Below are 71453 nucleotides of genomic sequence, written 5' to 3' on the forward strand. Positions count from 1 at the left end.
GACTATATAAAGGAGGGCAGGGGTCCCTAGATCGGGACAGACACACATAACCGATAGAACTCACAACCACAACATACCTCGCAACACAACAAATAGCGTAGGGCACAATATACTATCCACACCAGACTGGACGTAGGGCGCCGTGACTTTCCAGCGTGCCGAACCAGTATAAATCATTGTATCCCTGTGTTTACCATCGAGTTCCTACAAACGCCGATACCCCTCCAAACAAATCACCGTCCTGGGTACCCCGTGATGGGTTGCCGGTGGTAAAACATCGACAGATTCAGAAAGAACCCGGATCGATCAGAAAACAACCCCAAAGAGATGCTGTAAGTACCAAGACAAATTCAGAAAGAACCCGGATTGATCAGAAAACAACCCGGACAAGGTACAGACGAATTCAGAAAGAACCCGGATTGATCAGAAAACAACCCGGACAAGGTACATACAAGTTCAGAAAGAACCTGGATCGATCAGAAAACAACCCCGAAGAGATGCTGTAAGTACCAAGACAAATTCAAAAAGAACCTGGACGAAGTGCAAACAACCTGGAAGAGGTACATCAAGAACTAGAGAAGTCTAGAAACGACCTGGATGAATAAAAACAACTCGGAAGAGCATCACGACTTAGTCAAACACTAAGCTTGGGGGCTCAACATTCGCTTCAACTACGCCCGAGGGCTCGAATTCAAGGATGAAAGACCAAGAATACAAGTACTCAAGACTACAACAAAGACAACACATCAAGACCCTTCATTCGATTTCTATTCTAAAGAAAAGTACTCAGAGAAGGCTCGGGGGCTACGGGATACATAACCCCAAAAATTTTTTAAAGACAAGAATCTGGACCCTCCAACTTTTGCAAGCAAAGGCAAGAGGCTCGGGGGCTACACTCAGTGAGTGCAATTTTTACGAAAAATTGCACCCACCGAAAAAAAACTTGGAGCAACCAAGAAGACTAAAGGAACCCTCTGGCTTCTTGTCCCAACAAGCAAGAGGCTCGGGGGCTACACTCACTGAGTGCACTTTTGTCCAAAAGTGCACATTAGCCGAAGAAAAGACAAAGAAGACCATCTCAAGGTTTCACTTCAGAAGAACATGGAACGGATTAACAACAACTCAACGAAGACCAAAAAGAACAAGAAGGCTTCTGAAGCTCATCCATGAAATGCTCGGGGGCTTGTCGATGCGGGACCCATGGGGTTTCCCACGGAGAAGAGAGAAGAAGACCTAGTCTAACTAGGATTCCCTACATGTAATCCTACTAGGACTAGTTGCACGTAATCCTACTAGGATCTCTACTTTGTAACCAACTAGGACTCCCGCCTCTCCTGGACTATATAAAGGAGGGCAGGGGTCCCTAGATCAAACAACAGAGACACACATAACCGACAGAACTTACAACCACAACATACCTCACAACACAACAAATAGCGCAGGGCGCAATATACTATCCACACCAGACTGGACGTAGGGCACCGTGACTTTCCGACGTGCCGAACCAGTATAAATCATTGTCTCCTTGCGTTTACCATCGAGTTCCTACAAACGCCGATACCCCTCCGAACAAATCACCGTCCCGGGTACCCCGTGACGGGTTGCCGGTGGTAAAACATCGATAGTAACCATCCATGGGAGTTGCCTTATTAAGATTTCTGAAATCTATGCAAACTCTCATTTTTCCATTTTTCTTGTATATCGGTACTATATTTGAAATCCACTCTGCATACTTGCATGGCCGAATGAAGTTTGCTTCTATTAATCTTTCAACCTCCTTCTTCACATCGGCCAATACCTCCTCTTTGTATATCTTCCATGGAGGTTGTTTGTAAGGATGAAATCCAGGTTTAATGGGTAATCGATGCTCAACAATGGAACGATCCAATCTAGGCATTTCCGTGTAATCCCAAGCAAAACAATCTTTAAACTCTTTCAACAGATTTATCAACTTTGATTTATATTCTGGGTCTAACTTCGCACTAATATACATCGGCCTTGGCTTAGAACCATCACCAACATCAATTTCTTCCAACTTATCAGCCGACATAAAACCACGTCCCAACTTTCCTTTGTTGCCATCGATAGGATTTCCCATTAAAAATTACTATGAGAGCCGACTGCTTGGATCAACTGTTGGCCCTCGCTGAAAACATTTACAGGACCTTCTTTTCACACTTTTCCGGAGAAACAATCAACGCCTTCATATTTCCAGTAGGTAGACTCTGTGGCAGCAACACTCACCGAATCATCAGCATGTACAATTTCAACATTATCTCCAATCCATTGAATGAGAATTTGATGCATGGTTGAAGGAATGCAGCAATTAGCATGGATCCAATCTCTGCCCAAGAGTAGACTATATGCCCCCTTGCCATCAATGACAAAAAGGTAGTAATCAGAGTTTTCGACCCAATAGTCAGCTCGACATGGATAGCACCTCAGGTATCGGAAGGATTGCCAGCAAAGTCCCTAAGCACCATGTCAGTTTTCAACAATTCTTCATTAGCCATCCCAAGCTTTCTGAAGGTAGTATAAGGCATGATATTGATAGCAGCCCCTCCATCAACAAACATCTTGGTTAAAGGCTTGCCATTGACATATCCTTTTAAATAGAGTGGTCTCAAGTGACGATTCTTGATTGGTTTGTCAAAAACAGCCTACTGCGTTAATACAAGATGAGCTATCAAATCCTGACATTCACTTTCATCAAAATCAGAGTACACCTCTTCTTGGACATCTTGGCTTTCGGGAGCTATAAACTCTGATGGGAGGAAGAAAGCCATGCAAGCATCAGCCGAAGGACCACATCCATCAGGCTTCTTCTTAGGACGCCATATTTGCTTTGTCTCAGTAACTTCCTGTTCCAACTCCCTATTCCTCAACCGTTGAACTCTTCTTTTCTGACTTTTCTTCAGGCCTGGAGGACACCACTATTCTTTTTGCCATACGTATCTATAGGAATCAGCTTCTTCATCATGCACCCTATCATGTATCCAACCTTGACTTGCAAATCTTTTCCTTTGCTGATTCTCAAAATCATCTATTTTTAGGCGCCGATCATCTTCAGGAACCTTTGTTCCAAGTCTTTCATAGACGGGACGGCGGTTGACTCAAGATTGCCTATATTTGGAGTACTGAGCACTACACTCCGGACAATTATTTCTTACAGGCAACCTCAAGCCTTCATTCCAACAATGCCTAAAGAACGAACAACCCCAATGAGACTACTCCTGTTCTGTCATATATTCTTCTTGCTCCCTTCGGTATACCTCTTCTTCATACCTCCGGCATTCTTCCATAAACCATTGCTTCTTATAGTATTCCTTCTCTTGCTCTCTCTGCCACTTGTTTAGCAAAATACGTGATGTAACTCTAGGTTTGGAAGTTTAACCTTTCTCGGTTCGGCTATTTTGAAACCGAACTCGTTGCTGCAGCTCTCTACTGGTGATTTGCCGATCCGGGTCAACAGCACCACTTTCCTTTGCTCTATCAGAAGTCAACACCTTCACCTTGCCTTTACCTTTGAGATCATTGGCAGAGACCATATTCACAGAGAAAGAAATCATATTTTGTGGAAAAGGCTGATCATCAATTTTCATCTTGCCATCAAACTTCAAATGTCCCTCTTGGATAGCTTTCTAGATTCGTATTCTGAACACTCGGCAATCATTGATAGAGTGAGAATTAGTGTTATGGAAGCCACAATACTTTTTGTCTTTCACTCCTTCAGGACGTAGCATGGGATGTCCTTCTGGCAGCTTGATGCGTCCTTCCTTCATCAATAATGCAAAAAGCCTGTCTGCCTTAGTAACATCAAAATCATAGGTTCCCTTTTGTTGTTTCAACCAACGTTGACTAACTTGAGTAGGCTCCTTTGCCCAATTCAACTCAGCTGCAGCTATCTCATCTTCATCAATATGCTCAGTCGTTTTATCCAGAAAACCTTGATACACCTCATTAGTGGCATTGTTCTTCTGAAAGCGGTTATCTCTCCTGAATCCTTGGGCCTGATTACTCATAGCTGCTAAACGCTGTGCAAGTTGGCCAAGATCATCAAACTCCATGCCGAACAACTTCTCCCTGATATTCGGCAGCATTCCTGCTATAGCTATTCTAGGTAGTTGATCATCTGGTAAATTCAGAGAATAACACATATTCTTGGTCTCCCTAAACCTGCGAAGATATTCCAATGGTGTCTCATTTGTTCTCATCCTCAGATTCATGAGGTCGACCAACTTCTTCTCATTAGTACCCGTGTAGAAATATGAATGAAACTTCTGCTCTAGCTCTGCCCACGTACCAATGGAATGAGCTGGTAAAGACGTGAACCACGTGAAAGCTGGTCCTGTAAGAGACAAAGGAAAATATCGAATCCTCCAAGCTTCATCTGAAGCAGCTTCTCCAAGCTGCATTAAGTACCGACTGATGTGCTCTATGGTACTAGTATCATCTTGACTAGAAAACTTGGTCAAATCCATTGGAGGCTTCACCCTTGGAGGTAACGCAACTCTGTTGTACCACTCTGGATAAGGAGACTTATATGAATAGAATTGATTTTTTGGCTTCAAGCCGAACTGATTCTGCATCATATCAGCCATCCTGTGCATCAAAACATCAATATCTGAATCCTGATTTCCTTGTACTTGCACTCTAGAAGGCAATCCTGAAACACTCCTATACCCTGGATTTGGTACAGCATTGATAGCATTGTAATCAGTAAATTCTTGATACCCATCTCCATACATATTCTTCTGCAACCTGTTTGATGCTGGAGAAACTCTATAAGCTGAAGGTGGCACTTCTCCCGTGGTACCAAATGTCACCTGGCTATAGGTGGAATGTGATTGCTTTTCAGTGTGGGTCAATCCACCTATATTTGAAGTCAACGCTATTTCTTTTCCAATAGGTTTCTCTTGATGCTTTGGAACATTGAAAAGTGTCGGTCCGCTGAGTGGGCCAACATTTTCTTCAAAGTATTTATCAACCATTGGACCAAAAGTACTGATCATGATTGCCCGAAAGGTATTCAGAAAAGTTGTGTGATGGTTTGTCATGGTTTCTCCCATGGCTTTATAGACCAGGGCTGCCATCTTCTGAGCATCCTCCTCTTCAGTGTAATCAGTCTGATGCGGAAGAAGAACCCTTGGCATTGACTGCTTTTGAAACACTTTATTGCTCTTGTTTTTGGAAAAAGATATCAAACACTTCCGTTGGTATTGCTCACATGCTTGTAGCACTAAATCCCTGTAATTATCTGGCAATTCTATCATGCTTACATCTAGAACATGATCATTGTTGATCTCAGACGTCATCTTGAACTAACAGATGGTCCCACCGGACGTGCTAAAAAGTGTGTTGACACAAAATGTGACACATTGTGCCTCACACACAGCAAGCCGGAAAGCGTGACTTCAATCGGGTTCCCGGGTGCTTCGTGATCCGGAAGCGTGCCAGTCAGTTTGACCTGAAAACTAACAAGGGATAAAATAATTAAATGCCAAACCGGAACATGTCGGGTAAGACCAGACAGTTCCATATATACGGCCCTGAAGTCACTTACAACGACATACAGCTATAGAGAGCTGTCTGCCAACAAGTTTATAAATCATTCAGCTAATCGTAAGATGAATGCACGTAAAGACCTAATTGTCGAATGCATGTGCATGGAAAGACATGTTTGAACAAGTGAAATTAATTATGAGTTAATGCACGACCAAGCTCAGCAATCTAGCCGAGTTGGGTTCCATGAAGAAGGAACATGCAAATAAACACGATTAAACTAATCTAAAACCTGCATCTGCCGCACGACACCTGGTTTCGTTAAAGCTTAAACGTAATTAACATACATGAACCCATGACATGTGACAATCTAGATTAAAATCATTCAGTCATTATGGGCATGCTATCTATTTGCAAAGGTAATATGAAAAGCAATGATTGTTGAAACACGAATAAAACCATAAGAGAGAGAGAGCCGAACAATATCAATCTAGATTGGGCAGAAGTGTGTTATAAATATATAAAATATTTAAAAAACATGCAACACTGGATAACTTAATGAATCTATTTAGATTTGCCATATCTAATAGAGCCGATAATTATCTTGCTTTCACTAAGCATATTGAGCAAATGCCTGCCGCACGGTATCTACTCATAAACCAAGCATAAGCAAAGACTTCCTGGTTGTCAAGCAAAGATCCTCCGCACGATCATTGAAGACTACTTGCATCACGTCTAAATCCACCGCATGATACTAAACATGATAGTAAGGTTGTCAGAACTTACGGAGGTCGACGGATCGATGACTCCTCTCGAAGAACTCGACGACACGACAAAAGGACTCGAAAGTTGGCACGGGGCCAGTTGTATTGATTTGGTTGTGAACCCCTATTACAATGGTCGAGGGTCAATATTTATACCCTAGACAAAACACGAGTCCTAGAAGACTACGATTTACAAAGGAACTTTTAAACAAACTTGGAAACTTACGATTCCTTACTCTAAACTCTCAGAGTCCTTTATTATTACAACTTTCATCTTTTCGATCGGCCTCGCCTGCCATCTTCTGCTTTCCCGAACGGAGTCACCGCCTTCTGGAGTAACCGACTGCACAAGCATTTAGCCGACCGCTTGTTTTGTTTGCCGAACACCCTTCTTCCCGCATGCGGGTCCACCTGTCATCCTCCAGAATCGACCAAAATCCAGTGTTAACATTTGTAAAATAGTAAACTTCTCAAAAAAAGAAGAGGCCCACAACAACCTTGCTATTTTACAAAGTTAGGTAACAAACATCCATAGTTGACTATATATGGCCACCGAGAATCAAGGGATAGCCAACTTTTTATTTTACAAAATCAAATAGCACATATGTTGGAGCCTATTTTTTTTACACAAATTCTAAAATGGTATCACAACAAGAATAGCTAAGTTGTTGGAGTTGCTATTACAACGACTTTTCTATGGTCAGCCAAACCAAACTAATGCCAAATCTCAGCCTCTCGTGGCGTTTGAATGGCGTATATGGTATGGGAAAGGGAAATAAGCTAAGTTACGAAGAGCACAATTATGGTTTGGATTATAGCTTGTTCCATTGTTTAGGAGAAGACGGGTTCAACTTGGTTGGGCTGCCAAAGTGCGTAATTTTTTTTTTTGATAAAAGTGGGTAAAAATTTTGGCCGGAGGAAAATTGGCTCACAGAAAACGCCGGTATCCCTATACGGGGATTTGGGCTGCCAAAGCAGCCTCAGAGGCTCTTTCGCTACAGTGGTTTTAGCTTCGGCTTCTGCAGATCAAACGTCTGTTTTGGAAAAAGCTTCGCATAGGAAATCGGTTAAGAGTTGAAGCTATTTTTTTTGTGTAGTAGAAGCTTAAAAAACGAGCTTCGTGCGACTCCTTGCTGTAGGTTTATGTCGTCTAGTGCGAAGAAGCCATTTTGCCAAATGTTTTTCAGAACGGCTTCAGCTTCTCCAGAAAAACTGCTCCTTCATAAAAGCCAGAGCCGAAGCCATTTTTAGAGGAGCGAGAGCCCCGACAAACCTGTCCTTAATCAGTTTATTCATTTAGCTGTGCTTTATCATAAACTATTGTAAATTTTCAACTAAAACAGTATTTTTCACGCACACAAACCGATCAACGGCCAGAAACGATATGAACCGGCCGCTGAATGATCCCAACCCTCATCCGAACCACTGGCGGAGCCACCCTAGCGGCGGGGTGGGGCGGCCGCCCCAGCTACCGGCGAGCTCGTCCCAGACCCCTGGACCCCCGCTTCTTCCTTAAACTCAGGTCCCCGGCGGCGAGGAGTCGCAAGCACGAGCAGAGCGACCTGCGCGATGCTGCACGGAGGAAGAAACCGGAAGATGGGCTTTTTTCTTCACATTGTTCAGCCCAATAGAGGTGAGAGGCCCGCCCACCTCGCACACTGCTTCCCTAAGCCCAATTGGCAACCGGTGGATTCGTTCCCCAATTCCCCAATTTGCAGCGACGCACCGACGCCCTAGGCGAGGTCGCGACTCGCGAGGAGTTGGTCGCCGCCCGCCGCCCACTGGCTAACAGGGCACCGCGCCACACAGACGCGGAGTGCCAGAGCGGCCACTCGCCCGCCACCACCCGCCGCTCGACACACCGGCTCGCCACCAGGCCCGCCCGGCGCCGCCCGGCGTCCCCGCCCGCCTCCTAGCGCTGTTGGCTTCTACTGCTCTGCTCCGATGGAGGGAGGAGAGGAGGAGGTCCATCACGAGGAGGGTGAAGGTGTATATGGATTAAGTGATCAAGAACTTTTAGTTTATTCTTCAAATTTGAGGTATGTGAACATACCATTTGTGATTGCAGCGTTTTTGTAATAATTGGGGTGATTGTAGTATGTGAATTTTGTGTGATTGTAGTATGTTAATAAGGTGCGATGTGAATGCGGTGCCTTTTGGTTTCTTTTGTCGTTGCAATTCGCCCCAGCTATAATTTTTTCCTGGCTCCGTCATTGATCCGAACCGCACACACCGCTCTTCTCTCCTTCCCATCCCGATCTCCATCGCCGCCAGCGACCTCCCCGCGCTGCTTGGCCGCTCTCCGCCGGCGCCCCTTCCTACTCCTCTCCAATCGCGCCGGCCCCCCCACGCCCTTTCCTCCTCGCCGTCGCGGCCGCGCAGCCCGTGCTCGGCCTCCGCCTCGCGCCATCGTGCCGCAGTCCACCGTCGCGCTTGCACTTCGCCTCGCCGTCGCGCCTGGTGTAGGCGGCGGCAGACGACGATGGATCAGAATGGTACGGGGATCGCCATCCCTACGAGTTCAGGAGACGAAGCGGCTTCTACTGCCGTCCACGCAACAAAACGCGCTGCACCGCCTGACACGCAAGAGGGAACTGAGAAGAAGAGGAAGAGGAGGAGGGGGTCGAAGAGGAGGAGGATGGCTGCCAAATCATGGTTCCCACCTGCAGCTTTGGAGAAGAACACTGATTGTTCCCTCTCTCCTCAAAGGAATAATGGTAAAGGTTAGGATTTTGTGAACCTTTTCGAATTATTCTCCAATTCGCGTTGTTATCTTGATGAATTTCTGTTTTTGATTTGTGATTGATAGTTTAGTATTTCGTCAACAAGGAGGTGTTAGTTTTCATCAATATGTTTCAAATGGTTCTAGTTTCGTTATGATCAATCATATTGGTGGTTTAGGACTAGTCATCACCAAAACAGTGCTGCTGTCCAGATAGGGTTTAGGACTAGTCACCAAAGCTGTGCTGCTGTCCAGATATGGTTTAGGACTAGTCACCTCAACAGTGCTGCTGTTCAGATAGGGTCACCACAACAGTGCTGCTGTCCACATAGGGTTTAGGATTAGTCACCAAAACAGTGCTGCTGTTCAGTTAGCCTGGACGGAAATCTATTTGTCTGTTTTTGATCTAGTTAAAGACATAATTCATCCTGGCCACCCAAATAAACTTTCTTGGAATTTTTTGTTATAGATATCCACAATGTATTTGTTTATCTTATATTCGCATTTAAGTATATAAATTAAAAGGTAGGCTCAGAACAATAAGTAATTTATAAATTTATTCAAATTTCGAGATACTGTATGAATTGGACATAGTATACTCATGATATATACTCCTAATTGAATTTGCTTCACAGGTTCGAAGGATACCGATTCCTCTGACTATAGCTCTCCACTCCGTCGCCCCAAGCCTCTACTCGTGGAAAAAACAACTAGCAACGGGGAAATAGTGTATGAGTACAACTCAGATCAAGAGGTTGTGGATGCCTATCACAAAGATCTTGACAAGTACCACAAGAAATTGGGTTTGTTCGCTTCTTTTTCTCTCCTTATACCTAATCCACCAGTTATTTTTCTTTTGTTCCTTTACACCTACATGTCTATTCAATTGTGTTTTTTGTCGAGTTTATATATGGTTCTGATGCATGCATCTACCTATCCACCAGTTATTTTTCTTTCGTTCCTTTACACCTACATGTCTATTTAATTGTTTTTTTTTGTTGAGTTTATATATGGTTCTGATGCACGCTTCTTGTAATATGTGTAGCTCGTCAACAACAACTGCCCACTCTTAAGCCATACAGTTGTGCTCTAAATATAACTGATTGGGATAATCTAAAGCAGAAGAATGCAGTCCTAGACGTTGCTGAATCTGTGCTGCGCCTTTCTTCCTCTCATGGTATTAATGTCTCTCTCATTTAGTTTGTTAATTAATAGATGCAAATCCATATTTTGTTATATTAATTAAGTTTTTTTTACTTTGTATTGATTTTTAGATGGCAAAGAGATCAATAGCTGTAGTGGTATTATCATTGAGTGGGATGAAAGTGATCAATCTGCTATTGTTGTCACTTCTTCTCGGATTATAGCCACAAAGGTATCATTAGATGATTGGGAGGATAACAATGTTTACGCTCCCAATGCCAAGGTAAATAAGTTCTTGGATATCTGGTCGATATTCTGTTAGTTCTTGGATTTTTGGTCGATGTTCCGTTGTTCTTTATGTTGACATGTCTAATCTTAGGCTAGCGTTGTTTACTTAATTGCTTACATCTTTTTTTTTCAGGTGACTGCTCACCTGTTAGATGGAACCACATCTGATCTGACATTATTGTACTTCAGCAAACATTATGAAGTTGCCTTCTTTAAGGCTATGGGAGCTTCAAAGTTACAAGTTGCATCATTGGAACCTGATCTCGAGTTTGGTAGTGAAGCTTGTGTGTTAGCGAGGGAGAAAGATTTTGGATTAATTTGTAGGCGGACGAAGATACTTGCACTGGATCCTTGTGACCACCAAAGGAATCACTATCTATTTATTGGTGGCTCAATTCCTGAGGTGAGAATATCCTTAATACTTGATTTCAACTTTATTTTTAATTATATATGCGTGAATGTAATGCAATGTTATCAGAATGTATGACCAAAGCTAGCCGTATAACCACTGATCAGTCACCTTATCGAGACTAGTTGTCGGTCGGGGTTGATTAGTTGGTCTAGTCGGACATTTAGTCGCTAGATGATTGATCGGGGTTGATTAATCGGTCCTAGTCGTTCTAATCGGCTCTTAGCAGTCAAGTTCCCAGAACACAGGGAACGTGGTGCGGGAACATGGTACGCGTTCCCAAAATGAGGAACGTGATCCTGGAACGAGGGACATGTTCTAAATTCTTGGAACGAGGAACATGTTCTAAATTAATTTGGTCGATATCACTGAATGCAATAACACAAGTTTTCATCAAATTTAAAACTTAGACAATTCTGAAATAATAGGGATAAAATAGTAGATAACTGAAGTATTGAACTCTCCACTCTCCAGCTAGACTACAACAGTGCAACCTGCAGCCTATCTAGTTTTCTAATCCTGGATCCTGGTTACTAAAATACTGAATTACTAGTAAATAATAAGTCCTTGGAGAAGGTGTTGATGCAAAAGTGGATCTGCAAACACAAAGGGCTAATACCCGAATCGATATCCAAAGCGTGCCAGTCGATTTGACCTGTTAATCGACAAGGATGAAGATACGAGCACTTTGGTCCTGACAACAGCGATACGTCCGGAAGTCACGGCCAAGAGGTACTCACACGGAACTCGAGAATCGCCGAAGGTCGCACTGAAGCTATGCAACTCGCCGAATCAATGAGAACTCGTAAAAAGGAAAAATATGCAAATTGACGAAGTCGCCGAAAAGTAAGTAGATGCAAATAGGAGTAAAAATTGGTTTTGATATTGATTGATCCTTTATTACATTGCCCCCAATCTATATTTATACCCTGATCTAAAGAGATAACCAAATACAACTAGGACACCAAGTCCATATCTAAGGAAACACGTGACTCTTACATGAATCGTACTCTAACAAATATAGAAAAGGAAATCAACTCCTATCTATTTCTCTGTCCGCCTCAATTACGATGGAAATCTCACCGACCTCCTTTCCATCGGCATACTTCCTGTTTCATCGGCAGTAGTCTTCAAGCCTTCCTTCATCGGCATCGACAATAACATCCTCAACCTTATCGGCAACGCCCGAGTCTAAATCAACCTTTCCATCGATCACCACCATTCATCGGCAACCATCTTTACAAGCTGATTTTCATCGGCTGTCAGCGTATACAGTAACTTTCATCCTGCCGATTAGCCCACTCTGATCATTTTGACACGTGCAAAAAACGGTGTCAACACATGCCCCCCAATTTCGGAGTATAAAACCATTAATGCTCCGAAATTTACTCCAGATAACGTTTGCCTTCGCCCAATTACCGTAACTCATCCTTCAAGCCAAAACTTGATCTGTTATCAAATCTAATCAAATCCAATCCTGATTCACGCACCTCAGTAAATATCGCACAATTGCCAACCACTCTTGCCCTGATTATGGTTAAGATACCGAAACAATAATCCATCGGCAAGATCCTAACATAATAATGCCGCCATTTTCAGAATTAAAATATCCTGTACCGAGATCTCTTCCAAGTCATGATTACTTGCCATCAAATCATCTGTACAATCCCTTGATTATCGTGCGAACAGTTACCATATCCATCTGAACCACCTCGATCTACATGCGCGCGGCATAGAGATAAGTCCAGAATACCCCTACTCCAAGCGGTTTATAAATAGATTTCTCCGGAACGCTCGTCTTCTACCCTCAGACTCCAATCTTTGACATTCTCTCTTTCCAGCGGCGACTCCGACGAACAACTGCGCGACCTCAACCAAAAAGAACTTTTCTCCAGCGTCAACCTCGAGTCTCCGGCTCGTGCCCCCATCTACCTCAAGATAATGGCAATCAACTTCGACGTCCCTGCGGTTCGTTCCACTTTCGTTACCTTTTACCTCGATTCCTCTGGTCTTTGCGAGTTCATACAGTTGGTAATTTTTTCTCTTTTCTTTTGTTCTTCGGATCCTCTAAACTTAGGAACTGCGCAACAAATTAGTTATTCCAATCGATCAGTCGCATGTCCAATGCCTAGGACCAATGGGCAACCCAGATCCAACTGATCTGATTAATGCAGAGGTTAACAGAATCCCTTTTAGAGCCTAAAATTTCTCTCTGAATTTATGGAAAGATACATTCCGATCTTGGTCCAAAACCACCAAAGGGTGGAAAGATTGGTACTTGAGGGTCAATAGGTCGATGTAAGTACACTGGGCAGAACGGAAGCTAGACCAATGCATTAGGCTATCCATTGCCGATATGCAAAAGAACGAGTCAATGATGATTGCAGCTGCTTACTTCTGGTCAGACACAACAAACACTTTTATGTTTGGACATGGTCCAGCTACTCCCACACTTGCCGATATCTACATGCTCACTGGCTTGGATATTTCAACTGCCGATGAAGGCTCCATCTATAACAGAAAATTTGAATATAGGGTGAATACCCGCAACATCGGCGGTTGGACGAGATACATTCAAGAATGCCAGAGAACCGGGACAGTTAACCAGAGGGAACATGCCACATTCTTGAATATGTGGCTAGAAAAATTTATCTTCTGTGGTCGATCAGTAGGACCAACCAACGCCTTCCTCCCCGCGGCTGAACTCTTGGCTAATGGTGTAAGGTTCCCTCTTGGCCGATACATTCTGAGCTCCACTTATCATCTTCTTCATCAAGTGTCTCAGAAACTTTTGCTTGGCGAACCCATCGGCAACTTAGGAGGCCCGTGGTGGTTTATCAACATGTGGCTGAATGTCCATATGCACAAACGTTTGCAATGGGACTTCTTTGCCCAACAATTCCCACGAGAAATTGCTGAAGACCACGTGCTTGGGGACGAGGAATCGGCAACACGCTCACCCCTCAATTTTGGTGAAGCCATAATTGTCCTCCCTGGAACAGAGGCCAATAAAGACCAGATCGGCAGATTCTTCCAAAGCTTCTACAGTGGTCTTTCTCATAATCATAGGGCCTGGGTACCTTATATTGACGAAGAAAACATATTCCCCTTTCTTTTCAACTTTGCCGATGACACTCTGAATCAGGATAATGAACTCATGATGACCATCATTACTCCCAGGGCAATCCCAGTAAACACATTCGGTAGCGGAAAAAACACCAATATCACGTATGAATTTTACAACCCATCGGCAGTATCCCGTCAATTGACTTTTGGGCAACTGCCAATCAAACTTTGTTTTGCCGATGTGATTAAACCCAGAGAAACAATCACCTGCGGAACAGATTGGAGCAGGGTAGTGCGACTCTCCCCCGATGTCGATACTACAGATGTCGATATATCCGTCTGGACGCCAGTATCTTTCATCATTGAATCATATAAGCAATGGTGGCGAGAGTGGAGGGAACAACTGTTTGCAACATCTGCTCACACATATCGGCACATGATCGACCCTGAATACGCCATTCCTAATGACGCAGTAAGTTTCTTTTAACTCCCTTCTGCTTTTTCCTTTCATATATCGGTAACTAACTTTCTCGTAACAGGTTAACAACCCAGCACCATCTATGAGCAAAAGTGGAAAACCCTTCGATCTTCGGCCTGTTTCCCCGATATCATCGATCGGCTACAACGCCCCACCTTAGCTGCTTTGACTCACCAGAAGACCCGTGCCAAGACTATCACCTCCAAGTCCAAATTGGCTACAGCTAGGGCCACTCCATTGGCTGCTGCTACAACCCTGATCAAGGCATTCAAGGTAACAACCCTGTTTATTTCTACTCATGCCGATTACAAACTGTATTAACATTAATCATCAGGGTGTAAGAGCCGCTGCTGGATCGTCATCGATAATTCCTCCGACATCAAGCACCACTACTTCTGACAAATCTTCAGAGGTATTCATTTGATTTTACATTTTATCTGTTAAATATCATACCTTACACTTGTTTTGCAGCAACAAATGGGTACATCGGCAAGCATACCAGATGTCCAAGCTCCACAACCAACAAGTGCCGATGCCCCCCAGCCAACCGTTGTTGAGGCCTAAGCAAAGCGCAAAGCCTTAACAGATGTCGAGGCACAGTCAAAACAACAGAAGTCCATGCCGATCCCCACATCTGCCCCAATGTCTGCAATCCGGCCAGAATCAGTCGATGCAACTGAGCAAGCAGTTAATCCTCCTGTACAGGACATACCATCTGTCATCATACCCCAAGAGCCAACCACCGATGAGGCCACAGAGGATATCCCATCGGCAAGCTCAGCCGATCCTCCACACGGCATACTCTAGGCTGCTTTCTCCAGCCAAGTACAGAAAATTGCCTTGAAACAGGTAAGCCGATTGACCTATTCGATTTATAATATTCATACTTATCCTTAACTGACCTCTTTTTCTTTTTCTCAGGAACAAGACTCCCCAAACAGCCTATTTTCCTTTGTCATTGACGTTTTTGACGATGATGGAGAGGAAACAAGTTCTTCCCTTGCACTGGGAACAATATCGGCAGAAATTAAGTCCAAGTTGAAAGCTCTCCTGAACTTGTTACAACAGGATACCGCCCAACTGGTAGATGACTCAGACCCCGCAAAGGCAATTTTCAAAACAATCCGTGGCCAGGTCTCTGCCAATGTCGAAGAAGTACTCTTCCCAGCAGCCCATTTAGAAAGCCGCCAACTGTAATATCAACGGGCTGCTCAACGCATTGCCGATAGAGCAGCTCAGACTCAACTCAAAGAAGAGATGCTACAATTGAAACAGATTACCGATGAGAAGCATAAGGGCATCGGCAACTTGCAAACTTCGGGTGCTGAACTTAAGCAGAAAATCTTAGATTTATCGGTAAAGAGGATGGCTCTATTGGCTGAATTGAAAGAAGTCGAGGCAGCCTTAACTCATGCCCAACAAGAAGAAAGCCAGCTACCCAATGCCATCAAGGCCCTTCAGCAAGAAAGAGACATCCAGGCTCACAAAGCCTTGGCCATGAAGAAAAAACTCAAGCCTGTGGAGGATGCTGCTGATGAAGACATCAAAGAAATGAAGGAAGCCGACCAGATTCGCCTGCGTGCGATATTGGCTATCCAATCCTTGTTAAACTTGTAAATCTTGTCTATTGCATCGACACTTTATGAGACATTGACATCCTTGTATAATTCTAGCCGATAGGACTGTTATCGGCACTTATACTTTTATGCATCCATCCAGATACTAGAGTAATATTTTTCTTTAAATATTTTCCATTTAATGCTCTGGGAAACACAACCCCTTCGAGGGTTTCTAGAATATATGCGTTACCAGGAACAGACTGATTTATCCGATATGGATCTTCCCAATTAGGAGACCACTTTCCAAACTTTGAACTTTTAGTTTCAATCGGTAAAATCAATTTACAGACCAGATCTCCACCGGCAAACTCCTTTACCTTCACCTTCTTGTCATACCATCTGGCTACTCTTTTCTTATTTTCTTCGATGCTAATTAAAGCCCTTAACCGATGACCCGCCACATCTTCCAACTCATCCTTCATAAGAGTATCATAATCATCGGCTGTCAGCTGATATTGAGAACGTATTCGCCTAGAGCCAATTTTAATTTCCCAAGGTAATACTGCGTCGTGTCCATATACTAACTGATAAGGCGTTACTTTGGTTGCACCATGACATGACATCCGATATGACCACAAGGCTTCATTTAATACTGTATGCCATCTCTTAGGATTTTCTTTAATTTTGCGTTTAATGAGTTTGATGATCCTTTTGTTAGAAGCCTCAGCCTGACCATTAGCTTGAGCATAATATGGAGAAGAATTTAAAACTTTAATTCCCATACCTACAGCAAACTCATCAAATTCTCCCGATGTAAACATAGTACCCTGATCGGTAGTGATAGTTTGAGGAATACCAAATCGGTAAACAATATGCTCTTTCACAAAATCGATCATATTAGCCGATGTCACATTTTTTAAAGTAATTGCCTCAACCCATTTTGTAAAATAATCGGTAGCAACCAGAATAAATTTATGTCCTTTACTCGATGGCGAATAAATCTGACCGATGAGATCGATAGCCCATCCCCGGAACGGCCAAGGTTTAATTATAGGGTTCATAGCCGATGCAGGCGCTCTTTGAACATTACCAAACTTTTGACACCCCTGACATCCTTTAAAATACTTAAAACAATCTTCAAGAATAGTCGGCCAATAGTATCCATTCCTTCTGATCATCCACTTCATCTTGAAAGCCGATTGATGCGCTCCACACACTCCTTTATGAATTTCACCCATCAAGCTTTTCGATTCATCACTGCTAACACATCTAAGTAAAACTCCATCTATAGTTCGATAATATAATTCATCATCGAGGAGCACATACTTGGTAGCTTGGAACCTTATACGTCTTTCAACCTTTTTATATGGATCCTTTAAATAATCGACAATCTCCTTTCTCCAGTCATCGGTATCGACCGCCGATGTTAGCACTTCCTGAATAGGCTGATACCCTGAAGCATGCTGAGCTAGTCGATTAGCCTCTTCATTATGCAGTCGAGAAATATATTCAAGACGAAAATCTCTAAACCCTTTCAACAATTGCAAACATCTTTCATAATACGAAATTAAAACTTCACTTCGGCATTCATAAATCCCAGCCAATTGATTTATAATTAGCATAGAATCACCAAAGATTTCAACAGCATCGGCACGTATCTCCTTCAGCAATTCTAACCCTTTTATCAAGGCTTGGTATTCAGCCTGATTGTTTGTCGATGTAGCAACAATCAGCAATGAAAACTCATACTTCCTTCCTTGAGGTGAAATCAACACAATGCCGATACCTGCTCCTTCACCACATGTGGACCCATCGAAGAAAAGTGTCTAAGGAGCAACCTCCAGAGAGTCCACTGTATTACAATGCTGAGTGACAAAATCAGCCATAATCTGCCCCTTAACTGTCTTAGTCGATTCGTAACGTAGTTCAAATTCTGATAATGCTAAAATACACTTGTCGATTCTACCATTTAATATCGGCATCGACAGCATATACTTGACTACGTCGTTTTTGCATATAACCGTACATTCGGCAGATAACAAATAATGTCTTAATTTGACACAAGAAAAGTATAAACACAGACATAATTTTTCGATGGTCGAATACCTTGTCTCAGCATCCACTAATCTTCTGCTCAAATAATAAATAACACGTTCTTTCCATTCAAATTCTTGAATAAGAGCTGAACCGATAACGGTATCATCAGTTGACAAATACAACCTGAAAGGTTTCCCGTGTTGAGGTGGAACTAGCACTGGAGGATTTGTTAAATATTTCTTAATTTCATCTAGGACTAACTGCTGCTCAGCTCCCCATACAAATTCCTGATCGGCTTTCAATTTAAGTAATGGACTGAAAGCCTTGATCTTACCCGACAGATTAGATATAAATCTTCTAATGAAATTAATCTTACCGATCAAAGATTGCAATTCGGTTTTATTGGCAGGAGCAACCACCTTGTTAATTGTATCAATAGACTTTCTACTGATTTCGATGCCCCGTTGATGCACCATAAAACCCAAGAATTGACCTGCTGATACACCAAATGCACATTTATTAGGATTCATCTTCAATCCATGCTTCCTTGTGCACTCCAGTATCTTTCGTAGATCGGCTATATGTTTTGTGATATCTCCAGACTTAATCACTACATCATCAATGTAGATCTCCACTAATGTGCTGATGTATTCATGAAAAATAAAGTTCATAGCTCTTTGATAAGTAGCGCTGGCATTTTTCAAACCAAACATCATGACTATCCACTCAAACAACCCTACATGACCTGGACATCTGAAAGCAGTTTTGGGAATATCTTCTTCAGCCATGAATATTTGATTGTAACCTGCATTACCATCCATGAAGCTGATAATTTTATGTCCGGCTGCAGCATCAATCAACAAATCAGCAATCGACATTGCATAGCCATCCATCGGTGTGGCTTTGTTAAGATTCCTGAAATCAATACAAACACGAAGTTTTCCATTTTTCTTATAAACAGGAACCACATTAGAGATCCACTGCATATCGACACTGCCGAATAAATTTCGCCTCAATTAATTTAGTTATTTCGGCCTTAATGTCAGGAAGTATATTAGGGTTGCATCGGCGCGCTGGCTGCTGATGTGGCCGAAATCCAGATTTGATAGGTAATCGATGTTCAACTATCGATCGGTCTAATCCAGGCATCTCAGTATAATCCCAAGCAAAACAATCTTTATACTTTTTTAACAAATCAGTTATTTGCTGCTTACACTTGGAATCTAACTTAGCACTAATAAAAGTAGGTCTTGGCCTATCGCCATTACCAATATCTACTTCTACTAAATCATCTGCCGATGTGAACCCACGATCTAATTTTCCATCATCGGCAAACCTATCCATTAAAACTCTTCTTCGGAACCGACTGCTTAGATCGGTGGAATTTCATAATCAGCCACTCTAAGGAATTCTTTTTCCCAAACTTCTCCTGATATGCATTTAGTTTGCTCATAAATATCTGATTCTGCCGATGCGATGATATAAGAAGATTCATCAGGGACAAACTCAATCTTATCCCCAATCCACTGTACGAGGCATTGATGCATTGTAGAAGGAACACAACAATTAGTATGAATCCAATCCCTCCCTAGAAGCAGATTATATGCACCCTTGCCATTAATAACAAAGAACGTCGTCGGCAAGGTTTTGCTGCCGATAGTCAATTCGACGCATACTGCCCCTTTAGCCGGTGACACATTACCTTCAAAATCCTTCAACATCATATCAGTTTTGGCCAAGTCTTGATCTCCCTTACCAAGTTTCCGATACATCACATAAGGCATAATATTAATCGCAGCCCCTCCGTCGATAAGTATCTTAGATACAGGCTGCCCATCAACTCTACCTTTCACAAACAAAGCCTTAAGATGTTGTCTCTCGTCATCAGTAGGTTTCTCAAAAACAGCCATCATTGCATCTTGTGTCAACTGAGCTACTTGATCAGAGAGAATAACTTCTTCCTCATTATCAGATAGTGCCAAAAACTCCATCGACAACATGAATACCATATTAACATCTGTTGATGGACCTTTATTTTTGTGTTTTACCTGCCACTGCTGATGACCGGACCTCTCATTGGAGGAATTTTCCTCTCGGTATAAATCCTCCTGATGCTCACGTTGCATCCTTCTTTTCTGTGTCTTTGTCAGACCCTCCGGGCACCATCGAGGAAACTTGGTCTTCCAAACCGGCTGATAACAGGTCCCAGTTGATTCTACACGGCGTATATTAGGGTCCCTGTAAAATATTTCTTCATCGGGAATTCTTGCGTTTGCCATCTCCTCAAGCTCCTCTTGATTCCTTGGAAAATATCTAGCGCGTTTACCAAGCCTTTCATGTACACTAAGTCTGCCCCTCAGCCGATCATGCACTGATGCTCTGCCTCTGATCGGCTCATTGATAAATAAACCCTGATTGCCAGGTTGCAACCTCCTTTCTGACCGATTGACCCCATAATAACCATTGCACTCAGGGCAATTTTCAACAGTTGGCAATTTAATACCTTCTTCCCAGCAATAGATGAAAAACGGGCACCTCCAATGATTTTTATGCCGATACCATTCTTCCCGACGTCTCTCTTCTTGCTGTTGTCGATATCGGTCCTTACGCTGACGCCAACCCTCCTGCTGCCTTCGATGGGTAATCACAATACCAGGTCGAGGAGGGTTTTTGGAACTATTGCTTTCTCCCAGCAAACCCTTACTTTTTGCATCATCGGTAGTTATCCGATGTTGGGGATCCACTGATGCGTTTTTCTCAGCAGCCTCTGACGTCAATACCTTGGTCTTCCCTTTGGCCTCCAACATATTTGCTGGAAAAGGGTGTTGATCAATTTTCATCGGCTTCTGGGCCTTGGAAGTACCAAACTTAATTCTCCCAGATTCAATAGCCGATTGTAATTGTTGGCTAAACACCTTGCACTCATTTGTACTGTGTGAAGTTGCATTGTGCCATTTGCAGTACAAGATCTTCTTCAACTCTTCTGCCGATGGGATCAGATGATTAGGTGACAGCTTAATTTGGCCCTCTTGAAGTAGAAGATCGAATATCTTGTCGGCCTTGGTGATATCAAAGGTAAACTTTTCTGGTTCTTTCGGACCAAAGGGACAATATTGGCTTTTTATTCTTAACCCACTCAGCTAAGCCAATAACTGGTTCTTCATCAGAATCAGAATCTCCTACTTCAACAAATGATATTTTTTTACTCCAATTCTTTTTAGGTTCAAAAACCCTAGTATCTTGATCAGAGATCCTTTGCACAAGATGACTGAGGCTTTCAAACTCCTGAGAAGCATATCTGTCTTTAAGATGTGGCAATAACCCTTGGAAAGCCAGATCGGTAAGCTGCCGATCATCCAGCACCAGACTGTAGCACTTATTTTTTACATCTCGTAGCCTTTACACAAAGCTTTCTACCGATTCATCATTACGCTGTCTCAATTTTACTAAATCGGTAAGCTTCTTTTCATGGATTCCAGCAAAGAAATACTTATGAAATTATTTTTCTAGATCAACCCAAGTAATAATAGAATTTGGTGGTAATGAAATGAACCATGTAAATGCCGATCCAGACAAAGATGATGAAAATAATCGAACTCTTAATTCATCTCTGCTAGCTGCCTCTCCGCATTGAATAATGAAGCGATTGACGTGTTTCATTGTTGATGTATCATCTTGCCCAGAAAATTTAGTGAAATCTGGTACCTTGTACCGATTTGGGAGAGGAATTAAATCATATGCAGGAGGGTATGGAGTCCGATAAGAATAAGTATTGACCTTGGGCTTTATCCCAAACTGATCTTTCATAATTTCTGCTATCTTATCGGCCCAAAAAGCATCAGCCTCCTGCTGACGAACTGGCTGAATTTCTACGGGAGGTGCCTGCTGATATCCCTCCACATATCTTTGTGGCCCACGATCTCCAGCAATTGGCATATTTGCCGTTACTTGTGGTCCATTAACCTGTTGGAAAGGATTCATCGGCTGAGCTGCCGATGCTTGATTCTGGAAACCAGCTTGCATATGACCTTGTTGAATCCCTGCAACCTGCTGATTTTGCTGAACTGTATGTTGAACAGGTAACTGTCCTGACCAACCATTATTAGAACTCATCGGTACAAAACTTACCGATGGCTGATAATTTGCTGATATTGTTGATAATTATAACCAGCTTGAGACATGAACTTGAATTGGGTGTTTGAACCAAAGGCATCTGGAAACCTCCTGGAGTTGGTTGCACAGTAGTTGCTGTGGCATATTGAGGCACTTGAGCCATCGGCGAAACAGCCGATGGTATAGGAGCTTTTCCTACTGCATCAAACACTTGAGGTAACCCAGGATTGAAAGCAGATGACTCCGGAGGCATACCATATCTTCACCAATTAGCAGGAATTTGGCTATTCTGAGACACAGGGCCTGACATAGCTGATGCCGATAGATCTGTATTAAGCTGAACTCGTCCTCCTGGTAGTACCGGATCTGATCGTATCGGTGTAGATTGAATATTAGGTAAACCTGCCAATACTGGAGGAGAAGTAACTTCTGTACCCACAACGGCCGAGGGAGCCGATGGAGTTTTGACAGATGTCGGCTCTAGTTGGTGATAGGCAGGCCCAACGTAATGCGGTGACGCTTGTCCTTCTTTGAGAGTTCGAACCACAGCATTATGAACAGTATTGGACAACACATTGAAATGATTAATCAAAGCATGATTTACTGCAGAATTAACCATCTCTTGAAGTTTACCAGGATTGGAATCAAAGGTAACCTGCCGAGGCAACGGCAAATCTTGCTTCTGGATGACTTGTCCACTCTTGTTCAGGCTAAACGATTTCAGACAAAGCTGCCTGTATTCTTCTACAGCATTTTCCATAGTCTGCCTCTGCTCTTCCTTAAGATCTTCTTCTGATACCGCGATAATGTTCCCTGAATCGATCTCGGAATTGAACATATTGATCGGATTGATTGGTCCCACTGGGCGTGCCAAAAGATGTGTTGATGCAAAAGTGGATCTGCAAACACAAAGGGCTAATACCCGAATCGATATCCAAAGCGTGCTAGTCTATTTGACCTATTAATCGACAAGGATGAAGATACAAGCAATTTGGTCCTGACAACAGCGATACGCCCAGAAGTCATGGCCAAGAGGTACTCACACGGAACTCGAGAATCGCCGAAGGTCGCACTGAAGCTATGCAACTCGCCGAATCAATGAGAACTCGTAAAAAGGAAAAATATGCAAATTGACGAAGTCGCCGAAAAGTAAGTAGATGCAAATAGGAGTAAAAATTGGTTTTGATATTGATTGATCCTTTATTACATTGCCCCTCAATCTATATTTATACCCTGATCTAAAGAGACATAACCAAATACAACTAGGACACCAAGTCCATATCTAAGGAAACACGTGACTCTTACATGAATCATACTCTAACAAATATAGAAAAGGAAATCAACTCCTATCTATTTCCCTGTCCGCCTCAATTACGATGGAAATCTCACCGACCTCCTTTCCATCGGCATACTTCCTGTTTCATCGGCAGTAGTCTTCAAGCCTTCCTTCATCGGCATCGACAATAACATCCCCAACCTTATCGGCAACGCCCGAGTCTAAATCAACCTTTCCATCGATCACCACCATTTATCGGCAACCATCTTTACAAGCTGATTTTCATCGGCTGTCAGCGTATACAGTAACTTTCCTCCTGCCGATTAGCCCACTCTGATCATTTTGACACGTGCAAAAAACGGTGTCAACAGAAGGCTACAACCAACAATGCAACATGAAATCTCGTAATCTCTCTTTTTGTACGCCTGTGCTCCTGATGTCCTTGTGCAGATTGCAGACCTGTAATCATATAGGGTTCGATTGGTTGCTTGGACTATGATAGCCTGCATAAGGGTCCAGTATTAGATATCTAATTCAGCATAGTCTTATGCTTGTCAAGCAAAATGAAATGTGAAGCAAATCTGGTTTTCTTTACCTTGGACAAGTCCAAACGAGAATTACTTCTGAACATTGCTTGACAATGAGAATGGCCATGAAAAAAAGGTGACAATAGCTTTCCCCGTCTTGTATGTCTTTAACATCCATGGAAATTTGTCAGCAAAATCCTTGAATATTAAATTCAAGGTGTGAGCAACACAAGGGGCCCAAAAAATGTGCTTATGCTCCTGTAAAAGATGGAAGAAATCATTACCTACACAGTAGATAGTACCTATATGCACAATATATAATATAGATTATCTATTAAAGTGCCACTTACTTTCTCAATTTCCTTGCCTGCTGCTTTGCGATTCGATGCATTATCTGTTACTACTTCAAGGACATTTGATGGTCCAATTTCATCAATCGCTGTCAATAAAAATTCAGCAATTTTTTCACCATTGCATACAAGAAGCATGAACCTCGGCTGTTCGAGGCAATCACATTGATCAGTTGCTTGTTTTTTATATTAGTCCATCCTTCGGACACAACAGAAACACCATCTGTCAACCTATTTGAAAGAAAAAATAAGATAAGAAACTAAGATATTATATAGCACTGATTATCAATTGATATGATTAATAAATTTAATAGCTTACCATGTACTTTTGATTGCTGGTAGGTCATTCTCTACTCTTCTTTTGCATCTAGGAGAGTTGTTCTTGCCTTCTCATACGAAGGGCCTTTATAACCCTTGGTAGCATTTCTGATGGCTGTAACCAAATAACCATCTTAGGAAATTGAGGACTTCTTAAGTATTTCCAAATCTGCTATATCCCTTTCTGCTATTCCAAACGCGCTAGGCAAGAACTATATGTTCTGGTCACAGCGACAGTTTTTGAAGATTCTGAGTCCTACTCAACTTGTTTACCATTTTCCCGTATTGCTTTGCACTTCTTGGGATCATTTTGTAGCACATTACAGCGTAAAATCTGTGCCTTTTGGCCACGTTTAGGACCAATGAGATGAGCACGAACTCTGGTTATGCTACTTTTGAATGTTTTCTTGCAATGCTTGCACTGTCATTCCTTTGTTCCACCATTGTTCTTCCCTTGTGGTGCACCACGCAAGGTTATTTCATCAAGAAGAGGATTTCTCTTACCACTGTTAGTGTTAGATGCTTCTGAATCTTCTTCCTCAACACCATCAGATTTGCCTTCATGCTCCCCTTCATCCACATGGTCGGTAAAGAGCAAAGGCCTTGCAAGCATATAGTTTCAACAAGATTTGGTAAACCAAGAATGTCGCTGAATTTTAGCGTACAAATTCTTGGACAAGATGAGTATATGGTATTTATTACACAATGGTAATCTTTTCGGCGATTCATGGTTCTCTTTTTTTCCTGTTTTCGAGATTTGCTCTGTTTTTCCTGTTTTCTTGATCTATTGCTCTACAGATAAATAAACTTCTTTAGTGTGACTTAATCTATATTCTTCTATGCAGTCCTGTACTGGAGGATCATTGGCAGATTTCAACCGGAAAGTTGTGGGGATGGTTGTGAATGCCTTACCTAACTTTGCCTTTATTCCTAGCTCCATTATCATCAGATGTTTGCGATTGTGGCAAAGTTTCAAGTACGTATTTTAGTGTTTCTCTTAATTCTTTACTTATTCGTGCATTGCTTTTAATTTTTAATTTCCCTACAACAACAACAACAAAGCCTTTAAGTCCCAAACAAGTTGGGGTAGGCTAGAGTTGAAACTCAGCAGAAGCAATCAAGGTTCAGGCATGTGAATAGCTGTTTTCCAAGCACTCCTATCTAAGGCTAAGTCTTGGTATATTCCATCCTTCCAAGTCTCCTTTTATTGCCTTTACCCAAGTCAACTTCGGTCTTCCTCTGCCTCTCTTCACGTTACTATCCTGGCTATCCTGGCTTAGGATTCCACTACGCACCGGTGCCTCTGGAGGTCTCCTTTGGATATGTCCAAACCATCTCAACCGGTGTTGGACAAGCTTTTCTTCAATTGGTGCTACCTCTAATCTATCACGTATATCATCGTTCCGAACTCGATCCCTTCTTGTATGACAGCAAATCTAACGCAACATACACATTTCCGCGACACTTATCTGTTGAACATGTCGTCTTTTCGTAGGCTAACATTCTACACCATACAACATAGCAGGTCTAATCGCCGTCCTATAAAACTTGCCTTTTAGCTTCTGTGGTACCCTTTTAATTTTTAATTTCCCTAAATGACTAAAAAATAAGCCAAAATAATGTAAGCTAGCTACTACTCAGTTCCAACTATTTTTCGAAGTCTCACAATTTGTAACCAATTGACCATTTGGTAGTATTATACCAGTCTACGAAATATGTATTTAATTTAATAATGGTGTGATAATGTGGTATAGGAAAATTGCTCGACCCCATCTTGGTTTGAAGCTAAGGACTGTTCAATTTCTTGACATAACACATCTCGAGCAGTTATCCCGCGATTTTAAAATCAAGGTTGGTCTCATTGTTGGAAAGGTATGCCTCTTTGTTTTAGTTTTGTGAAACTGTTGTTTAATAAAAAATATTTATGTTCTAATGCTTGTAAATTGTCTTTAGGTGTCTAGCGAATCACTTGCTGAGAGAAATGGTTTTAGAACTGGTGATGTCATCTTTAGTTGTCAAGGAGAGTCTGTTTCGACTATAAGTGAGGTATAAAATTATTTGTCCTTATAACTGCGAGACTTTAGTGAATTTTTTTTTAATGAAGATTTTTTTTCCTATTTAGTTTGAAGGTATACTGTTGGATATTTGTGAGAAACAATTTAAGGAGGGTAAGGGTCTGAACGATGAAGTGGATGTTGAGGTAAGCTTGTTGGCGAGTTATGCTCAAATTAATTTATTCTTTTGCTAGCATATTATCTTGTATTGTACATTACCAATATGCCATTTCTTTGATTAGCAATACAATAAGATATGTACTTATGTTTCAAGCATAAATGTATATATGCTATCTTTTCTTTAGCCAGCTTATGTTTCCCCTATCTTTTCTTTAGACTGTCCTCTCAGCAAGGAATATGATATTGAACTTCAATTTTAGTTTAGAATAATATGTATATGCTATCTTTTCGAAGCATTCTTGGATGACGCTATCATTTGTTTTGAAATTTTTCCTTTGCTTTTACAGATTGGTGTCCACAGACTGCGTAGTCCTGCCATGAGGAGAATGGTCACTTTGTCTGTAAAACTTTCGCATTGTATGGAGGCCTTTGATTAAGGTAATTATTGTTTTTCAAGCAGTTGCAATTGTCTTGATCGCCTGGATCTGATCACAATATTTCTTTTTAAAGTATTTTGTTTCTGAAAAGGTTCTTTGCTCTGCAGTAATCTGCAGGGTTCATGAAGAAGCTGTCGCATTTTGTGAACTGCTGGCAAATGTCTGAGTTTGGCTGACATTTCTGAGAACTGCCCCATTGTGAATCAGTTTGGCTCTATAACTTGTAGCTGATCGTAAACCATGCAAGCTCTAGCGATAGACAAAGACACCAGAACTTGTATCCTACTTCTTGCCTGTTGCTTATGTCATGTTTGCATACTAAATTGTTTATGCTGGGATTTTATAAACCAGAGAAACCTGACTGCCTGTTTCAGGTTTTGGGTTTATCTGAATTTGGTTTTTTTTTCCTGGAGTATTTTTTCAAGTGCTATGAGGAACATACTCATGACAAGCTATTGATACTCCCTCCGTCCCACTAATATTTGCACATCTGGGTTCTGGCGCGGAAACCAAGAAGAAGGTAAAATTACGAAATTGCCCCTACGAAATATCTTCCACCGCCGTCTTGGTCGAGCTTCGCCCAACACCCAATCCCAATCCAATCCAATCTCCGGTCCATCTACCTCCCCTTCTCACTGCTCGCACCGCATCGCCGCGTCCATGACATGCCGCACCTCTCCACCGCCTCCTCCGTAGAAGTCGCATCGATGTCGCCCTTCCCTCGTCCCCACGCGCCATTGCCCATCTCCGCCTCCTCTTCCACAGTGATGCGAGTGTGCGGAGTGGACAGAGCTGCCTGGGCCACGACGTCGGAGAGGTGACGGAGGAGTTCGACGGTGGCAGCGTGGTACTGGGCAGTGCCGGCGACAGGGCCATCGGGCCGACGCCGCGGGTGCTCGTCGGCTGCACGCGCTCGCCCCCCACGCAGGGCTGCAACCGCTGCACGTGGCCTTCGCGCTGGACGGCCACTGTAGGTTGGGTGGAGGCCGTCCGGGGAAGGGGAAGGAGTGGCGCGGAAGGCTGAACGGGAGAATGAAGCTGCGTTCCTGTGAACGAGACGAGGAGCTTCTAGAGAGCTCACGAGAGCCTTCGAGTCCAACGAGATCGTTGGTTCTCTCCTTTTTTTTATTTGTGACATAAATTAATTAATTTTTTATTTTTCTGATCTCACCTGTGGCTGGTATAGTTTGATGTGATCGTTACAGGTGACCTTTATTTTGGGAAAAAACTTGAATGGTAGGTGTAGTTTTATTAGTGGGACGGAGGGAGTACCAATTTGTAACCGAACCGATGGGATTTCTCTCGAATTCTTTAGATTGACTCAATTAGGATGTCAAAGACGCGAATTCAATAAATAACACCCCTCCCAGATGCGAACAGATATAAACGGGCATGCTGTGGCTCGCCGCCATTGCCACCGGACGGATTGAGTGTTTTGATTCTTCACGACGCTTCTCTTCAGTTTCTTCCTTCTATAGTATCTGCAGTAAGGTTCCAGCTACTAAGGACGCGTTTCGATTCTTCACGACGCTTCTCTTCAGCTTCTTCCCCTTCTATAGTATCCGCAGTAAGGTTTCTAGCTGCCAGGGACGCCAATTAGACCCGGCATACTTCGTGTTGGGCCCCAAGTTATTAGGACCGGACCGGAGATCGAACCGGCGAAGCTGTCGGTTCACTGGTCCAACAGTGGCACTGTGGCAGGCGCAGGCGCATGCGCCCGTCACCCGGGGACCAATCAGGAGCAGGCGCAGTGACACACGCTGACTACCAGCATCGACTCGGCCGGTTCGCATGGAACCGCCCGGTTCGCCGGTTCCGTAAAAAAACGGCCGGTTTAACCGGTTTTTAGCGGTTCGATTGCACAGACAGTCTTTTAAGTGAACCGGACCGGTCTAAGCTCTGGTTCGGTCTTTTAACGGTCCAACCGCCGGTCCGGTCCGGTCTGAATAACTAGGGTTGGGCCCAGTTTTGATGCAAAATTTTTTGCAAAATGAGCACGGTAGCATTTTCGTTGTTATTTGACAATTAGTGTTCAATCATAGTCTAATTAGACTTAAAAGATTCGTCTTGTGGATTTTGTCTAAACTGTGTAATTAGTTTTATTTTTTATTTATATTTAATGCTTCAGACATACGTTAAAGATTTGATGTGACGAAAAATCTTGAAAAATTTGGTAAAACGAAGTGGAACTAAAGATGGCCTTGTCTTCCGCCCTTGTCAGTTCCGGCCTTTTGAACGCCACCGGTTCCTTACTTCCAGGCGAAGCGTCGCATTGCGGGAAACGATGCAAGTTCAGCCTTCTCGACAGTTCTAGTGAACAGTAGAGAGATGCGATGCCCCTTACTCCTATTCTGTAGCTAGCTTTGATTGCGTTCTAGTGGCGCCTTCTCGTCTGTTCGAGGGAACAGTAAAGAGAGGGCGATTTTTTCCTCCACCTCCTGCGGAGTGAGATTCAGGCTCGGGAGTCCACTGGGTGCTTCGTGATCTTCGACGCGAGGTACTCAGCTTGCTCCTCCTCAAATCGAATCTGAATCCTGCAGGATTCGGTGCTCCCGTTTGCCGGCAGCTGTGGCTCGGGGATTCACTGCCCTCCCTTGGCTTGCGTGTGTCGGGAGCAGGAGGGTGCTAGAATCCTAAAAGATCAGGGACTAGGAGGAACTCTGTGTTCAATGGAGAAGGAAAATCTGATGCTGTCGATGGACAAGCTGAAGCAGCATGCTGGTGAGGGTAGTGGTCACGCTTTGCTAGATGACAAGATGGCTGAGATGATTGGCCGGCTGAAACTCACAGTGGAAGAAAGTGATGCCCTCAAAGTGGCTGATGATATTGAGGATTTACTCGCCACATCCAAGTGCGCGATTATTGGTAAGGTTCTCTCTCAAACATATCCAAACAATCATGGCGGCATTGCGACCTGCATGGGGAAATCTTAAGGGTCTAAATGCAAGCTCAATATGGAATAATCTTTTTATTGCAGAATTTGGGTCGAAACAAGATAAAGACCGGGTTTTGGATGGGTCGTCTTGGAATGTAGGCAAACGAGTTGTCGTAATTCAAGACTTTGATGCTAACTTGAGACCAACAGACATTGTTTTTAATCACACGTCAGTTTGGGTGAGAATAAAGAATCTTCCCTTTGGCTTAATGAATAAACATTGGGGGGGAGGAGTTAGCTAAAAAAATTGGCATCATGGAGAAGCTAGATGTTGATGCTCAAGGTCGGGCATGGGAGCTTAGTGAAAGTTAAAATTGATATAACTAAACCCCTACGGAGGGGTGTATCAATCTTTTCAGCAAAAAAGGCAAGCAAAGGGGTATGAGATATAATATGAAAAAAATACCAATATATTGTTACTCCTGTGGAATAATTGGACATTCATCAGTAGAGTGCCCTACACCAGCGGAACATGACGAAAATGGCCGGTTGTCGTATATTGTGGACCTGAGAGTCCTAGATGGAAGGAAGAAGAAGATTTTTGAGGAGTTGTGAGGTCACAGTTCTAGTTTACCATAGAGGTTCTGTAATGTATTAAGTGGACGGAACACAGGATCAAGGGACTCGGATTCTCAACATTCAGATGATCAATCCAAGAATTTTGACTTATTAGGACAGCAAAATCCGGAGAGTTTTAATAAGAAAGAGGATCAAATAATTTCTCCAAATTGGAGTCATAATATAAGAGATCAATATATGATTCCCAAAACAACGACCAAAACCAATCCCAGGCCTGTAAAGGGAAGTGTTCAAGAGCATAATGTGTCAGGTCAACAAAAGAAAAGGAAGCAGGTGAGAGTCTTGGGAGGAGGAGAAAAGTGATGGTTCTTTTGATCACACAGAAGATATGGAGGAGATGGCCATTGTGCTTGCTCGTCTTAATGATGATGACATATGCACTGAAGTTGAAGAACAAGAATCAATAAAAGAAACAAAAAATGGACTCTGAGAATGAACAGGCAGGATTGCACTGAAGTCTTAATGATGATGACATATGCACTGAAGTTGATGACATATGCTCGTCTTAATGATGATGACATATGCACTGAAGTCACATCTCATATACTCAGTTTTAGTTCTACTGAGTCTAAAACCTTTGGACTCCAAAGTCTCCCGCCATAACTTCAGTTTCTGATTCAAAGTCTCAAAAACAGGAAAAAAAGAGAACCATGAATCGCTAAATGTACTTAATGTTTGTCACCATTTTTTTAAACAAAGAAATAAAAACTGCTAGTAGAAGATTTAGTAGTACCAAGGCTGATGCAAGATTTATTACATGTCTTTGAGTTGGCAGCAAGTTCATGCACTGTACTTATTTTCAATTCTACAGGGCCTGTCTTGCAATTATGGATTGGATGACCTACCATGTCTCATTATTTTTGAATTTTTTTGTACAGTTTTTGTACCATCCTAGATTCTCGAAAATTGTTGTTTCAATATTTGCAGTTAGAATTGACACGCACAAATGTTTGTAATAACCTGGTCCAAACATTGGTTAGCTGGAACAAATGAGTGTGCATTGGGTGAGAGGTGGGGATCAACCCAATCCCCCCTTGTTTCTGCGGCTGATAAGTCGGCTGGTGCTATTTTGTTGTGAGAAAAAAACACTGTACCATGACTGATAAGCCGGACTGATAAGTTCAAACGAACAGGCTGCCTCAGTAATATGTATGGAGTGAAGAGGAGTGGATATGATGCAGTGAAGAATTTCCACCGAGCGCACACTTCTTTCAGATTCCTGCTCAGCCACCTCTCTGCTATGCTCTCCTTCGCCAGTGCCGACGCCTCCGCCCGCGTCCCTCCACTTCCGGGTCTACGCCTCCACCTCTGCCCGCGGCTCCTTCCTCTGGTCTGTGCCTGGCCACCTCTCTCTGGGTCTCCCTCGTCAGCGCCCACACCTCCACCCACGCCTCCACCCCCACCAGCAGCTCCGCCCATGCCTACAGTTCCGCAAGCAGCTCCTCCGCACCCTACACCTCTGCCCACAACTCCTCCTGTGCCTCCCCTGCCGGGACCCCTGCAGCTCCGCCCTCTCAGGGCCTCTGCAATCCTGCAGTGGCATCTCCCTCCACGACGCCTGGGGACGGACACCTCAAGCTGCAAGATGAGCCACCACTCTTACTCTGAAAGTTGGTGTCTGTGTCTACTACTCTATTGTTGTGTTACGACTATAATTTGTGGTGAATTTGCGCGGCTGTTGAGAGGATGCTCAACGCCGAGCAACTATTGAAGTCTATTTACCTGTAGATGAAGTTGTCTCAGGAGGGGCTAGGGGGTAATTCGGCCTCAGCATTGTCGGCTGCTCCAACTAAAGCATATCTAATCTCTAATAGCTAAGCCATAGCTGAATTGCCGCTAGATCTTGCTGCCATGGCTGAATATACTAAGAGGAAGGCAATATCATCAGATCTTGGATTAAACTATGGGTTTTAGCCAGACATAGGGCCAATGTATTTTTTGCAAAAAGATTGTCCCTTCAGGCATTAAAAGATTCAAGCAACACCTTACTGGGGGTATATACTGATGCAGAGAAATATCCTAGAGCCCCTGCAATAGTTAGGCATGAGAATGTATGCTTACTTGGTCTTAGTCAAAGACTCAGTTACCTATGGACACTGTGGTGGAGGCAGGAACAGAAGGTGAACATGGGGATGGTGTAACAGTTCAAGGTGGAGGTGGTGCTTCTGCTGCTGGTGAAAATGAACCAAGTGATGGGACAAATGAACAGGCTGCAAAGCAAGTTCCAAGTTCTGGGACAAAGTCAAAGCAAGCGAAAAAGATAGCTGAAGGATCAATCACTAACTTTGTGGTTTCTGCTCCACCAAAACCTCAAACAGAGAAGCATTCCAAGTCAGTGAGTTCTTTGCTTTGCAAGAATCCAGAAGTAGTTGCAGAAAGACATAAATCTAAGATGTCGCAGGCTCTTAAGTACTCCACAAAGACCAAGGAAGCAAAACGAATAGTAGATGATCATGTGGCTGAATTTTTTTTTATGAGAAAGCAATACCATTCAATGTCATTAACTCAAGAAGTTGGGAGATTTTGGTTGAATCCATTGGGCAAGTTCAAGATATTGATATTGTTAATGTGAGCAAGTTCTTTTTACTTTTAGCATTGCTGAATGCTGAAGTTTTCTTATTTTGTACACAATAACCTTAGTATGATCTGACATAATCATAGAACCATATCCCACCAGACCTTTTATAGATTTTACCGGCCCATTCGGTAGTGATTTATTGCAGCCGGAACGGCTGCAGCTGCAAGCTTTTGTGCTGGTGTCTACAGTAGTTTGTTCCTTGGCTATTGCAGCTGCAGCAGCAGCACAGCCACAGCAAGGCTTACTGAACATTTACATTTGGACTGTACATATAATGCATATGGACTGACAGGTTTCATTTTTGTTTGAACACCACATATGACACAGGTAGAGCTTTCTAGAAACAATACACATCAGCTTATTCAATGGCTTAACTTCTTCTCTGTAACTTCCTTGCAGGCACCAAATAGAGGAGGCAAGCTGCCAGGTGACTTTTGTAGATGCACAACATTGGTGGAATGCAAATGAACAATGTTGAGGCATAAACGTGCATAGCACTGATGTTCAGATAGTTCAGAGTTTGCTCATAAATCTAAAACAAGCACTTTCTAGACTTCTTTTTCTTTTAAATCATGTGGGTGGTTTAATAACATGTGTTTGAGAAAATGTCAGAGTGCTCGAAAAATTATGATGCTCTTGTAGCAACGCACGGGCAACTGCTAGTCAAGTATTAAGTACATTCTTACCTCAGGAATTGAGCCACCAATGAATAGATAGTGATTCCTTTGGTGGTCACACGGATCCAATGCTAGTATCTTCGTCCGCCTACAAATCAATCCAAGATCTTTCTCCCTTGCTAACACACAAGCTTCACTACCAAACTCAAGCTCAGGTTCCAATGATGCAACTTGTAACTTTGAAGCTCCCATAACCTTAAAAAAGGCAACTTCATAATGTTTGCTGAAGTACAATAATGTCAGATCAGAAGTGGTTCCATCTAACAGGTGAGCAGTCACCTGAAAAAAAAAGATGTAAGCAATTAAGCAAACAACGCTAGCCTAAGATTAGACATGTCAACATAAAGAACAACGGAATATCGACCAAAAATCCAAGAACTAACGGAATATCGACCAGATATCCAAGAACTTATTTACCTTGGCATTGGGAACGTAAACATTGTTATCCTCCCAATCATCTAATGATACCTTTGAGGCTATAATCTGAGATGAAGTGACAACAATAGCAGATTTATCGCTTTCATCCCACTCAAAGATAGTACCATTACAGCTATTGATCTCTTTGCCATCTGCAAATTAATACAAAGTAAAAAAAACTCAACTAATATAACAAAATATGGATTTGCATCTATTAATTAACAAACTAAATAAGAGAGACATTAGTAATACCATGAGAGGAAGAAAGACGCAGCACAGACTCGGCCACATCTAGAATTGCATTCTTCTGCTTCAGATTATCCCAATCAGTTATATTTCGGCCATAATTACATTGTTTAAGTGTGGGTAGCTGTTGTTGCCGAGCTACAAATATTACAAGAGCATGCATCAGAACCGTATATAAACTCGACAAAAAAACAATTAAATAGACATGTAGATGTAAAAGAACGAAAGAAAAATAACTGTTGGATTAGGTATAGGGAGAGAAAAAGAAGCTCACAAACCTAATTTCTTGTTGTACTTGTGAAGATCTTTGTGATAGGCATCCACAACCTCTTGGTCTGAGTTGTACTCATACACTATTTCCCCATTGCTAGTTGTTTTTTCCACGAGTAGAGACTTGGGGCGACGGAGTGGAGAGCTATAGTCAGAGGAATCGGTATCCTTCAAACCTGTGAAGCAAATTTGATTAGGAGTATATATCATGAATACCTTGTTCAAACTCTAAATAGCCAATTCATACAATATCTCAAAATTTGACTAAATTTATAAATTACTCATTGTTCTGACCCTATCCTTTAATTTATATAATTAATTAAATACGAATATACAATAAACAAATACAATGCGGATATCTATAACAAAAAATCCAAGAAAGTTTATTTGGGTGGCCAGGATGAATTCTGTCTTTAACTGATAAAAAACAGACAAATAGATTTCCGTCCAGGCTAAACCTATCTGGACGGCAGCACTGTTTTGGTGACTAAACCTAAACCCTATCTGGACAGCAGCACTGAATTGGTGACTAGTCCTAAACCCTATCTGGACAGCAGCACAGTTTTGGTGACTAGTCCTAAACCCTATCTGGACAACAGCACTGTTTTGGTGACAGTCCTAAACCACTAATATGATCATGATCATAACGAAACTAGAACCATTTGAATCATATTGATGAAAGCTAACACTTCCTTGTTGACGAAATACTAAACTATCAATTCCAAATCAAAAAGAGAAATTCATCAGTGTAACCAACCTTAACAACACGAATTTGAGAATAATTCGAAAAGTTTCACAAAATCCTAACCTTTACCATTATTCCTTTGAGGAGAGAGGGAAGGATCAGTGTTCTTCTCCAAAGAAGCAGGTGGGGGCGATGATTTGGCAGCCGTCCTCCGACTCTTCGTCTTCCTCTTCTTCTTCTTCTTATTCTTATTCTTCTTCTTCTTCTCAGTTCCCTCTTGCATGTCAGGCGGTGCATCGCGTTTCTTTGAGCGGACGGCAGTGGAAGCCGCTTCCGGAGCGTCTCCGGAACTAGTAGGGATGGCGATCCCCGTACCATTCTTCCTTGCCTCACTATCGCTTTCTCCATCCAGATCCATCGTCGCCGCGGCCTACACCAGCGCGAAGGCGAGGCGGAGTGCAGGCGCGACGGTGGAGTGCAGGCACGACGGCGCGAGGCGGAGGCGGACCACGGGCTGCGCGGCCGCGGCGAAGAGGAAAGGGCGCGGGGGGACCGGCGCGACTGGAGAGGAGTAGGAAAGGGCGCCGGCGGAGAGCGGCCGAGCAGCGCGCGGAGGTCGTCCTGGCGGCGATGGAGATCGGGATGGGAAGGAGAGAAGAGGAGCGGTGGGTGCGGTTCGGACGAGGGGACGGGGAGAGAGCAATTTAGAAGAAAGAGAGGAGGCGGACTGTCTCCAACAAGGAAGCTAAATACGACACATTGGGTTAGGCTCAGAAAAAGATCATGCACCCATGCAAAAAGCAGAGCCCATCCCGAAGCTAAGGCTACCTCGCCCGCCTGGCCTCGACGTTCACCTGCGCCACGGCCTCCACGTGGGCGCCTCCACCTCGTGGAAGTAGGCGGTGCACGGGTACGTCGTGCCGGCGTTGTTGACGAGAACGCCCACGTCGCGGTCCTCCACGACGGCCACCACCCTCGCCAACTCACGCCGCGCGTCGTCTCCGGTGACGGCGAGGTCGAACGCCACGCTCCGCACCTTGCACGACGGCGACGGCGCGGCGGCCAGGACCTCCTTCGCTACCAACGCCGACACGGCCTCATCGGTGACGGTGTCCACGGGGAACACGGTGCCGGTGGTGTAACACCTCTGGTGTTACGATCTTGTTTAGCACCGCAATTTAGGCCTAAGAAAAATTTTTGAATCAAGTTTTCTCGGATTTTAATTTAAAACGTACTTGAGGCGATAAGCGAATCCTATGTGATTTAGTTTCGTGGATTCAAATCAACGCTAAGTCAAATTACTCAGTGCGTAAAGATATTTAGAAATATCGAACGACGATTCTAGCGAACGGTTCGTTCTATTAGATTAAGCATGAAAAACAACGTTTATAAATAAAATAAAATACATTAATAAATAGAACGATATACATATATATATATATATATATATATATATATATATAGCTTTTGAATCAAATTTAAATTCGAGCTTTGCTGAAATTTTTCTGTGCCTAGACATTCTAAATTATCTAAATTAGTAAACCGTTATATATATATATATATATATATATATATATATATATATATATATATATATATATATATATATATATATATATATATATATATATACACACACACACATGTTACGACGGTACTCTAAAACAAAGAATTAGAAGAAAGGGCAACATATACTTTGTAGCGACTGACTGTATAAGTTGACTGACTGTTCCTCGATATTTCTTTTCTCCGCTCGTCTGCTTGTTGGTTACTGCTGTCGTACTGGATGTTGCTTCCTCGCGACCTCGCGCGCATGGGCCTATCGGCCTGGCTGCGCTGGCTGCTTGCTTCGATTTGATGCATCGCGCAATCCTTCCTTGTTTGTTCGCCTACTGCGCCACGTGCTCGTGGTCGCTGCCGGTCGGTCTGCTCCGCTAACAGTTAGCGAGCTCGCTCTCAGCTCCTTCGCGTGCTCGGCCGAACCTCTGGTTTTCCTCTCGTTCTATTTCTGCGTCTGCGGTCTTGTCTTGCCTGCCTCCGTCCTTGCTTGTCTTGAATTCAACCTTTTTCATCTCCGCGGTGCACGCCTTGCTCGTGCAGATAGCGCTGCCTCCCTCGCGAGCGCGCGTCGCGCCCCCGGCCCGTGCTGGTCTGCTGCCGCAGCACGTGCCTTGGCCGCGCCTGCCGTGCTCTGCCCAGTGTCCGCACCACCATTGCGCCCTGTGCCCGCCATCGCCCGGCCACCGCGCGTGAGAGCGCGCGTGTCTCCGTCTTTGATGATATTCTTAGGAGCTATATAATTAATTTGGGACACTTAATATGATAAAAATATAAATTTATAGGAATTGTTGTGATAAATCGGTGATAGTGTTGAATCTGAAATTTTTACAGTACGCTCTTAGCAATATTAGGTACTCGTGGTAATTTTTTTAGCTCCAGAATAATCAGTTTGCTAGGTAGCTAATAATGCTCTATCTCGAATAATTGTTAAATCGATAGAACGAAATAAAGAAACCCATTGGGTTTATATAACTAAAATAATCATTGAGAAATAACGTCTTATTCGACAACATGGATATATAGCCTAAGTACGATCGTCGTTAGAGCTATCTCGTTAGCTTATGAGGCGTGATCGGATTTCTAAGCATTTTGGCTGTCGTTGATTATTTATATCTACGCATTTGCATCAATGCATATTATATAGGTACGATGATGAATCAACGGATCAATTGAAGGATGATTGTGAATCCGAAGATGGTGTAATGGTATTCTCTCCAGAAGATGATGCAATGGGCTTTCTATCCAGATAATGGTGTAGGATTTGAAGATGCAGATACTAACTTCTTAATATATATCTTACCCAGGCAAGCCCCGGTGCATAACCCCTACTTTTCCACAGTTTAAATTATATTTGTGCATTAAGTTTTAAAGAGTTGAATGAAACCCACTTGCATATATATCTTTATCCTATGAGTCTTACTAGCATGACAGGATCGTGTAGAATGCTATGCTACAGGACTCCGGTAGAAGTCGAGTGATTGACTGTCACTCGCGAGAGATAGAAAATATATTACTGTATTATTATCATTTGGAAAATATAAATAGTGGAAAGGAAAATGGTGACCGGACAGGGATATGGTTTGGGTATTGGTGGGTGTAAGAGGTTGTGTCGTCGTGGACGTGGGGCATAGCTTGATTACACTGCTTTTCCTATCTGGTCGGTTAAGGACCGATCGTTGTATAAGTCATCGAGGCAAGTCACAGACTTATTATCCCGAGCACATACTTGGATATGGATGCTTGGAAGACTTATCGCTCTCTTGTTGCGGACCGGCTCTTTCTGGACCGACTGTCAGGGTTTTATTTTGGTGGAGGAGGTCCTTGCAGCGCACTGAGTCCGGGACTCAGGGGCGGGGGCTTGGAATCCCAATTTGGATGGGGACCTGGACACCCGGGACAGAAGAGTGATGGGTTGGTCCTGCTTGTGCCTTGGGTATAAGCGGGGCGTGTGTTTTCAGGGTACCCAGCTGGGGGCATTGATTCGCGAATCGCCAGGCAATCTGGTACGGCTTGTTTCATGCCTAGCACCATAGTAAGAACTGAAGATGAAAGATGGAAGGTGAAAAAAGGAAATCTGATTGCTTACCACCTGCTTGAAAGTAGCACAGGTGCTTACATAGAATGGTTAGTTAATGAACCAATGCAGCTATTAATAAAAATCGAATATAAGGACGCATGCTTAGTAATGCTTCCTACAAATGCAATAAACCCACAAGCCAGATAGCCTTGCATATCCTTGGAGTCTTTTCTTTTCTCCTGTCGGGTAAGTCTTGCTGAGTACAATTGAGTACTCAGGGTTTTATTCCCCCTGTTGCAGGTGACAGGTGGATGCTAAAGCTGACCATTGTGTGTGGATACCTCCTGGTGGGCTCAGCGAGGATTTCCTTACGCTGCGATCGTAGTTTTTATTTGTAACTCTTACTAAATGTTTTTTTATAAAAGAAAGTTTTATAATATGTTGTCCTAGTTATTTACCAATGCTCCATCATGTCATAAATAGATGTTTAATTCCGCTGTAACTCTGTTCACATGCTTATATTCTGTTGTTTACTTAAATTGTTCATAAACTCTAATAAGATGATTACATTCCGCTGTTATACAATAACTATTATACTATGATGTTGTATTTAAAGTGATGTAAAAAATGGTTAAGAATGTTGTAAGCTTTATTCTCTCATTTGTGATCCTGATGGCAAAAATGTGGATTTTTGGGTTCTCCCCTAGGGTGTGCTCGACGGAACCAAGTAATTTAGTGTTCTCCCTTGGGTGCTTAGTGTCTAATGGAAGGCAAGCACTCCTAGGAGGCATTGGATTAGATGGTTCTGCCACAGGTGATATCAGAGCGCAAATGAGAAAATAAGGCTTCGAAAACCTTTTCCAAACTAAAATTTGACAACCCATTTTTGCAAAAAGTTAGGACGTTTTTATGCGAAGTTATATAAGTAGCCCTATTACTATAGTTATGTATCCAGGATAGATGGCACTTTGCTGACTTAGATAGGATTAATCAAGTTTCTGTAGGTACACTGACCCGAGCATAGTCCGATAGTACCGACTAGCTACAGGGAGAGAACGATGTGCTAAAAATCTAAGAACGGTTGTCCTATATGTTGGCAATAGTGGAAGGACGTATAGGACGTGCATTCATGCATATCCTGTTTGTGCATTGTAGAGCTCATATTGCTGATACTCCCTCCCTAGGTGTCTCACGTGTTGTATTGTGCACGACTGGCTCATTTCTGTTTTAGAGTTAGGTTTGCACTATGGCTTCGTGCTCCGTGTTCGCCCGTGGTTCACGCCGGTCGTGACCCACGTCTCTCCGTACCCCTTTTCTATGCTCTTATCGAATCTTTGCCCTGCAGTCGTACTAGTCAGTAATGGCATCGCACATCGCTCGCCTCGAACACGCGGAATTTGGTCGATTCATCATAGTGATCCCACGCAGGAACACTGGTGGACCATGTACGGACCACTGAACGCTTCGCCTTTATAAGTAGAGCCTGGCTTAGCCATTGATACCATCACTCGGTGCACTTTAGCTCGCCTAGCTTTTCCTTTGAGCCCGCCTTTCTTTTTGCTCAGCCTTCCTTGCAACCACCGCTAGAGATGGCAGGAGCCTAGGTGAGTACCTATTGCCTGAACATTGAGGGTTTTCCTAGAATCCTGCATGCCACCCTACAAAAGCTTGGAGTCAAAGATCATCCCGAGTATGAGGGCCGTGAGTATGAGAAGCATGGCACCGAGCGATGTGAGGTTACCATCTACATCGGGAAGAGTGAGGAGTTCCCCGACCTCACTGAAGCATGGAGTTTGACCGCAACCGGGTTTTGCTTCGTCGACACCTACCAGGTTGTGGCCCACAAAGCCTTGCGGTACCTCTGCCAGATCTATGAGGAGCCCATTGTCTATACCCCCATGTGGTTCTTTCCACCTTTGGATAGGAATCGGCGTGCATGGAGGGCTCGCATGGAGGCTCTGCAAGGGCGAGATGTGCAAGAGGACAGTCCTACCGTGGTGCACTTGACCACGTACCTGCTTGCTCTAGATGAGCAGTATGACCAACAAGCCTTGGAGCTGAGGGTGTGCCTTCGGCGCGCCGAGGAAGTCGAGATCTTCAACCGGATGCTCCAGGTGCAACTTGCCGAAGCACATGCCAGTGCTGCAGCTGCTGAGAGCTAGGAGACTGCCATGTTGGAAGCTCTGAAGGAGGCTAAAGACCGACATGTTCATCAACTGCGTGCGGCCTATATTGTCACTAGGGCCAAGTGGAGGATGCTGGCTACTGAAAGGCAGGATGCCTCGATCTTAGAAGGGATCCCTATCCACCTGCCAGAAAGAAGAAGAACTGGTGTTGTAGCACCGCCAGCACCTCCACCCTCGGAAGTGTCAGAAGTCGAGCCCTTGATTCCTCTCACTCAGCCATTGCCACGAGAAGATGTAGATTAGTTGCCTTGGGATGCTGTACCTGTAGTAGTAGTGTTTTTCATCACTGTCCTCTGGTATTGTATTCTTACCATTGTTGTTGGTCCATAGTTGTTGAGATCATCTACCAGTAGGGAAGGTGAATGCTGTGTCGTGAATGGGAGCCTAAATGCCCATACGTTGTACCCGTATAAGACTGTTGGAATATGCATTTTGTTTATTTCACTATGTTTATTGCGTTGATCCACTTTAAGTTTCGTTAGATGTGCTTAAAGTTTTCAAGGGCAATGTTAGGTGGATTACAAGAGAAGTTACCATTCAGATGCTAGCAGATCAGCCGTGATTGGATAATATAGGATACTGTATCGACTAATTATGGATGTCCCAGCAGAACACTTGGATCTCTTTAAAATAAATACACCGTTGGATTTGAATTCCTTGTGAAGGGAACCCATGTTGTTGTTTTTTTCCCTTGCAATACTCCTCTTATTCTGTGGTCTATGACCCCACCGCCTTCATGGCGTGTAAATTGGTAGTAGTTGCCTGGTTAATAGTGTATGGTGTCATGACGAAACCGAGGGCCCCTATGGAACAGCTACCACATGGTGACGCTGCTCGGCACGCGCTGGTATTGAGATTGTTGACCAAGTACCTATATCAAGTTACACCACCGTACCGTTTTGTTTTAAAATTTTCTCCTTGAAAATATTCGGGTGTTCAAACGGGAAATCTACAACGGGTTGATGCAGAAGTGTTCTCTCAAGGTAAACAAGAGATGGTTTTGGAGGAAGAAAGTATGACATGGTCTCAGTCCACATGAAAGACGGATGTGGTTAAGTAAAGGAAAGAGAAAAGAAGAGTAGTAAGGAAAGTTAGCCTCAAGTAGTCGGGAGTAATAGAAAAGTCTGAGTGGACATCATATCCCAAGCCCTGTGCTTAGTTGACCACGCTATGCATGCTAGGTTATTTTGCTACGTGCCCTACGAATGTTGTCTGTATCGGGCCCTTATCACCCCATTTTCGCGTGGCCGCGGCATCATGCCACACTCACCGTCTTTGTGCACTGTGCGTTTCTCCTTTTCCTAGCATCTAGTTGGCTCTTGACTCTCGCACCTCATCCCCATACTAGGCCCCCCTTCCCTCTCCTTCTTTCTTCTTTTGGTGACACGACCGCCTGCACACCTGCCTCGTCGAGCGGACCCCCTACTCTCCATTATTTTCCCCTCCACCGCTCGCGCAAGAAGCACACCATGTCTTCGACCTTATCTCCATAGCCTGCACCATCTGTGTATCCCATCCTCGCCGCATCTGCTTCTGGTGTTGCGCCCCACCCCCGTTCGCCTCTATAAAATACCCTTGATCCTTGCTTTTTTCTTCGTCCCCATTCTCCTCGCATCTAGAGTAGAGCTATGAGATCCAGTCGACATTGTGAAGCTAGGTTCGTTAGTCTAAAGTGATGGTGTAATCTGAGGAGAAGAAAGGATCTGGCTCATCGAAGAAGTTCAAGTTCCCTTTTGGGTAGTCAATCTTAGGGTTCATGATGTTTTACTTCTCAGTAGACTGTTTCTAGATCTGTTGGTGCTACGCCATATTTTGGATAATTATCTTCTTGTTGTTTCTCCATTGTCCTCGTCTATCTCGACTTCTGGAGTAGGTCTTGGTTGTACCAGGTTGCCCTTAACCATGTATTCCTAGATCCTCGTGTGGTTTAGTATTCGAACTCGTGTAATCTTTCGTGTAATCCCTGATCTCCAGAATATAATCATGTTTTCCCCTTGAAAGCATCTAGGCCCCTAGTTGGGTTTCGGTTATTAATGACAACACAAGATTACTATGACTAACGTGTGTTTTGCAGAGGCAATTAAGTTAGGTCATGGTAATGGAGATCAATTGGGCAATCAAGGTGGTCATGCCCCTTAAAGATGGCAACGGGGAATTCCCCGCCGGAGGTTGCCTCCCCATCCCCGTCCCCGCGGGGAGAAAAAATCCCTGTCCCTGTCCCCGCCAAAGCTCACGGGGACGATTTCTCCCCCATCCCCGCCCCCGCGAGGGGAAAAATCCCCGTCGGGGATCCCCGTCCCCGCATTTGTTCATCACCATTCAGGTTAATTCATCATCATTCACATGAGTTCATCGACACAATATTAGAGTACACCACGAATCACAATCCAAAAATAGCTAAATAGCAAGAAGCAGGATATTAATCATCACAAAGGTGTAGAACTAGGGTTATTGCTGTTATATATACTCAGAAGACATTGGGCCTTCGTGGGCTGGTTGGGCCATCAGGAAAGAGAGCAAATCCTGTATATAAACGGGGCGGGGATGCGGGTATCGGGGACGGGGAATGCTCCCCCAGACCCGTCCCCGCCAAACCCGACGGGGGACGTTTTCTCCCCGTTTAGATCCCCGTGGGGGCATATTTGACTCTATCCCCGTCCCCTAATAGGGGAATTCCCCGCAGGGAATCGGGGATCGGGTCCCCGTTGCCATCTGCCCCTACGATGGAAATCATTTCGGTTTTCAAAGGATGGACGACAAGGTTAAGGATGACTAGTTTTAAGGGTCGATTGGAGTTGGAGACACTTAGAGTAGTTTAGGACTTTGTTTTCCTTTGGCCGTACTATTAAGGGGGTATGGACGTGTAGCTTGACCTAGGTGAGTCTAGTAAGTTAGGTGTGGTGCACACTTGCTAAGTCTAGCACTAGGTAGCTCCAACAAAGCCCTTAGATCGTATGGAGCAAACTTCATTCATATATGATCAAGAGTTAGAAGTGAATGGAGGGTCAAGTACTGACCGAACGCTGGCTTCGGTGTGACCGGACGCTGGCCGCAGGGTCCGGTCAATTCATTTGACCAAGGAGATTGCGTTCGGTGTGATCGGACGCTGAGTGGTCGAGTGACCGGATGCTGTGGACCAGCGTCTGGTCAACTCTAGTAAGGTTCTAGAGAAAGAAATCTATGATGGGACGCGTCCGGTCAGTACTGACCGCACCCTAGGGGTTCAGCGTCCGGTCAAGTAAAGTAAGGTTCCAGTGAGGGTTTAATGTGACCGGACGCGTCCGGTCAGTGGTGATCGGACCCTGCCAGCGTTCGGTCAACACTTAATCACTGGTGTGTGGGTTAAACTAACCGGAGCATTCGGTCAACATGATCGGAGCGTCCGGTCACCCCGCAGAGGCTCATAACGGTTCGTTTTTCAGGCTGCCTTATAAATAGAAGCTCCACTCGTGTGTGGAGCTACTTTTGCTCATTCCAATAGTTGAGAAACACGTTTGTGAGTACCAAGAAGAGCAAGGTCCTAGTGAGGTGATTAAGATTCGTGAATCCAAGAGAGTAGCCTCATTAGTGAATCAAGAGTAGTAAAGTGTGCATCCACCATTCTCATTAGGCTTCAAGTGGTCAAGTGAGAGTTCGTGCTTATTACTCTTGGTGATCACCATCACCAGATGGCTGGGTGGTGATTGGAAGCTTGGTGATCACCCGGCGGAGCTTGTGGGTGACTCAACTCAAGTTGTGAGCGGTTGTGGGTGATTCACCATGACGGAGTGTCAAAGAATCAACCCGTAGAGAGCACTTGATCCTTGTGCGGATCAAGGGGGAGCTACACCCTTGTGCGGGTGCTCCAACAAGGACTAGTGGAGAGTGGCAACTCTCTGATACCTCGGCAAAATATCGCCGCGTTCCTCTTTCTCTATTTACTTTGAGCATTTACTTTGAGCAATTCAATACTTGTTTTTACATTCATAGAATTGTCATGCTAGAGTAAGTTTGGAACATAAGTTGCAAGTCCTTTGTGTGTTAGATTGATAGAAACATTTTTTTAGGCACAAGGGGTTAATTGGGCTAACCGTAGGATTTAATTATTGCAAGAAAATTTAGAATTAGCCCAATTCACCCCCCTCTTGGGCATCTTGATCCTTTCAATTGGTATCAAAGCCTCATGCTTACGTTTTTAAACTTAATCGCTTAGAGCAAGATGTCTCACGGAGATGGACCTCCTCCTATCTTTGAGGGAGATGACTTTCCATATTGGAAAATCCACATGGAGGCGTACTTAGAAGCTCTAGACGTTGGTATACTTAGAGCCACCTCACAAGGCTTCCCAAAACCTCAGGATGCTATACACTTACAAGGCGATGAGGTTAATTATGAAAAGTGGAATGCAAAGGCTCGAAACACCATCTTTAGAGGCCTTTGCAAAGACGTGTTCAACCGCGTAAGGAACCACAAAGACATCCATGCACTATGGTCGGACGTTTGTGCGCTCCATGAGGAAACCAAGAGTGAGCGTGAGGAACGCTATCATCTTGTGATTAAAAAGCTAAATTCATTTGAGATGCTTCCCAAAGAATGTGCTAATGAGATGTATTCATATTTGAATGTTCTTGTAGAGAAAGTCAATGGGCTTGGACTTACTCAAATATCACCATCCAACATTGTGAGAAAGATCTTGAGTGTCCTCCCCATTGACAAATATGGGTATATTATGACCGTGCTACACCAAGGTGATCTTTCCACCGCTACACCGATATAAATCTTGGGAAAGATCAATGCTCATGAGATGTACATGCACATCATGCCACAAGATAGCTCATCCTCTACCAAGAAGAAAGAGAAGGACTTAGCATTCAAAGCTAGCCAAGATAAGGGCAAAGCAAGACTTGAGTATGAGAGCTCAAGTGATGAAGAAGATGAAGATCTTGCTCTCATGGTAAAGAAAGCCGCCAAAATGCTAAAGAACCTAAACAAGAGTGGCATCAAGTTCGATGGCAAGAAGAAGAAGTTCTTCACAAGCTCTAGAAGAAAGCCAATCTCCAAAATGGATTGCTTCAATTGTGGTGAACTTGGTCATCTAGCACATCAATGCACCAAGCCTAAGAAAAACAAGTTCAAGAACAAAAACAAGGGCAAGAAAGATGACTCAAGTAACGAAGATAAAGATGAGAAGAAGAAGAACAAGCCATACAAGAAGAGAGATGGCAAAAAGAGGGACTTCCACAAGAAGAAGAAGAGTGGGAAGGCCTACATCATCGGTGATTGGCTCACGGACATTGATTCATCTAGTGGATCATCCGATGATGATAGTGAAGATGAGAAGGTGGCCGCCATTGCTATTGATCTTTCATCTTCACCGCCACCATCGCCATCATCCTCTACACACCTATGCCTTATGGCCAAGGGTGAACGCAAGGTAACTAATAATGATGATAGTAGTGATGATGAGCAAGCTAGTGATGATGATAGCGATAGCGATGATGATGATTCACCTTCATATGATGATCTTGTCAAAATACTAAGACAATACACTAAGATTATTAGAAAGAGTAGAGCTAAAAATGAAAAGCTTGATGCTAAAAATGATTCACTCTTAGCAAAATGCGATACATTGGAAAAGGCTAATGTTGAGCTTAAAGAAACAAATGATGCTATATCATCCAAACTCAAGGAGCTCAAATCTTCTAAGAAAGAGCTTAAAGATAAACATGATAAACTTGAGTGGTTGCACAATAAGCTCATCACTAGCCACAACAAGCTAAAAGATGAACATACAACTCTAAAGATCAATTATGATACTCTTGTTATTGCTCAAGAATTTTTACCAAATGAGCCACATGATGCTACTAACCATGTTGTCAAGATTGATATAGCTACATCATGTGATGATTTGATTGATGAGAGCATTGAGCAAGGATCTAGTGGCAAAGACAAGAAAGTGGTTGAGTGCAATGACTATAATGAATATGTCAAGCTCAAGAATACAAATGAAAAGCTCATGAAAGATCTTGAAGAGATGAAAAGCCACAACACCATTGTGCTAGAAACTCTTGATCATGATGAAGAGTTGATCCTTGAGAATGAGAAGCTCAAAGAAGAGAACAAGAAGCTCAAGGAAGAGAAGAACAATGATATTCTCAAGGAAGAGAACAAGAAGCTCAAGATGGAGAAAGAGCATCTCAAGATAGGATTGGGCAAATTTGCAAGAGGCAAGCATCTCTAAAGTGAGCTACTCATGAACACCGTCATGAAGATGGATAGAAGTGGCATTGGATATGTGGCAAGTGTAGAGAAGAAGAAGGCTCAAGTTCAACAACAACAATTAAAGCCAAAGCCAAAGCCAAAGCCAAAGAGATGTTTTGAGTGTGGACAAGAAGGCCACTTTGCTTATGAATGCCAAACTCCACCGCCACAACCCTTGCCCAAGCATGCTAGACCCTTTGCCTTCAATGCTCACTACATGCTTAGAAATAATTCTAATAAAAAGATGAAAGTCATGTTCTTAGGACCCCCTAATAAGAATAAGCCTAAGAAGATTTGGGTGGCTAAGTCACTTGTTGAGAAGGTGAAGGGCCATCAACAAGTTTGGGTTCCTAAAACTTAAATCTCTTGTGTGTAGGTGAACTACAAGACCAGTGGAAGTCATTGAGTTATTGATAGTGGTTGCACTCAACATATGACCGGTGATCCTCGTATATTCACCTCACTAGATGAAGAGGTAGATGGATAAGAGAGAATAACATTTGGAGATAACTCAAAGGGCAAGGTTAAAGGATTGGGCAAAGTGGCAATATCAAATGATCATTCCATCTCCAATGTGCTTTATGTTGCTTCATTGAGTTTCAACTTGCTATCCGTTAGACAATTGTGTGATCTTGGCTTCTAATGCTTGTTCACCGAGAAGGAGGTTGTTGTATCCAAGGTAGATGATAATCAAGTGATATTCAATGGATTTAGATATAACAACTTATATCTAGTGGACTTCACCTCCGAAGATGCAAATTTGAAGACTTGCTTATTCACCAAAACAGCACTTGGGTGGCTATGGCATAGAAGACTTGCTCATATTGGGATGAGCTCACTCAAGAAGCTAATGAAGAATGAGTTGGTGAGAGGATTGAAGTATATGAAGATTGAGAAGGACAAGCTTTGTAGTGCATGTCAAGCCAGCAAGCAAGTTGCAAATACCCATACAACCAAAGCTTTCATATCAACCACAAGAGTGCTAGAACTCCTTCACATGGATTTATTTGGACCAACAACATACAAGAGTTTGGAAGGAAATCTTTATTGTCTTGTGATTGTTGATGATTATTCAAGGTATACATGGGTATTCTTCCTTCATGACAAATCTAAAGTTGCATCTTGCTTCAAGAAGTTTACCAAGAGAGCACAAAATAAATTTGAAGTAAAGCTCAAGAAGATAAGAAGTGACAATAGGAAAGAATTTGACAACACAAACATTGAAGTCTATTGTGATGAGGTTGGAATCAAACATGAAGTCTCCGCAACTTATACTCCTCAACAAAATGGTATAGTTGAGAGAAAGAACTAGACATTGATCACTCTTGCAACGACAATGCTAGATGAATACAATACCCCCAAAGCTCTATGGGCGGAAGCAATCAACACCGCATGCTATGCATCAAATCGCCTATTCCTTCAAAAGTTCTTTGGCAAGACACCTTATGAATTGCTCAATGAGAAGAAGCCAGATGTCTCCTTCTTTAGGGTATTTGGTTGCAAATGCTACATCTATAAGAAGCGGCAACACCTAGGGAAGTTCCAAAGATATTGTGATATTGGTTTTCTTGTTGGTTACTCATCAAAGTCCAAAGCATATAGAGTATTTAATCATGCCATCGGCTTGGTTGAAGAAACATATGATGTGGAATTTGATGAATCTAACGGCTCCCAAGGAGCACATGAGAATCTTGATGATGTAGGTGATGAACCATTGAGGGAGGCTATAAAGAATATTCCGGTGGGAGACATCAAGCCAAAAGATGATGAAGATAATATACAAGTCATTGATCAACCTTCTTCATCAAGTGTGCCATAAGATGGTGAAAAAGATGGGAGAGTAGAAAATAAAGATACTCATATCTCCCATGAGCAAATGATGGTACAAGCACAAGATGTTAATGCTCCACAACCTCCTCCTCAAGTGGTCAATAGAAGAAATACACCTCTCCTACAAGATCATCCACAAGATCTCATCATAGGGAGTCCATCAAAGGGTGTAATGACTTGATCTCAAAAACTTGCTTTATTTATTACTTATCACTCTTTTGTCTCTTGCTATGAGCCTACCAAGATAAAAGAAGCTCTTAAAGATCCGAATTGGATCAATGCCATGCATGAAGAGTTGAACAACTTCACTCGTAATGAAGTTTGGACTCTTGAAGAGCGACCAAAAGGTGCAAGAGTCATTGGAACAAAGTGGGTGTTCCAAAACAAGCAAGATGATCAAGGTGTTGTTGTGAGGAACAAGGCAAGACTAGTTGCAAAGGGGTTCTCTCAAGTTGAAGGTTTGGATTTTGGAGAGACCTTTGCACCGGTTGCAAGGCTAGAAGCCATTCGTATCCTTCTTGCATATGTATCGCATCATGAAATGAAACTATATCAAATGGATGTGAAAAGTGCATTTTTAAATGGCTTTATTAATGAACTAGTCTATATTGATTTACCTCCCGGGTTTGAAGACCCTAGATATCCTAATCATGTTTATAGGTTGTCTAAGGCACTATATGGGCTTAAGCAAGCCCCAAGAGCTTGGTATGAGCGCCTTCAGGACTTTCTCATTGAGAAGGGCTTCACCATTGGGAAGGTTGACACCACACTATTCACCAAGAAGCTTGATGGGCATATCTTCATTTGTCAAGTATATGCTGATGATATCATCTTTGGATCATCAAATAAAGACTCATGCAAAGAATTTGGTGAATTGATGTCAAAGGAGTTCGAGATGTCAATGATTGGTGAGCTTACATTCTTTCTTGGTTTTCAAGTCAAGCAAATGAAAGTAGGCATCTTCATCTCTCAAGAGAAATATACAAAAGATCTTCTCAAGAGATTCAAGATAGATGAATGTAAGCTAATCAAGACACCAATGCCTACCAATAGACATCTTGACCTAGATGAGGGAGGTAACCCGGTTGATCAAGCTCTCTACCATTCCATGATTGGTAACTTATTGTATTTAACCGCATCTAGGCCCAACATCATGTTTAGTGTGTGTATGTGTGCTAGATTTTAAGTTAATCCTAAGGAAACATATTTAATTACCGTAAAAAGAATCCTTAGGTATCTTAAGCACACACCAAGCATTGGCCTATGGTATCCCAAATGAGCTATATTTGAATTAGTTGGCTATTCTGATTTAGATTATGCCAGTTGCAAAGTTGATAGAAAAAGTACATCCGGAGGACGCCATTTGCTTGGTAGATCACTTGTGTCTTGGTCCTCCAAGAAGCAAAATAGTGTGGCTTTGTCCACCGCCAAAGCGGAATACATTGCCGCGGGTGCTTGTTGTGCACAAATATTATACATGAAACAAACTTTGCTAGACTATGGTGTAGTTCTAGAAAAGGTACCTCTTTTGTACGATAATGAAAGTGTGGTAAAACTTATAAATAATCCGGTTCAACACTCTCGCACCAAGCACATAGACATCCGCCATCACTTTCTAAGAGATCATGTTGCTAAAATGATATATCACTAGAAGGTGTAAGAACCAAAGATCAATTAGCAGATATCTTCACTAAATCACTAGATGAGGCTACATTTTGTAGATTACGGAATGAGCTCAATGTGCCTGATTTTAGCAACTTCACTAAAAATTGAGCTTGTGTTGTCCCTTGCATTACATTGTAATATACAACATGTTTAATGCTTTATAATGCATATAGGGCTTGTCTAACATGGTTAAGAGAACCGCCAAAAAAGCGTGTGAAGAAGCTTAACCTTGGATCAAACTTGACAAGCAACTAGATTTACTTACAAGTATTGCATATGCATGGATGTTGTTGTGTCGTTTTGTTCCATTTGCCCTCTTATTGCCTATTTTCTTAAAAAGAATTATAGCCTAAGGCAAAATATTTTGAAAAATATGAGGGTTTGAGAGAGGTCACTCACATCAGTCCCAATTAGTGTTTATTTGGATCTTAATTGAGTTGGGACTTGATTGGGAACAGGCAGCGCGAAGGAACTTTGAAGATTTGCTGGAAAGGTGACCGGACGCTGCACCGGACTCTACAGTCTAGCATCCGGTCAGTTCATAGGAGATGAACTCGCTACGAAGGAGTGACCAGACTCTGTCTTTTAGCGTCTGGTTAGATGATGTCTCAGCGTCCGGTCGTGTGAAGAAGACAAAGGCTAAGTTAACCAGACTCTGGCTGTATCTGGACGCATCCGGTCGTGATTCTAGAGGAATTGGACCTCTCTGGAATCGATCAGGCGCTGGGTGGTAGCGTTCGGTCGCTACCACTGGAGCGTCCAGTCAGTAGAAAACGTGTGTTTTCTGAACTTCTCGTCCGTTTCCTTTTCTACTCATGTGGGGGACCCTTTATAACCTAATTTGGCCGTACCTACCGCATCCACTCCTTGCCCTAGCCGCAAGCCGCCGACATCACCACGCCTTCCTTGTCCCAAGCTGCCGTAAGCCCTAGCCATCGAAGAGCTGCCCACGCTCGCCTCTGCCCTCGTCGCCGCCGGTGCTCGCCGCGCCCGCACAGCTCCTCTCCACGCCAGCGCGAGCTCCACCCGTGTGCCTCCGTTCCAGTGCCATCAAGGTCTCGCCCTAACCTACGCTGTTCTTCTCCTGAGCCATGGGCTATGCCATCATGGTCCAAAGCCGACCCTCTGCCGTCCAGCACTGGTAAGGACCTACTCATGCCCGTGCATCCTCATTGCAACTCGCCCGTGACCTAACTATTCATCACTACACCAATTTCACAGGGCCATCAATTCACTGCTCACCGCCAACCCTAACCCTAGTGGTCCCAGTGATGCCCCGCGTCACACTTCTCTCCTTTTCTTCGGATCATTGGTTCGTCAGGTAGCAAGCCAGTCGATTCAATTTCATACTTACATTGCTTGCTCTCATAGGATTTTGCATCTATTAGATATATTGTATTTACTTGTATATCCTTCTGTTCCATCATGTAGTGAGTCGGTGCCGTTGAGGTGTCAGTGGCAGTTGACAGTCAACTCAGAGCCAAGCTCGCGAGTATGGATCGAGGCCAAGCCTCAAAAGTGTCAGTGGACAGTTGATCTTGTTAGCGGCAATGGTTCTAGTCAGATCAGATGGCTCGCACTAAGAATATTGGTGGTGGTCCAGGAGATGATGATCGGAGGCCTCCACCTCGCCTACCTACAGGTCCTAAAGGCAAGGCGACAAAGAAGGTTGCATCAAAGAAGCGCAAGTACTCTGATGCAGAGACAGCCAGAGCAACTGCAGTTGCTGAGGCCACAGAGCGTGCCGAGAGAGGAGGTGCCCGCAGTGGAGTTATCATTGCAGATCATCTGTCACTAGAGGCGTAGGGCAAACTTGAGCATATTGAGCATCTTCATGGTAGTCCATCTGGGACTGTCATGATGGCAGGATGATGTCTTTCCATTGTGGATCCTCAGCCTCAGGGGGAGTCACAGCAGGAGTCACAGCAGTAGCCCCCACTAGCAGAGCCTTAGCTAGCTCAGGAGACATAGGAGGGACAACCGTCACAGCAGACTCAGGAGGGCCAGTAGGCCGAGGAGGCTGAGGAGACTGAGCAGGCACCCCAGCCATAGCTACGCCGCTCTGGTCGTACCCGTGTTCCAGTCTCACCGAGGCCACCGACTTAGCGCAGGGGATCACATCCACTGCCTAGACCATAGGGTCCACCTCTAGTGACCCACCTTGACTTGAGGGCCGCCATGGCCAAGTAGGTTTAGTAGCTTCGCTTCGTAGAGTTTGATGTATGGTTTCCTTCGAGGAGGGATGAGAGAGTATCTGAGGGATTCTACACACTGCTCCAGGAAGATTTCTACAATGCATACCTAAACAGTGGAGCAGTCTTCAGATCTTAGAGAGTCTACGGCATAGAGGCTATAGTCACAGTAACTGGAGAGCACATTCGCCCCCACCTTGCATATCTGCCGGGGTTGATAGATCTGATTGGACGGACAGGATTGTATATACCATCTTGGGTTCGGTAGTTCTATGCTTTGCTCTACATTGACACGCATTATAACTTTATACACTTTGCATTCAGAGGCAGAGACTACAGGATGATGAGTCAGAGGGCCAGGAAGATACTGAGGCTATAGGAGCAGCCTGTCAGGTTATATGAGGTATGTTATGGACAGCAAGAGCCTCCTAGGTGTCCTCATGGTGGTATGGTGCCCCCTACAGATCTTGTGCGCCATTGCTTCAAGGAGCCCTTTGGTGAGGGGTCGAGGAGGATCCCCAATGACTTTACTCCTACAGCTAGAGTGCTAGAGGCTATCATTAGGAGGACACTACTTCCTAGGATGGGATACTGAGAGGGTTTGACTCGCCTCCAGCTTTGGCTCCTCAATGCCCTGATGCAGCAGACAATGTTTGATATTTAGGACCTACTTCTATCAGGAGGATACTATAGCTGAGGGCTTCAAGGGCCGTCCTTGAACGCGACGTAGAACCGCGCGTTCGCCGCTAGCACCGCGGACCGGCCGTCCTCCTGCAGCACGCGGAGCTCGTCCCGGAGCGCCGCGGCGCACGCGTAGTCCTCCTCCTCGATCGCTGTCTCGAGCTCGCGTCGCAGGGAATCTTCGTCCGGGCCGCCGCCGGTGGCCGCGCTCCTCCGTGCGTGGACGCCCTTCGGCTTCCCCGCTTTTGACGTGAGCGGTTGTGAGCCTTGTGACTCGGTGCGGACAGGTGCTTGCCGTTCGGAGGCCTGCACTGATGGACGCCGAGGAAATGTTAGTTACAGCAGCAGGTTGTCAGCACGTTAACAATGGCCGCATTTACGGGTCTGTTCGCTCGAACTTATCAGCTGGCTTATCAGCTAATCTATAGTATTTTTCTCTCACAACAAAACAGTTTCAACTCTGTATGTACACATTTCCAAAGGGAACGAAAATCGATGCAAAACAACAAAATTTTATGAAACCGATGACGTGAGCGCACATACGCTAGATTGAACTTGATGAAGACAAAGAAGAGAGGAAGAGGAGAAATAGGCAAATTTGTTTCGATTCAAATAATCTTCTCGGGCCACCTATTTTAGGAGTAAAGCTAAACATCATCAGGAAGACCAAAAGCCAGAACAGAGGTTACATTATTCATTGAAAAAAATTGTAAAAAGAAGAAGACATCTTCTATTGGTTTGCGTAGTGCAGGTTGTGATAATGTAAGTGAGAAACTACGCGTCCGTAATCGTACACTTAAGTGCAGGTTGTGATAATGTAAGTGAGAAACTACGCGTGTTCTGTAAAAAAAAAATGATGTAGGTCTGTGCATAAATTGGGTTCGATTGACAAGTTGGGTGACGATGGAAGTCTGAAACTGAAAGGTTTCATCTTCGTTTCCTTTTCGCTCCACTTGTTCATGAGCAGGGGCGAAGCTAGGTTATTGATAGGGGTGCAAATGCACCTCCCAAAAATTTGTAAAAACGGTGGTTTTGTCTAGATTTTCACCATATATGCACCTTCAATAACAAAAGTCTATGCACCCACAAGGCAATTGCACCACACTTTAGTTTACTCTAGCTTCGACACTGTTCATGAGGGAAATACATTGTCAATGTCCCAAACACGGGAGCGCCGTGGATACGCGCCGCCGCGCGTACGTGATCTCCGCTGTGCGCTGTGACTGCGAGGAGCGCGCGCTGTGGGGCTCAGACGTTCATACAGTACATCATAGGTTGCACCGTGCCGTTTTGGCGCGCATCGGCGCATGCATCTGCAGGCACCGTGACGTGAACTGCTTCTCGTTTTTTTTTTTTTGAGCAACACGTGAACTACTTCTCGTATATCGGGCCCCCATACATGCGTAGGCTAGGCTCGGCCCACGGAGGAAGGGATAGGCCCATGGTAGAAAATTAGAAAATTAGAAACTACTACTAGTACGTCTCTGATGCTGCATTTCTTTATTGTGAATTTGTGATGATGTGACTGTGGGAAGAACTCAAACCCTTAACGACGAGCTTAAGCATGTCTAATCAATACAAGAGGCACACATCAAATTAATCAAATCCGAGGTCCCAAATTTGCCCCTAAACGTCTACTGTAGACACGCGGAAAGCAAGCATAACTAGGGCCCCAATTTCGCTGAATTACTTCTCGAGTGCTCGACTAAAGAACATTCTGCAAAATAACGCAAGACGGAGTTCAGAGGTGGGGCTTCACAAGCGCTTCGCTCCAACACGGAACTACGGAAGCAGCCTCCTGCTGCCGATGCGGAGGTCGCAGGACCGCCACGAAGCCCTCGCCGGAGAGGTTGTCGTCGCCGCCGCCGCCATAGCAGTGGAAGGATACGGCCTTCGCTGTGAGAGTGGTGGACGGGTAAGGTTTTTCGTTTCCTCTGTTTTCTGCTCCCTCTTCCTTTCTCTGGGCCTTTTAGGCTGCTGATAGTTGGGCCCAAGACCAAGCCCAACTGCCCAACTGCTGATAGTTGGGCTTTCAAAGGTCCTGCGAACTGTGTTAGTCATATCGATCTTTTTTTTTTTTAGAAAACATGCATTAGCACGTGCTTCGATAAATGGAAGTGGGAAAGCTACAAATCCAGAGTCATAATCACGGCGAGTTGCCGTTTATGACTGGGAGCACACACAACACACGATCCATCCTACAACCAACAAGATGATCACTATTCACTACTACTGCACTGCTGCAGTGTAGATCAAAAAGGCCAACAGAAGGGGCACAGGACGAGATCTGCATTTTCATCAGATTACGTGTTTATTTTAGCCTTTATATTAATCTATTTTAATCGTAATACGTACAGGACCATCTTTTTGAGAAATAACCCTTCACTTGGCTTGGTGTGACTCCTTGACTTGCCACTCCAATTTACTTGGTAAAAGAATCGGTTGATGGAGGGTCTGAGCGTCCACGTAAAACTCTTCTGACCCCTAGGATGCCTCTAAGACATGTTGTATCAATCTGTTTTCTCTACTTCAATATAAAGACGCGCAAATCTTTTACGTGATCGAGAAAAAAAAAGACTAAAGGAGGTTTGAATAGTCTACTAATATTTCTATAGAGCACACTAAACTTGTTAGATAATTAGGGACTCTAATAATCATTACTCAAGCCTAGTCTACCAAAAGCATCCCTACACAAGCTAGGAGCAAAGCTAAGGAATTATCAAGCCAAATAAGCAATCTACTACACAGTTCTAGTAAGTAAAGTAAACAACAGGTTAATCACTAGAGCACTCGGTGCCCCCAATACCAGATCATATACATATATAGGCACTAAAGTGTCCTTAGTTTTCACGAATATCCTTGCAACATACACCAAGTTAAATCCAATATCTCAGGAACGGGGCCTTGAAAACCAAGTGTCCTCGATGCAACTAATATTTTGTCATTATCATTGCAAAACAAAGTTAGCCAAGATGGCCCAATGGAGAACTTGTTACTCTTGGAGTTCGCCAGCTCCAAGATGGTCTACAACTAGGTGACCTTTATAACGGAGATCTTATTGGCAAACTCTTAACTTTATGCTTGGTTTGATACCTGTCAATCCATAATGGAGAATGGTTACTCCCAGTGGATCTTGAGCCTTTGTGATTCAAGAGATCTCAACCCTTGGTGGGTGTTCCAACATGGACTAGGGGTAGTGGTAACTACTCACTAGAAAATTCTAGTTGTCTCTTATCCAACTCTTTCATTTTTCGTATGTACTTTTATTGCTATATTTGTGTGCACTTGAAATGTTGAGTTGCTCCTAGACTTGCTTTTAATTCGGCAAATCTTTTGGACCTTTTGCTTGTGTGTATGCTCATTAGTTTTTTTTTGCCTTAATATTTTAGCTAATTCTCGCTAAGGGTGAAGTTGTTTTAATTAGATTAAGGTTTGATGTTTTAAATTTTGAGATTCTCAATTCACTAGCATTTGGTCCTTACGTTTTTTTTAAGTAGTACTCCCTCAGTTCCAAATTGTAAATCGTTTTTTTTTTCTGGATACATAACTTCTGCTACGTATCTAGATTTAAATTGTGTCTAGAGACAAGCCAGAACGACCTACAATTTGGAATGACCATGCAGTTGCATAGTTGCAAATGGCGCGATCAGTTGCAAGGCCCACTACTCTTCACAGCTCAGCGAAGCATTTCAAATCATTTTAGTTTCTTTTTCGTCCAAAAATGGTCATGGTTCTGTTTTTGTACAATCCGTCATTTCGGAGAAGCTATGGTTGAGACTTGACTCTTGAGAGTGGGCAGGGACGTACGAAGCTGAATGCCCCAACTTGCTAAATTGCTAACCTCTAAAAGCAGTAAGCACTAGACACAACAAACACAAACTGGAGACAGGAGACTGGAGTAGCAGCTGCCGTGCTGTGCATGGCTGCATGCATCGGCTGATCGGCCACTTCTTGTTCTTGCCACTGTCGCCGTAGGCACATCTCTGCCGCCGCTGCAATGGTGTGCTGGTACCACCGTCTACAGGCGGCATGGGGCTTGCAGGTGGAATTGTTTGTTTTGTTTACCGATGGCATGGCAGGCAGGCGCTGAAAGCGGTGAGGACCGGAGTACCTGACCGCGGAGGAGGGGTGGTAAATTCACAAAGCTGCCGTGGCTTCAGTGGCGCGGACTTTCACGCGGCCAAAGTCTGAAACGAGAAATGAAAGAATGAGCGGATTCAGCAGCAGCTTCTTTCTCCGTCGATTCCATTCCAACGGGTTGTAGGCTCGTAGCTGCTAAAGCTGCGGGATAGTTTAGCTCTTTATCATCTGCAGCCCCCAGCTCCCCCCCCCCCCCCCCCCCCCCCCCCCCCCCCACACACACACACACACACCGGTGTGGGCGAGACCGCAAACGCACAAAGGCAGTTACGACGTGCTTAACGTGCGCCTCATTTGTCCTCTGGCCCTTATCCCTAAACATGCAGCAGTTTTGTCCTTGGCGTCTTGCTCTCGATCCGCTTTGTTGCTACCATCTGTGGCCTTGTCGACCTAGCCACTCTCTGCTCCATCTCCTTGTCGCAAGCAAGCTTCACCTACTACAAAAAGATAAAAGCTTGTGGTTTTATTTACTGGGTTCCAGTCATAAATTACTTCTGCCATTATCACTATCAACTTACCTACTAGAACTACTATATATGCATGCATATATTTCAGCTTGTTCATTCTTCTCCCATTACAAACTGCAGGATGGATGGATATGCTTAACATCCATGTATGTAACGTCAGTCGTCAGTAGATGAATTGAAGGAGCGTTACTGTATTTTCGTCTGTCTCACAAAGTTTCCATGTAGCCAGCAGACATGTAAGAAAAATGCTGTTTTCCGCATACCACATGGGCCAGCTGAGACCTTTTGTATATTAATGCATGTCCTTTCAGAGACTGCGTAGCAGAGAGTGGTTATAACGAAACTTACAGTGTGCATTTGTCCTCTGGCCCTTATCCCTAAACATGCAGCCATTTTGTCTCTGTCAGCTACCGCCGCTTAACTACTCTGTTTTTTACTACCTGCAAAAGGGATTTCAGCACGGAGACAAATCATCATTCCCTCTCTATCCCCTTCCATTTCAGCACACGATGTACCTACGACGTACTGCATGCGGCATCATGCGGCGTGATGGGATAGCGTAGTATTGTTCATGTATTTCTAGGGGATAGCATTGGTGCTTGTGTACAGGCAAGATTGATTATTCAAATGCCCACAGCAGCAGAAGTAGTTTGGATCTTGAATCCTTTCTCTCTCTTTCTTGGAACAAAAGGGTGTATAAAAGAAATACAACTAGCTGCCGCCGAAAAGACTAGCCAGTTAGGGCGGTGCTACATGCAATTCAGTAAAGTTTTTATTCCTTTTTTAAGGACAAGGTTCAGTAAAGTAGCATCAATTACATTTTGTAGATAATACTACAAATAGCTCTTACAAATAGAAATTCTTGGATGCCTAATTATATCGCCAGGGGGGGTTAATATTTGTTTAGGGTCCTAGGAACTCAATTGTTGCAAAAATAAGATTTATTAGGAAAAAAATACAGCATTTATAAAAACAACTCCCCCTACAGTGATTCATTTGTGTCTTTGCATCTTGCTCTCAAAGTTGTTGTAGATATATAGTTGTTTGAGAAGGATCTAGCTAGTTGCTCCTGTGTACGGTTTAGCCGCTATAGTTCAATTTAATCGGTGATTATTAGTTTGTTTGAGGAGACAGGTCACTAAATGTTATAGCCCATGATTTAAAACACTGGTCGATCGAGGAGAAGCGTTATTAACATTATGCATGGAGAACAAGCAAAAACACAGATTTTGTCGCGTAATTAGCTCATCAGTGTTAGGATAGGCTAATTGTTCATCATCACACTATGATCGATAATCGCACATTTTGAGTCCTTGTTTATCACCCAAGTGGCATACTGCCTGAGCAAACAAGGTGGACTTATCACTAAACAATGTGATTATCAGATTATACAACTGGGCTGGATGCCGATCCATGCCATGCAGAGCATCTATCCCTGCCTCCAACGCCGCGATCAAATTAAAATACACCAGGGCGCGCAGCAGAAATAATCTTCCATGAAAAGACGCTATATCACGCAGTAAAAATATCGCGACGCAATTGCCGATGGGTCCGTACAGGGATGGAGCCATGGAGGCCGGCCGGAGAAGGTGGGGGTGAAGGTGAATCTTTGGAGGCCACTGCCCCCAAACCAATCGGATCCATGCGTAGCGGAATTAGTTACCGCGTGCGCCTGCGGTGGCTTTATTTCGCTTTTCATCAACTCTCGCGTCATATGCATGCTCATGCCCCGGCCGGCCCCCTTTTGGCTGGTTGGCGGATCGATGCGTGGCATGGATAAAGCGGCGGCGCCTCCTCGGCTCATCGGCCGGGTGGCAGTGGCAGTGGCAGCAGCGTGGGCGTCGCCGACCGCGCTCCCGGCCGCGGCCGGCCAGCGCCCCGCGTGCCCTTCGGCGTGTGCCGTGCGCGCAACTCGGCTTGGCACTGCCACTGCAGCTGCGGCTGCACTGCTGCGTGCCGCTTTCCGGGTCGTTGCCGGCCTCCCGAGGCGCGCGCCGCGGACGCGGAACAACCTGCCCGCTTTTGACCGCTCGACTTTCCTCGCCTGCTTGCCTGCGCCCTGCGCTTGGTATGGATGGTGGATGTGCTACACCTACACTACACAGTGCATGCTATATATATATATATATATATATATATATATATATATATATATATAGAACTACTATCCTGTAGCTGGCTACAGAATAACTTATTCTGTAGCCACTTTGAGTTATGATAATTACTATGTTAATTTATGAGATTATAGTAACTCCTTACTAAGTGGTTTAATATAACGTTATGGTAAATATCCCCATGTGTTATAGTAACCCAACTATCGTAAATATGTATTGACATTATGGTAAATTAGTATATAAAATTATAATAAATGGAGGTGGCTACAGAATAACTTATTTTGTAGCCGGCTACTGAATAGCCTCTCCCTATATATATATATATATATATATATATATATATATATATATATATATATATATATATATATATATATATAGGGAGAGGCTATTCAGTAGCCAGCTACAGAATAAGTTATTCTGTAGCCACCTCCATTTACCATAATTTTATATACTAATTTACGATAATGTCAATATATATTTACTATAGTTGGGTTACTATAACACATAGGGATATTTACCATAACGTTATAGTAAACCACTTAGTAAGGAGTTACTATAATCTCATAAATTAACATAGTAATTATAGTAACTCAAGGTGGCTACAGAATAGGTTATTTTGTAGCCAGCTATAGAGTAGTTGTTCTATATATATATATATATATATATATATATATATATATATATATATATATATATATATATATATATATATATATATATATATATATATATATATATATATCAGTACTGGTCGTTGGTACTTACAATGCAATGTGTCACTGTGCATGGGACAGTAGATATAGCATTGCTATATATAGAGTCTGTTAGGTGCGGCTCCGATCCGGCGATCCCACATTCCCACTCCAGCTCCGAGACCCGCTTTGGCACATGGGTGGATGAAGCCGCACCAAACAGTTGGAGAAGGAGGAGCACATCTCCCCTCTAGAACAGGAGCCAAAGCCGTTTTCACGTACGAAGGAGCCGTGATTTCAGTGCTTCTGCTCCAACTGAGCTCGAGTGGCACCAAACGCGCCCATGAAGCCATCATACCCGAGGCGCGTTACCATTCGTGCATCATGCATGCCATGTAACGTAACAATGTCGAGGTGGTGCATTATGATGATTAAATAATGATGACCGTCAATCCTGACCATGCTGTATGCTTCATGATGAAGCTCACCTGCTTTCATTAGCTAAATAACGGTAGAAATAACCAGTACTATACTTGCAAGTGTAGTAATGTACTAGTATTACTATCCTTTGGTTGGAGCACTTAGTTTCATGTTCAACTGCGTGCAGGCAGCAGTCGTAATCCTCTATAGGTTAACACGATTGTTCAGCATGCAGGTGTGAATCATCATAGATTGTTGCCAACTGAATCCATGATCTCCGTGAAATAGTACGTAAAAGCAAAATGGGAAAAAGGAGCTACTAGCTACCTAGTCTCTTGTCACGTCCCTAGTTTATGATTGTTACTCCTCTCCAACCGAAAACAAAAAAACTGATGATTCTGAAAAATTTACATGAATGAACTAATGTACACCGTGCTTGATCATATCTTGATGACCAGCAAATAAAGATGGAAAAACGTGGAGGTCGTCGGAGTGTGCGGCGCTTCATCAGTTGCCGTCGACCGTCACCGGCATCATCGGGAACATCTCGCCGTCCTTTCTCCGTCCGCCGCCTTCCACCGTCGCTCCGTCCACGTCGTTGGTGCTCAAGCTACGTTTGAACTGCCGTAAGCTGCTAGGGCACAGCACCTCGCCGGTCCACGCCTCCATGGGCGTGGCCGCCGTCGCTCCAGCTGCCCGGGCGGCACCGGCGGCTAGCCTGCCCAGCAAGCCGTCGTCGACGTGAACGGACCACCCGCCGACCGTGATGTCCCCGAACTTCGCCGCCGGCACCACCAAGTCGGAGACGCTCCGTTTCATCAGTGGCTCCAAGTTCACCGGTGGCTTGAACACGACCACTCCGTCCACAGCTTTGATGAGCTCGGACACGGTTGGTGGCGCTGAGCATCTGGCGGATGCGGGCTGGCCGTACTCCTGCTCGTGCTCCACGGTGAGGTCACTGGACGAGTTCCGTGATCCCTCGCCGCCGCTGTCATCTACGGCATCGGTGTGGTCATCGGACATGGACAGATTCAAGTCCAGGGGAAGCGGCTCCCGTGCCGAGTGTTTACGTGCCTTTGTGCGCCGGTCTCCGTCAAGCTGCTGCTCCAGCCTGCACCTCTTCCCGCCAGTGATCATCCCGTGCTCCAGGTTCCATGGCAGGTCAGGAAGAAAGGGTTCGGCTTCCTGCGAGTTCCTCAGGTGATCCGGCAACGGCGGCGACCACTGCGACATCACGACGAAGATGTTGGTGCCGAGAGCGGCGTCGCGGCCGTGCGAGTCCGAGAGCCGGCCTGACTCGATCGCACGTAGGATGGACCCGCGCACGACGCTGTCGGCGTGGTCGACGCCATCCAGCACGACGACGCGGAACGGGTTCGCCCGTATCGCCTCCGCCATGCGGTCCAGCGCCGTCTGGCCGCGGCACGACACGACGGACTCGCCGCCGTCGTCGCCGGCTTGCGGGTAGCCGAGGCGCACGGTGACGGCCCCCGTGCCGAAGACAGACTTGGACAGCGCCTCGGCCATGCTCCTCTTCCCGGCCACGTCAGGCCCGGCAAAGAGGACCCACGCGTCGACGTCGGCCTTGCCGAGCCGCCTGGCTTCGCGGGACCTGGCCTTCGCGATCGTACTGGCCACAGCAGCAGCAGCCTCGGGTTGCCATCTCACCGCCTCCGTGAGCCGTCTCATGAGCAGCTTATCGTCCGTCTCACACGCCGGCCTCTCCGCCGCCAGGCCAAGCGCAAGATCCGTGTCCACGGCACCCCTAGGCTGCACCGGTGGCCGTACCACCGGCGGCGGCGCCCGCATGTTGGCAAGAATGGTAGCCCCGTTCCACTCGGAGCAGGTGACCAGCGGCGGGCGGGCATGCGAGTGCAGCTGCGCGCACCGGTCGCGCCACCGGCGTCGCAGCTCGTCAGCCTCCCGCGCCTTCTCCTGAAACAAGAAGCGACAGTTCCACGTGTCAGAGCGTACGTTGCCACGTACGACATACAGGAGTTGTGAGACGTGTACGACGTGTGCGCGACACGACGTGCAACAACAACAACAACTAACCGACCTGCGCGCGGTCGGTCGGGCGTCCGCTGCTCGGCGTGCCGATCTGCAGCCACAGCGACATCGGTTGCTCGGCCGGACAGGGAGCACGCTCCGATGAAGCCATCTCGGCGCGCTCGCGTTCGTAGCCCTCTATGCAGGCGCTGCAAAGGCTCGGCGCCCGTTGCATTGGGGACGTCATCGCCGTTGACAACACCTCCACCGAACTGCTCAGGATGCCCCTGTTAGCTCCAACACTGTCACATCATCAGGAAAACAAACATAGGAGGATTCAGTGAGCAACTGTTCTGTGTCAGCTGGCTCGGCGATGCGTGCAGTGATTGCGGCGGAGAAGCGAACCTCGGCGAGAGCCCAAGCGGTGGCGGCGGCGGCGGTGGAGGCCTGGGCGTGATGGGCACGGCCTGGAGGTCCCACTCGCTCTCCAGCGCCGGGTGATACACCTGGCATTTCATGTACGTGGCACACGTCGCCGTGCCGATCACCCACACGCGGTGCTCCCCTTCGCCGGACAGGTTCAGAACGCGCGCCATCTCGTCTACGGCGGCTCGCGCCGTGTCGAGCACCACGTCCCTCCTCTTCTCCTGCTGCTCGCCCTGATGAGCCGCGCATCTTTCCTCGACGAGCCACTGCAGGTTGCCGAGGTTGACCACGACGCCGGCGCTGCTCGATGCGGATCTCACCGCTTCGCCGAGCTCCTTGATCTTGGCGGTGAGCTGTGCCCTGTCCATGTCGACCGGGTCGCCGAACTCCTTGGGGAAGGAGATGACGCGCGCGTTGCCGAGCCGTTGCCTCTGTATCAGCGTGACCACCTCCTGCACCACGGCGTCCACGTCCACCGTGTCGCCGACGAGCACCGGGTTGCGCTTCTTGCCCCGCTTCAGCACTTCCACCACCTTGGCCACCTCCTCCTCCCGGCCATGGGAGGCCTGCCGGTGCATCACCCTGGCGCTGACGTACGCGCCGGCGTCGGGTGCCGCCGGGTCGGAGAGCGATCTGAGCATGGCGGCCTTGACGGCCGTGCTAGAGAAGGACGCCTCGCGCATGACGCGCGCCACGGACGGGTCGTCGAGGATGGCGAGCACGAGGTGCGGCACGCCGACGCGGTGGTCGTCGGCCTCGACGCCGCCGCTCCCGATGCGGCGGTGGTGCGCGTAGGCGCGCTTGAGCGCGGCGGCGAGCGCGTTGGAGAGCGGCGGCGCTGCCGCCGCGTGGAAGGCGCCGCCGTCGTGGTGGTGCTGGAGCTCCGTGGACGTGGGGAGGCGGTCGAGGGCGACGGAGAAGCAGAGGTCGAGCGCGCGGCAGCGGAGCGGGTGCGGGGACGCGAGCCCCGCGGCGCAGGCGTCCCGGAGCAGCGGCGCCGGGCCGGACAGCAGCGCGGCCGCCGCGTGGAGCGGCGTGGTGTGCGCGTGGCGGCGCCTGGACGCGTCGGCCGCGGCGCGGGACAGCACGGCCGCGGCGTCGGGTGTCAGCGGCGGCGCGGCCGACGGCAGCGTGGCCACGGCCGGGGTCGCCGCGTAGGCTCTCATGCCTGTGCTCTCGTCGTCCGCCGCTGAGCGCGGTTAGTTATCGACGGGCGGCTGATGCCGCGTCGCGGTAGCGGTGGTGTTATAGGTTTAGCGGCGGGCGCGCGCGGGGCGGGAGGTGTACGTGCTGGGTCAGCCGGTGTCGTGGGTTAGTTTGGTGTCTGCTTGGGATGTGATCGAGCTCCAAGTCGTGGAGTGGAGTGGTGGTGGTAACTGCAGCCTGAGCCTGCAGGTAGTAGAACACTGGGCCAGGAAGCGTGCGTGCAGCTGAAAAAGAGGCGGGGACAGGATGGAGATTTTTTAACGTGCTAGCATGTGGTATGTGCTTCTGCCAGAGTGGGGCCGGCGCGTCAAAGCGAAGCATGGGAACCATTCAGATTCGGCCCTTTTCCAAGATTGCAGATTGGAGCTTGTGCTCCGGATGTTCAGTTCCAGTCAATTATTTCACTGGCTACTAGTTAAACCATTCCGACAGATACATATCTGCTTTATATTTTTTTTAAAACAAATTCGTTAGTCGTCATTTTTAGTGAAAGACGTTACAATGCTCAGTGCGCTCTCGGATAGATTTTATTAGCTATTCATATATTGCCTCCCATGTAGGGATGACAATAAAGAAATTTTCCGCAGTGGAACGGTTCCCCATCCCGATCCCTTCTCTCTATCCCGTCCAGTCGTCATTTTTAGTGAAAGACGTTACAGTGCTCAGTGCGCTCTTGGATAGATTTTATTAGCTATTCATATATTACCTCCCATGTAGGGATGACAATAAAGAAATTTTCCACGGTGGAACGGTTCCCCATCCCGATCTCTTCTCTCTATCCCGTCCAGAATAAATCCGACGGGGATCCATGTCTCTACTTTAGATGGTAATAATCTGACCAAAAGATACTTAGATGCGAGCAGACTAATGGGTCAACGATCACAGGGTTCAAAATGGGCGATCAATTTTTAGACATCCTAAAATTTCTTTTTTTGGAAAAAAAAATAATTACCACCGTTTTTGTTTTTGCACCCTCCGCCGAGAAACATCTGCAGCGTCCATGCGCCCACTGCACTTCCCTCCCCGCTCTTTTTCCTGGGTGTGATATCAGGAGTTCAGGACTGACGTCATCTTAAAAAAACAAAATATTTATTTCAAAATGCTATAACTTCTAAATGATGTATCCATTTTCAATTCCATTTGCACCGGTGTGTTCTGCGTGACGAGACGAACAAAACTAGATTCCACTTGCATATGTTTCAAAAAAAAATATTTTTAGCAACAATTTATGTGTACCAACTTATGAAACACAACTTATATACAAAAGTTATGAAACATAACTTATGTATAAAAGTTATAAAACACAACTTATATATAAAAGTTATTAAACACAGAGGAACAAATTAACTTATAACTTATGCAAAAACTTGAAACATAAAAGTTATGAAACACGATTTATGTATAAAAGTTATCAAACACAACTTGTGTATATAAGTTATTCTATAAAACTTGTGTACATATGTTATTCTATACAACTTATGTACATAAGTTATTCTATATAACTTGCCAACATCATCAAAAAGAAATTAAACAGAAAGAAAAATGAAACGAATACTAAAAAACACATATAAGTTATATTCAAGAACTTAGATGTATAAGTTAATATCATAACATATTAGAAAAAAATATGAAACTAGGTAAGAAATAACTTATAAATACGTAGATCAAGATTATCACCACAACTTCTCATCATAGCTTTTACGGATTTGTGGTCATAAGATTTAATTAGATCAGAAGAAGGGAAAAAGTGAAAAAAGAGAGAAAATAGTGAAAAATAAATAAATAAACATGGTGCACAACATCATATTATACGTGTACAACTAGTACATAAATCATATACGATCATGTAAAATAGATGAGTTAATGTGTTAAAAATAAAAAGACAAATGAAAAAAGTAGAAATAAAAAACAATAAAAGAAAAAAAATAACGGAAATGCTATACAACACACATGTATTTTAGCACAAAAAAACACATGGATTTTTTTGTTTCTCTCTCCCTCTCTCTTTTCAACCGTCTTCTCTTTCCATTTTGTTTTAATTGTTGGAACAAGAGACTTTCTTGTTGCTCGTCACGGCTGGCTCCTTGCGATCGGCCGGCTTCTCTCCCAAGAGACCGTCGACGACACTGTTGGCAACGGCAACCACATCGACTCGACGCTGACCAGCGAAGCTTACGACCTGCGCAGCAATAGAGACGAAAACACATGGAACCTTTTTTTTTGTGATCTGTGATCTTGTGATTGTCTGGAGGTAGAAGAAGGCTGGAGATAGAAGAAGGATGAAGGCTGTTGGATCTTAATTCTATGGTGCAAAAAAATCATGTGTTAAAACTATATAAAACAGATGGTTGTTGGATAGACAGACTCAAAAATAAATAAAAAAAGATAGAGGTACCTGCTTGTCCATAGCTAGAACGGCTCTAGTACTGTGCAATACGCCGCGGGAACGCTGATGGAGTCCCCGTTTGGGTTCCTTGCACCAGCTAGGATCCAATCGCACGGAAAAAGAAAGAAATAACGGACGGGAAAGGAAAGTAACCGGTGCACCTGGGTCTATCGTTCACGTCATTCGAATTGGGCGAACGTACGTAAAAGTGGAATTGGGTACTTAGATGTCCAAAGTTTTTTTGTTGAGATTGTGCAACTGAAGAAGATACAACTTATCATGTAGTATTCATGCTTTAACTTTGTGCACTTTACCTTGTGTTTCCTATAATTCCATCAAATGTTATATATGGCATTAAATTGCCACTGTTTCCATTGGCTACATGGAGCCAAGACCTTCTTGATAGTGCTTTTTGTTCGCAGAATAACCCGTTTACTTCGTTAATAAATAAACAGTAGGTCTTGCCTGTTTACTTCGTTCATAATAAAGAGTGTGTCTATAGAGACTCGAGTGGTTTGAGCAGTTTTAACCACTCACGTGTTGAATTAAAAGTAGACGTCACTCTATATGTTGTAGGAACAAATCATAAAAACTGGTAGATTTCAAAATTGATGTGATTTGCAGCATCTGAACACTCAAATATTCAGTGGTGGATGCACGATGCGGGATAAGGAGGGGCTAAAACAATGAAGATGTTGATTTGCATGAAGATTTAATGGTAAAATCAAGCTTTTGCTACAGTGATTAAGCTTAAAATCAAGCCATTAGGGGGGGCTGGAGCCCCCCCAGCCCCCCCTTTGGATCCGCCGCTGCAAATATTCATATACGATCTTACATGCACGCTTGTCAGGTTTCTTCCTCGAGCATATACAAAGGTGAATAGGATAAACTTTTTGGCACACTTGAGCATACTGCACTTTAACTTGTTCAACTTTATATATTACAAAATAACTCAAAAACTGAAGTATGTTTTAAACAAAAAATTAAGAGAAAAAATAGATAAGCTAAACAATGGAAAAATATAAAAATATTCACATGATTTAGGTGATGACTGTAAATCTTGTGGACTTGAAGAGCCAGGATAGGCATAGGAGACAAAGATTTTTCACATGAATCTTTAGTTACATCAATTCTACTTAGAAGTTACACCAAAATAATCATTGTAGCTTTAGTACAAGTGCAGTGTAAATTTAGTTTTAATTGATAGTAACTAAAATTGGAGAGAGAAGAATTTGACCCGAATCTTAGTTCCTTTCGCACATGCTATTTAGGAAGAAGAAAGGGAAAGGAAATAAAAAAAAAACAGGTGTGAGAAAGAAGATTTTACCTGAGCATGATATACATAGCGAACCGAATACATTGTATGGATTTGAACAAAGCATATGCAGAAGAAAAATAATCAAAGTAACACAATTTGAGATTATTTTATGGATTGCAAAATAACATAATTACTTGGGCCTTCAATTAACCAAACATATCAAAATAGGAAAATAACAAAAACACAGAAAAAGAAAATTGACAAGTAACAAAAGTACAAAAAAAAAGTGTTGTTCAGAGCATAGGGGATTTCAAAATGGAACATGAAGCTTCAATTTGTGCTCTGTTCGTTTGAACTGCTTATCAGTCATGGTACAATATTTTTCTCTCACAACAAAATAGCATCAACCAGCTTATCAGTAATAGAAACTATCAACCGAACAAGGCCTTGTTTCCTTTAAGGTAGTTTCGCCAACACTCTCCATATCGCTTTCAACTCACGTACCTGTCTCTCGGCGTGTACGATGGCAGTTCCTACATCCTCGACACCACCTCCATGATTTGTAGAGGCTGTTGTGTCATGTGGTACGGTTGGTGGTGAAGATAATTAGCTCCACAGTGCTTAGAAGGGCTGCGTGGTGGAGTAGGAAGAAGTTAGCTAGGGGAGTGTGCGTGGCCAGCCAGAGCCCCGGCCGGATCGGAACGTCGATATGACGATGCAGAGGCGCCGCCGATTGATATATAAGGGAAGATTGATCGACGAGTCGACGACGGGGAGTTCACTGCTGTCCAATGTAATTCAAACTCACGGACGTGGATCGGTAGATCCTGATCGACGACGGAGATCGATGAGGACGACGTACGTACGGTCAGCAACAAACATGCACGCCATGCATGCATGGGTGCATGCACAAGCACGACACCTGCAGGGTTTGTACAGCAGTTAGTACGTTTCGCTGTCATGCATCCATGCACGCACACGCACGTCGCACGGAGGCACCGATCGTCACCAGCCAACCAAGAGGACGCCGCCACGCACGCGCGACGCGTTCGAGCTCGCTCGCTCGTTCGCCGCATGGAGGCACGCAGCATAAGGGCGGGCGCAACCGGGCCAAGGCGCAGCGCAACAAGCCGCAAAAGGGGGCGCCCATCGTGGAAAAAGGGGCCGGGAGCGTCCGCCGTCCGGGCGCGGCTGCCGCGTGCATGCATACGCGCTTGCGCGCACGGAGCAGGTGAACGCGCGCGGTCGCCCGGCCGGGCTACCCTGTTGCTCACAGCGCCGTACTGTACAATCGATCCCTCCGGAGGCCACCACGACGACGTACGATCCCGATCTGGCGATCCCCGGCCCACTGCCGCCCGGCCCGGTCGGCCGCCTGAGGCGAGATCCAGCCGCTATCTGCTTGTCCGCCTTCTCGGCGCCGAATCATACGCATATGCAATGCAATGGTCGACACACTCGCAGCCGGCAGGGGCTGGCCGGCGGCATCATGATGGAATGAGTCCGATGGCATGGCCCGGCGCGCGCGCGCGGTCATCTTCGTTCTTCTCCCACGTACAACTGATACACATAGCTGAACTGAAAATTAAAGGCACGCGTGTGTTGATATCGATCTGCAGCAGTGAAAAACTGCTGATGAGCTAGGTTGCCCATGACACTTGGCTTTTCTCATTTATCGCGGTCTCCTTTTCGCCAAAGGATGACGACTCATCTTTGTGCGTGGGTCTTCAGGCTCCTCAAAAGAATGGTCTGGGCTGGGCTGGGCTGGGCTTGGCATGGATCTGGGCTCATAAGGTTCAGGCTAACGTCATCAGCCTCGGCCCAAGTATGCTGCTACCTAGTGAGTTGAGTACTCGACAATATCACGCCTTTCAGGTAGGAATGATGCGAGCTATCTTGTCACATAATTCAAATTTTCCCCTTGCCTTTTTCCATCCCACTCCCTTTTTTCTTTCTCTTTTGACGAAACTAAACTACAGTGGCCTCTGTGCGTGCGTAATTATTGAGGAAAGGTGAAAAAAGTGAATCACAATCGAGCGTGCATGATTCCTGTAAGCGCCAATAATTTAAAGCGGCCTAGTAGCGTGGTTTATGCACGCATAATTTCACTACCTAGGCAGGCCTCTTTTTATTCTTTCTGGCGGTTCATGCATGTGTCTTTTTAAGAAGTGTAGTCGTAGTAACCTTTTTCCCTATCCCTCAGTAGTAGTCTTTCAGTGGACGGCACTTTGGTGGTGAAATCATGCCCATTCATTTCATGCCATTGCCATGCCATGGGATGCAAGCAAAGCTATGTGTGTGTGTGTGAGAGAGAGAGAGAGAGAGAAAGAGAGAGGGCACCGAGAGAAAAAGATGGCCGTGTTGCGTTGCGTTGCATTGTGCTGCTGCTGCTGCCCCCCTTTTGGGTTGCTTAAGTTACCGTGCATCTGTC

The 71453-nt window shown here is 44.6% G+C and overlaps 3 protein-coding genes across 9 annotated transcripts; 1 reads left to right on the plus strand and 2 right to left on the minus strand.

Moving 5' to 3' along the window:
• Positions 1–7702: 7702 nt before the first annotated feature.
• On the plus strand, positions 7703–27596 carry LOC136478249 (uncharacterized). 3 transcript variants are annotated; one of them, XM_066476608.1, is made up of 11 exons: positions 7703–8989; positions 9624–9791; positions 10034–10165; positions 10263–10414; positions 10553–10822; positions 25398–25528; positions 26307–26424; positions 26506–26598; positions 26675–26752; positions 27074–27164; positions 27255–27596. In XM_066476608.1, exons 1-10 carry the CDS (start codon positions 8749–8751, stop codon positions 27161–27163), a joined length of 1473 nt encoding a protein of 490 aa, XP_066332705.1. In that variant the 5' UTR covers positions 7703–8748; the 3' UTR covers position 27164; positions 27255–27596. The 3 variants fall into 3 exon arrangements, with proteins under 3 accessions (XP_066332705.1, XP_066332706.1, XP_066332704.1); XM_066476609.1 differs by having other exon boundaries at positions 7703–8983; positions 27271–27595; XM_066476607.1 differs by having other exon boundaries at positions 7706–8989; positions 27271–27593.
• A 2290-nt stretch (positions 27597–29886) lies between these two features.
• Positions 29887–36001, minus strand: LOC136478250 (uncharacterized). 4 transcript variants are annotated; one of them, XM_066476613.1, is made up of 6 exons: positions 35674–36001; positions 34874–35041; positions 34602–34733; positions 34350–34501; positions 33942–34211; positions 29887–30077 (listed from the first exon to the last, which is right to left on the minus strand). In XM_066476613.1, the coding sequence occupies exons 1-6, from the start codon at positions 35966–35968 to the stop codon at positions 30060–30062; spliced, it is 1035 nt and encodes a 344-aa protein (XP_066332710.1). In that variant the 5' UTR covers positions 35969–36001; the 3' UTR covers positions 29887–30059. The 4 variants fall into 4 exon arrangements, with proteins under 4 accessions (XP_066332710.1, XP_066332708.1, XP_066332709.1 ...); XM_066476611.1 differs by lacking the exon at positions 29887–30077 and adding an exon at positions 31022–31057; XM_066476612.1 differs by lacking the exon at positions 29887–30077 and having other exon boundaries at positions 33781–34211; positions 35680–36001.
• Positions 36002–62010: 26009 nt separating this feature from the next.
• On the minus strand, positions 62011–65545 carry LOC136475061 (protein SMAX1-like). 2 transcript variants are annotated; one of them, XM_066472613.1, is made up of 3 exons: positions 64152–65545; positions 63817–64033; positions 62011–63692 (listed from the first exon to the last, which is right to left on the minus strand). In XM_066472613.1, the coding sequence occupies exons 1-3, from the start codon at positions 65336–65338 to the stop codon at positions 62265–62267; spliced, it is 2832 nt and encodes a 943-aa protein (XP_066328710.1). In that variant the 5' UTR covers positions 65339–65545; the 3' UTR covers positions 62011–62264. The 2 variants fall into 2 exon arrangements, with proteins under 2 accessions (XP_066328710.1, XP_066328709.1); XM_066472612.1 differs by having other exon boundaries at positions 63817–64048; positions 64152–65544.
• Between the last annotated feature and the right edge of the window lie 5908 nt (positions 65546–71453).

The sequence above is a fragment of the Miscanthus floridulus genome, chromosome 8 (genome assembly GCF_019320115.1).
Source record: "Miscanthus floridulus cultivar M001 chromosome 8, ASM1932011v1, whole genome shotgun sequence".
In the NCBI taxonomy this organism is placed as follows: Eukaryota; Viridiplantae; Streptophyta; class Magnoliopsida; order Poales; family Poaceae; genus Miscanthus; species Miscanthus floridulus.

Excerpts from the sequence above, each read along its gene's own strand:
- LOC136475061 (XM_066472612.1), bottom strand. The coding sequence starts at position 65,338 with ATGAGAGCCTACGCGGCGACCCCGGCCGTGGCCACGCTGCCGTCGGCC. Across the intron at positions 64,049-64,151 it reads CCGCTTGGGCTCTCGCCGAG|TGTTGGAGCTAACAGGGGCA; the intron begins GTTCGCTTCTCC and ends ATGATGTGACAG. Across the intron at positions 63,693-63,816 it reads GCCCGACCGACCGCGCGCAG|GAGAAGGCGCGGGAGGCTGA; the intron begins GTCGGTTAGTTG and ends TTCTTGTTTCAG.
- LOC136478249 (XM_066476608.1), top strand. The coding sequence starts at position 8,749 with ATGGATCAGAATGGTACGGGGATCGCCATCCCTACGAGTTCAGGAGAC. Across the intron at positions 10,166-10,262 it reads GCGCCTTTCTTCCTCTCATG|ATGGCAAAGAGATCAATAGC; the intron begins GTATTAATGTCT and ends ATTGATTTTTAG. Across the intron at positions 10,415-10,552 it reads TTTACGCTCCCAATGCCAAG|GTGACTGCTCACCTGTTAGA; the intron begins GTAAATAAGTTC and ends TTTTTTTTTCAG.
- LOC136478250 (XM_066476610.1), bottom strand. The coding sequence starts at position 35,968 with ATGGATCTGGATGGAGAAAGCGATAGTGAGGCAAGGAAGAATGGTACG. Across the intron at positions 35,042-35,673 it reads TCAAAGGAATAATGGTAAAG|GTTTGAAGGATACCGATTCC; the intron begins GTTAGGATTTTG and ends TTTGCTTCACAG. Across the intron at positions 34,212-34,349 it reads TTTACGTTCCCAATGCCAAG|GTGACTGCTCACCTGTTAGA; the intron begins GTAAATAAGTTC and ends TTTTTTTTTCAG.